At 38.4% G+C, this 72,089-nt stretch overlaps 2 protein-coding genes across 2 annotated transcripts; one reads left to right on the top strand and one right to left on the bottom strand.

Moving 5' to 3' along the window:
- Window positions 1-4,097: 4,097 nt before the first annotated feature.
- Window positions 4,098-19,366, bottom strand: LOC102056433 (aromatase). Its single transcript, XM_014279568.3, has 9 exons — window positions 19,008-19,366; window positions 17,106-17,256; window positions 14,528-14,682; window positions 12,570-12,746; window positions 11,765-11,879; window positions 9,789-9,903; window positions 8,963-9,125; window positions 7,289-7,530; window positions 4,098-4,388 (listed from the first exon to the last, which is right to left on the bottom strand). Exons 1-9 carry the CDS (start codon window positions 19,150-19,152, stop codon window positions 4,137-4,139), a joined length of 1,515 nt encoding a protein of 504 aa, XP_014135043.1. The 5' UTR covers window positions 19,153-19,366; the 3' UTR covers window positions 4,098-4,136.
- A 30,190-nt stretch (window positions 19,367-49,556) lies between these two features.
- Window positions 49,557-71,790, top strand: GLDN (gliomedin). The gene is made up of 10 exons (XM_055715399.1): window positions 49,557-49,978; window positions 54,252-54,303; window positions 56,567-56,584; window positions 57,763-57,870; window positions 60,052-60,198; window positions 60,896-61,012; window positions 66,114-66,194; window positions 66,284-66,409; window positions 67,132-67,282; window positions 70,588-71,790. The coding sequence occupies exons 1-10, from the start codon at window positions 49,682-49,684 to the stop codon at window positions 71,045-71,047; spliced, it is 1,557 nt and encodes a 518-aa protein (XP_055571374.1). The 5' UTR covers window positions 49,557-49,681; the 3' UTR covers window positions 71,048-71,790.
- Window positions 71,791-72,089: the final 299 nt, after the last annotated feature.

The raw sequence follows: 72,089 nt of genomic DNA, 5'->3' as shown, positions 1-72,089 counted from the left end.
ACTGGATTGTTTTGGAGAATGCAGAAAGCGAATAATCTAATAAAGTGAGAATTGTTTATTAATGTTTAAAAATTACTACTAAAGCTTGTAAAATTCTAGGAAAAATGTTTTCACTGTCTTATGTAATGAAACTCAGGTGTCTCGTGATCAGGTTGCTGTCTGAAAAATCTATCCATTTGCAGCTGTGTTAGAGAGCTCTTGTGATTTGTTGTTTTTTTGTGTGCGTGCCATTTACTACCATCCAATTTTCTGTCAGCCAAATTCAAGGATTATCACTCTGAAGGCTTTCATTTGAAAGTGAAGTTAAATTAGTTATACATTACACATTAGTTATATATGTATATATAAATATACAAACTGAATTTGTCATGCCATCATGATATGAGTAGGAAGAGAGATGAAATTTACTTTGAACTATGTAGATTATTTCTTTGCTTTGTTTCATGTGTTACTTAGGCACTTTTCTCACAGATAGCTGAGCCCTTTGTGCCATCAAGCCAAGCTTTTTTGTTACGTTCACAAATCCCTGGTGTCCTAAGAATCACCAAAACCTACTTCTTCTCCCTTCTTAAGCAGCTTCGATAAAATGCATTCCTAGGCAAGCAGTCTTGTATGAACTTATATTACTTAATCTATTTCTGCTTCTTCTATTATTAAAAATATATTTGCAATCGTATATCCTCCAAAATCAGTGGGAAATTTGATTTTAGAACTTTCCAAATTTCCTCTAATACTTTAATCAGTTCATGCATGCATACACATTCATATGTTTAAATGCTTTTCTGTGATTCTTATACTGGGGAGACATGATGAAACATGATTTAAAACTTGGTTTTGTGCATACAACTTTTATTTGATGATTATTTTCTAACAACATCCCATAATCACAGTGACTTATAGAACATAGTCAAGCTTGGTCTATGTTGATGTATTGAGCATTAATGGAATAGTCACTTGATGACAGTAGACTTGATGTGGTTTTAAAAGTCACTTAAATTTTTACAGTACCTGGTAATAAAACCATTTAAAACTAGAGCTCTGTTTTGTACAGTGGCATGTATACACTGGAAAGATCTGAACTGTATATATCAGCATGCCAAGCTTTGAAACAATGCTTCACCAACTGCATTTCTCAAACATATGAAATGGACCTTATCGTGCAGATATTCATGCAAATAGACCACTGCATAACAGCTATAATAAAGATACAAAAAATGGGGCTCAGATTAGATAATAGCTCAGATTAATTTACAGGTCTGTTGTCCAAAAGTGGAAAAAACTAAGTACTGTAGAAATTTGAGGACTGGAAACACTGTGCAAAGTATGTCAGAAAGAATAGTATTAAAATACAATGGGAAATAATTCTGCAGGTTTGCTTACAAAAAGTAAAAAATTTAAACTGCTTCATTTCTTCCATAGAATAATTATAGTAATCAAGTTTCTGAAATCCCAGCCTACAAACTCAATAATATGTAATACATTACAGAAATCAGAGCAGCATGCATTTTTATATATGTACATGATTTCATACAATTATTTCAAAATTTGAATGATAAAAATAATTTATTAATTCCATCCTTGTGAAAAATTTTACTTGGGGAGAGACCTATAATTACGAGATGGAAAGTCGTGGAGTAAAATATCCCTATAAAAATGTTTTTGTGTGTGAAATAAGTGAAGATGCATACCCTGTATAAAATAGTAGCTTATTCCCAAGAAAAAAAGACCCTTCAGGGGATTTCTTAAAGTTCTTATACAAATGTGAAATGCTTGTCCACTGAAACACCCTTTTTGGTGGTTTATGATACAGAATGAGTAAGAATGGAATTTAGTCAAGTTTTTTTTGGGGTGGTGGTGTTTTTTTCTTCGTTGTCCCAAGAGCTCTAACAATTTTCTAGCTTAAAGGCTATGGATGATGTAGGAACAGAGGTTACATTAGGTATTCCAAAGATTCATAGCACTGTTTCACTTCATGACTTAAAAAATAGAAGTCCTAGAATCATAGAATCACTTAGGTTGGAAAAGAATGTTAAGATCACTGAGTCTAACCGTTAAATCCTATTTCTACATATCTTAAAATGCCCAGTTTTGTCTGTGTTTAGACGTATTACAGGATTGTACTTCACTATTGTCATTTTTGGGTACCATGCAAATGTTATGGAGAAAGCATTAAAAGTAACTTAGCTACAACAAATCATTCTGCTTTCAAATTTGATTTTTCTTTTTTTTTTTAAAAAAAATTAGTTTAGAAAATTTACATGCTATTTTGTGAAATGATCTAAATGTGCATCTCTTCATTACCAGTCCCACCCCGACCTAATTGATTACCTTTGGCTGGAACATGTATTTATTTGTTGAGTTTATGCAGGGTTTTTTTTCTATCTTCCTTTGCTGGACCTTGAGAGCAGTGTCTTAGGGAACAGATTAATTAAATAATTTTAATTAGATTTTCTAAGGACATAGACAATTTTTTCTTATAGTTTAACTGACTTGCAAGAAAAAGGTTAATAGAAAGCCTGTTGTACATTGGTTTTTTGGCTGTATCAAGGCTCTTATATCCAGAAAACTTTGGGTTACACAGTATGAAAACTCAAGCATACTGAAAATGGGAAGTCTCTGTCAAGGAACGTTGTCATTAGGCCAGGAAGATCTTTTTGTTCTTGATCGAACTAACAACTCACTAGGCTAGTAGTGTTATTCATGAATGTCGAGATTCTACAGATTGCAAGACAGGTCCATTTTCAACAAGAAACGTTGGGTAGTTACGTTGCTTTCCTGTAAAGGACTAAATATAAAATTAAGCCTAATTTATAATTAAAATAAAAATCCATGTATGCAAAAACCCTTTAAAAAATGTTTTATAGAAATCTGCTTGTTAGTTCAGAACTCTTCTTCTTTACCACTACAAAAATGAGCATTTACCCAATGAAACTTATATCTTACCTTGAGTAGATGAGAAAAGCCCATTTTACTTTTGAATAATAATTAAAAAAAGGTTTACCTCTTGCATCAATGTTTTTCTTCTTATGCTACTATCTTTAAATCAGGGTGTGCAGCAAGATGCTTGGAGAGCAGGATACAGCCCAGTGCTCTTTCAAGACAAGCAGTAAGTCCTATGTGCAAAATCAGGGAGGGACTTTCTCCTGTGGTGTGGGAACATGGGCAACAACTCTGTATCTTAGTCTCTGAAGCAGAATTGAGCAATTAAAATGGGATTGAAACAGGACTTGGTTAGGCAGCCTAGAGAGAATTTGAATTCTTCACCAAACAGGTGAGGTGGGAAAGTTCTACAGTTAACCAGTTGAGGTGGAGCTGAGTGTTGCTCCACACCCCCTGTATATTACTAGCGGTAACATTTCATGTTCATTACTTTATTCTCAGGTGGTCTTTACTAAGATGTTTACATATCCTCTGTAACATACTCTGGGTTTTAAAAACATAGAACAGTTATCTCAACTTTTATTACTACCTGTTATTAGTACTCTAAAAATTACTACCATCAGTAAAATCTGACACTGTAAGTCTTTGGTATCTGTTTCATATGACAACAAAACAAAGTAAAGAAAAACGTTTGAATGACTTCTTCTACAAACATTTTGTATAACTTATGTATGTCCTAAACTTTTTCATTTCCATAGTCTTAAAATCACCTTTAATATTATTCATTGAGGTGTTTTCAAAACCAGATAATTTTGCAGTATTTAAATACTTTTGCAGTAGTTAAATACTGCTAGGTTCAGCTTCGGGGAGGTGGGGGGAAGGGGGACACGTGTAGTCCTGGAATTAAACTTGTTAGGCATGTCCTTTTGCAACCCTCAAACCTCTGAACTTGCACTCTTTGAAAAACAAGGTTTAACTTCATCTAAACTTAATGGTTTTTAAAAGTAGCTGGGAACCCCGAGTGTAATGTGGCATCACCTAGCAACAGGGCTATTTTGTAATTTTAGTCTTTTTTTTATTACATTGAAGCTGTGGCCAGAACCTGGTTGAACAAGTTGGCATCTGAAGCTGTAATCATGTAGAGGCAACAAAATGTTTTTACATAAATGTCTTTATGGAGGAGTGATGGGTATTTCTTGGTGGCGGTGGCTGTGGCTGAGAAAGCCCTGTAACTTTAACGCTGACGCTGATCCATTTTAGTTACCCTGACTATTGTTTGTGTTTCTTCTTGGTGTGAAAACCATCTCCAGCTGAGGCTGCCTTTCTATTGGGTGCATGGATAAGTCATTGTTTTTCTGGATGTTGTTAAGGCCTTTTCCTTTCATTGTCTGTACTCTGCACCGTCTCAGAAGAGTCACCAGAATTGCTTTCATCATTACCATGGCAATAAACTTTCCTACACAGCCCCGAGGGCCGAATCCAAATGGTTGGAAATAGCGTGAAGGAACCTGCACAGAATAACATAAGGAATAAACTTTAAGACAAATTCTTCTTCATAAAAGTAGCCAAAATGATGATGGAAATTGGTAGCAGTTATACTCTGAAAAAACTTGCAGAAATAATCTCTTAGGATCGATGTTCATTTACTCTGAACAGAACCTCCCACCCAAGTCAGCTGCAATACAGAGACGCCTACAGAAGGTATGCCATTTGGAAGGCAGGGATTATAAAGTTAGCCAGCTGAATTCTGCCCATGTATTTCAGCCTGTTCATCCTGTCAGCTACAGGGATTTTACCACAAGCTGTGAAATGGAATGAAGCTTTTGCTCTTCAATATGCATTAAAGTTTATTAAAAACTTCTTCAGAAAATGTTCGTTGCAGAGGTTATAAATGTCTGAGATAAAGGCTGATGCCTTGTCTAAAGATAATCATAAAGCCATACACCTACAATTATAATTAAAAAGCTAGCGTTCCTGAGAATTAATTTGGCATAAAACGTAATGTTGAAAATTTGATTTGATATCTGATAGAGAGATAACACATAAAAATTATTATCCCTGTCCTATCAACTAAAATGTGAAATGCAGGATTCCCAGAACTGTTGAAGAATGCATCGCTAGTTTCTGCTGCTTTTATTGACAGTCCCAACAGCATGAGTAGTTCTGCTAACGAGCTACAAAGGTACTTGTTATGAGTAAGAAGCAGCAAGTCTAGCTACCAGTAAATTATTTTTCTTCATCTGTGTAGCTTCCTTTTAAAAAAGTAAGGTATTTGCTGTGTTCTGACTTCTTATTTAACCCAAGAAAAGTAGAAAAGGTAACTTTATATCAAATTACCTAGAAAAAGTTGTCCTTTTGTCTCATTTTCATATTGAGAAAAATGTTTTCTGTTTAAATTCTTTTGAGAAATGATAGGTAAATGCAAGTGTTTATAATACAGAGCAAGTACAGCAGCTGGCAGTACAGCACAATGGCAAACGCGCAGCCTGGGAAAATGGAAAAATGTTTAGATTCTAACAATACCATCATATCTTAAATAATGGCGTGGATTGCCCTTCACTTAGAGAACTGTGTGAAAATTGTGCCTGCTAGAATAATTATGTGGGAAACAGAATGCATCAAGTCAGATAGAAAATGTGTGGTTAAATATTTGGTCAAGGGGAAATGTTTTTAGTAGCAAAGTGTACTTACAAAATAAGCAAGAAATTCATTTTGATAGAAATACTTAGAATGAAAATAATGAGTGGCAAAACGGAAACTATTCTCAGTGAATAGTTATTTCAATAAACTTAATCACTTACACTCTTCTTGAAGTTTCTACAGTTACTTTTTTCTTGATCTGTTGTTTATAATACCATGTGCAGAATTTGCTATGGGTGATCGAACAGCAGTTTAGAGATGTTAACCAGGTTGTTTAGCACTTATTTGTGTGGCATACATGGTACTCCTAGATTTTTTTTTTTAATAGGAAAAATGTAAAACTTAGAGGTGTGTTTCTGGCTTGAACATTCATATCTTTTTCTTCTTTATTTTCATAGTTATTTCTTCAGGTGTTTTTACTAGTAAGTCCACTTTTAGTGGTTCAAAGTGGATCATCTATTTAAATCTGAAATGACTGGACACTTATGTGCACAGCTTCTAATATCTCTAATATCTCAAAAGAAAAAATCTTGGCAGGTAATAAAATTATTTTGTTACTTTTTTAATTAGATAAAATGAGAAGTATGACAGCTGTAGAAAGCACTAAGCCTTTAGCTTCAACCCCATTCAAGCTTAATATTTCACAAGCCACCAGAAAATGTAGGCAAAGGTTCGCATACCAGGAAAATGGGTGCATCTGTGATAGCAAGGCTAATGTTCTGCAGTTGAGATTCCATTCATAGAACTAAGTTGATTATACCCTCCGCTCTTGCATGACTGTTTATTCTGGAGATTTAATTCCCTCACAGGAGTGCTAACCTGACCTTAGCATTTCATATTTTGTGTTATCACATGGGTAGCAGTATCTTCTGCTTCCATCTGCACTGGTTAACAGTCAAAAACAATGAGTCAAACGTGCCATAGCATCAGTCTGTTTTCTTTCAGTACAGTCTTAATCTCTCCAGATGATTATTCCTGAACAACAGTTTTGCAAAATAATTTGTTTAATCAGTAATCAGAAGAGTGGGAGTCTAAATGAAACTAAATGATCTGAAGGATGATTTACAATAGTAGGGAATTACAAGTAGGAAAAAAAAATCACATGTTGCTTTTGATATAGGAATCTATAATTTAGACTAAAGAAAATTCTAGTTCTTTTAGGAGTTAGTATATAATTTGAAATGCTGAGCTGAGACTGAATTGCTCAACATCTGCAGTACTGAGTTGGTTGAAACTTAGGATTTCCGTTTTGGTCTATAAAATGTTTATTTTTTTTAAATTTAAATTTAATTAAAAATTAAACCAAACCAACAAAAAAAGAAAGACTAAAATGTCTCCTAATTTTCAGTCTCTTAGGGGTTACTGTACGGCTTCACCTCTCCAGAAAATCCTCAGGTGGCCTCAGCTCTGTGTGGTACTGCTTGTGTGGCTTTAGCTCCCTAAAGGCTCTTTATTTTGTCCTCTGTCAGGGTTTATAATGGGAACTATGTGTGTCTGACAAATTTAATCAGAAATTTTTAATCAAAATTAAGATGTCTGGGAAAACTTTGTTTCAATATTGTAATAAATTTTTAATTAAAAAGCACTTTGACAGGGAAATATCTGCCTGGCTTTAATAATAATAATAGTAATAAGCAGGATGTATAGCTAACTAGGTACTTAGGCAAAGGTAAAACAGCCTTATGGTCACAATGTTCTTGATCAAAGGAAGAGATACTGCCAATAAATAATACCCGATTTCCTGTAAGAAAGAAGATAGAAAACTTACATTTTTCTCAAAATTTTCAAGAGAAAACTCATTCGGCTTTGGGAAGAATTCAAGCTTATGCATACGTCCAATATTGAGAATAATGTTTGTCCCCTTTTTCACAGGGTAGCCATCAATTACATCATCTTGTAAAGCTTTTCGCATGATCAAGTCCACAACCGGCTGGTATCTCATGCTCTCATAAATAAAATTCTCCACAATCTTTAAGTTTGGCATGTCATCACTCTGTATGTCTCTGTCACCTTGTGGAATAAAACAGATGGTGAAGAAGTTGGTTATGACTTCCATAGCTTCATTGTACAAATACCAAAACATTTTGGAAAGTTCTCAGGTCCTGAAATAGCAGGAAGGGTCCAACAGCTTCTAAGGAGTTTTATGTAGCCTTACATATTTGGGGAATCCGGTACGTTATTCATCAGCATAAACCCTGGTTTATCAATTTATGATCTCACCTTGTTCTTAATACATTTTGAGTCTTTGTTCTGCTTTCTTGTCAATGAAAAAACTCTGGAAATCCTTTCCTGACTTCTCTATGACTGAAAGCAACAAGACCCAATGAATAAATCCTCTGAGAGGTGACACCAAATGCAATCTGGGAATAGGCTGCGGATGGGAGATAACTTTGTAGGGACCTTAACTTTTCGCGATGTGATTGGGTTTGGCTGGGTCTACCGCTAGGTCTTGCTGTGGCCTGACTATTTCCATTACCATGAGTAACTTCCTCCCAGCTTGATTCCATCAGCAGCGGTATCAGCACCATGATGTACTGCCAGTGGGAGCCTTACTTTAATTTTCAAGCCACAAGCAGTTCAAGAAACTACAGGCTGACAGCTGCAGTGGCAGGATTTTAAGATAAAAGGCAGCTTTGCTACCCCAGTTGGTCATTTGCTTAAGGAAAAGGCAACAACATTCTACTGCCTTAGAAATCAAGGCTATCCAAAAGAAACAGGGCAGATGAGAGTACTCAATTCTCATGAGGACAATAAGATAAAGTTTATTATTAGAAAAAGACTAAAGCACCTGCTATACATTTTCCAGTGTTAAACTGACCAGAAGGAACTCTTGAATAAGAGTGGATGAAATTACTTTCTACAGTAGTTCAGTATCAAGTTTTGAATGAAGTCCTGATGAAGGGAAGAATACAAATTTGAAATATCTTGATTGTATTTTGAATACTTAAAGGGGAGACCAGTTTGATATCAAAATGGATGACAGCAGAATATAATTATGATTTTCTCTAATCTTTCCCTTCTGCAGTCATAGTGAAACTTAATTTCTGCATATACACAGAGAAATATTGGTGATTAGAAGTATTTGAAATTAGTGTCCCTTTTTGCTATTTCAAAGTAAAAGGAAAATAATTTCAATGGAACTTATGAGGCGAGTGCTGATCCCTACTGCTGTTGCTGAGGAGTGAATATAGCACATTCTTTCTAATAGATAGTAAATTCTGATGATTCCTATTTGAATTTATCTTACAAATCCCTCATCTTCTTTCTTCTGACCTTGAATAAAATCTTTTACATATAATGGTGTTTCATATATTTTACAGCAAATGCCTCTGTTAGAAGAAAGCACTTACAATTTTCAGCCTTTCAGTTTTAAGAGTGAAATTAGATCAGTGCTGAAGCAAAATTATATTCCCGCATCACTGGCTTTGCAGCTCCTGCTTACCCATAACAGTTTCAATTTCTCTCATCATCTCCTCTTCCACTGTGGGGTGCTCTGCAATCAGTATTAGCATAAAGAAGAGAGTCACAGACAGAGTATCAGGAGCAGCAATCATCATCTCCAGCACACACTGGTTTACATTCTCAGCAGTCAGATCCCCTCTGTTCTGAAAAAAAATTGGAAATTTGGGGAAAAATGTTGATCGCTGACCTCCGGTGGCAGCAAAGGTCCTATAGCAGTAGGATGGGACAGACCTAGAATATCTGCTTTAAAGAAAAGTCAAAATCTTGTCAGTCTATCTTATATGCTAAATAGCATTTATTTTTTTGTCTTTCGGACAAAACCAGAAAACTTGTTTTGATGGGTGTGTATTATCTTACAGAAAAGCAAGAGGTTGTTCTTAGCTCAGATTCTTACTGATTTAGTGCCTTTCCAAACAGAGTTTGTGAGCTGTCAGAAGGTATACAAGATAGGATTTATATAGCATTTGAAGCCTTTGCAAACAAAAGGCAATACATCAAGATAAAATACAGGGGTTAGGGAAAAACTGAAGGACATTAAGGGTTAGATGGAAGAGTTTTAAGGAAGTTTAAGCCATGAAAAACATCAGATATGCAACTATTCCAGAAAATGCAACTACTGAATGTTTGAAATACCATTAGGGACTCCACAGAACCCACTAATTTGTACCACGTTACTATGACATGACTTTTAGATAGACATGTGAAGTTTAAGTTGCAAAGCCTGTGGTGTTAGTGACAGGAGAATGTCAGAAAAATTAAAGTTATTTAATTTAAAAAAAGCCATATTTTGAGTACATTGCCAATACCTGTGCAAAAATCAACTGGGATGCAAAATCCATATGTTCATCCAACTTTTCAACAGTGGAAAGCTTTTGTCGTTTCTGTTCTATTAAGATTTCCATTGCTTCTTTCAAATCCTTGCTGAAAACAGATTAAACCCAACGTATTGAGAAATATCTGCAGACTTGTAGGATACGCTAGAATATGACTAAAAGCATAGAGGTTATACCAATAAAAACATAAAAGAATGGCAGAAATTAAGTATTCCTAAGAGTAGTTACATGGTTCTCCGCAAAAGTAGTAATACCATGGAAGGTGTGTTTTATTAAATAATTCCTTGTTAGTTTGGACTGCAATCTTACTCTCTTCTTATAAGGGAGACTGAAAAAGATGAAAATAAGTTTGTATATCCTGTTGATGAATAGAGTTTTAAAGATTTGTTAATGTTTTGAAAGAATTTGTGTACTTCCTTCTATTTTATACTGTATTTTATCAGTGAATGAAACGAACTTAGAGAACGTGAGGGTTAATTGTTAGAAAAATATAGATAAATGTTAGAAAAATTGTACTGTCTTGAAGGTAGAATTGATCTAAAGTTTTCATATTTAAATAGTAATATGTGTCAACAGTTTGTATTTCAGTGGTGAAAAAAAGCAACATAAACCAGTTTTTATAATTTTTTTTTGAATTTTGAATAAGCTATAGATTTCAGGGCAATTAGTTTAAAAAATATTTTGAAAAGTTTTTGAATAAAATCCTCAGGCTATCCATTTGTGTTTGTTATTGTTGGGAAAGAAAATCTGACTGGCTTTGTAGGGGTAAATGCATTTAAAACTTCAAACCTGGTAAAGCTTTCATTATTTATAACATCTTTTATGTATTAGAAATAGCAAAAGGTTCTTTTTGCCAACTTTTATCAGGAGAATATCGGAAGTCGTCATATCCTGTAGTCGTTCTTTGCATTGCTTTAAGTCCATCAATCTTTTTTTATTTTTTTTTCTTTTCCAGTAGAAATTTATGAATAAGTCCATTTTAATGGGATTGCTTTTGAAACATCTGTATTTGCCTGCAGGGGCTTTCTAGTAATTGTGCCACTGTATTTAGCTATTATTAGAATCGCAGAATAAAGCACTAATCAGTGGCATAATAATAACCAGGAAGCACATATTAAGGAAGGTAAGTCTTGTGTCTAGTTCATAAGAGTTCTCAATTACTTTAGATGAACCTTCATCTTTTCTTTAAAGCCTATACGTTATATAGCACTATCAAAACAATTTATTACATATGCTTCATGAGTAGGAGTTACTCTCACTAGATGGATTCCAAATCCAAAATTAACAAACTCATTACTGATTCTTTTTATAGCCAGACCTCTTTTGGCAAAAGATGGCAAACCAGATTATAAAAATAGAAAAGGCGTTTTGTACTTTTGCAAAGAGGAAGATGGCAAAACATATTTGTTCCTTAGGATAAAAAACCCTTGAAATGGATTATCGTGCTAAGCACCAAGTTTTAATTAAAAAATTACTGTTGACTCAAAAATGCGCATTGAAGGAACCAAAAAATAGGATTATGCTTGGGGGTTAACTCTTCTGGGACAGTGCCATGAATGCAGATGAGTTTTCTTGTTTTGATGAAGTGTAGCCTAATGTTTGACTCTCCTCAACTAGATAGCACATATAACTTCACCACGTTATGGCTTTTCTTTGTCTGTTTGAACTGAACCAGTGATTTCAATTTAGTGTCGCATTTGAGCTGGCATTAACTAATATTTTGGTGAGTAAACTAGGACTGAATAGACAAGCGCCTTAAATCGCCCCTGAGATCAGCCACATGTAACATCAGTGGCAAATCTTGTTCTGTTGCTATCTTGGGTCTGCAGATGGGGACTTCAGCCACGCAGCTTTGCAAGTTTCACAATTTATTTTCTAAAAGGCAAGGAAGATACCCTTCCCAGAAAAAGAATCTTATGCAAATGATGTATAAAACTGTTGATACTTACACTGCCTCTTCATATTTCTTGCACAGCCAAGAAATCTTAAAAAAGATGTCAGGCTTTAATAAAAGTGCTTGCCAAGCATCAAAGTAGTTTTGAATCTTAAGTACAATGGCATGTTCTGAAAATAAACATTAACAAAAAGTAAGAAATATAAACCTTAATAGTCAAGTAACACAAATTAATAATACTCCAACAAGGTTCACAGGAATTTGATAAACGACTGGTCTTAGTGATGGTAAGATAACATTATGAAAAATTTGTAGCACACTGTAGAAAAGGTATAGATCTTTGTGAAAACTCTCAGCTAGCTAAAAGGGGAGATAGTGGTGTTTCGACCAGAGCCAAATAGTCTCCCACAGGAGAGCAGAAGCAGAACTCTTACAGCATATTGAAATGGTGTAATTTAGACATCACGGTATGTTATTTCTGTCATAGTTTTGAGGATGAAGAAATCACAGAAGACTTAAATTGTCAGGTGAACTTTTCAAGGCAATCACTTAATTTTGAGGAAAAAATTCTGATTAAGTGCATATAATATTGGGATTGTACCAACTCAGTGCATAAAAACCTCTTTAAATGGTACTATTTATTAAGGTGGGTGTGACAAGCTAGTGTATATTTGTGGTCATATAATATTCTGCATTCAAACTAAAATCACTTATAAATCAATTTCAATTAATTATCTGGTGATATAGGAGTCTGTTCTTGCACTGTTTTCTGAAACAAAACTGCTGAGCGATGTCAGTGAGTTTTCCTTGGATATGCACTTTAGGTCCATCATAAGGGGTAAAAATAAAGCTGTTCGTACCATCCAAAGGGATCCCAAGAAAAAGCTTATTAGATGTGTCAAGCATGATCCGTCTCATAAGATTCAACACATTGATGTTTCCTGCGTCAGTGGTTACCTCCTCTAGTTTGTCCAGGTGATCAATTGTTGATTCAACACAAATCGCTATCATACGCACCAGACCAGGACCAGACAGAGCTGAGATACATGTGCAAAATGATCAGAAGGTTGGTTAGCTTTTGTAACTTAGGTATTGATTGGAGATAATGGTGTCAACAAAATGTAAAACATTGTCCTGTGAGCGACTAGAATAAAACAATTCTGAAACTTAGGGACTTAACATCTTTTGAAAGAAAAAACGTAAACATTGGAGTTAAAATGGCAATGAACTCAAAGCCCAAGCTTTCTTTGCATCCAGCCGCTTTGTATGTTAGATACAGATTTTGTCCCGGGTTCGTACAGTGTTAAGGAAAGATAATTGACATTGTTTGTGCTGCCTTTCTGTGTGGGAGGGTGTCCATGCCCCCTGCTGCACTGCATGCCCTGTGGGTGTCCTGTCACATTTGCTTGTAGTGACACTGAGCAGGGAAGGTAGCTTGGGGATTTGGTGGGGGAGGATGATGGGCATTTCTGAAAACATAATTCCTGGGCGCTCTTAAAGAGCATGGTAGCTTTGCAGTAAGGTACTGGCGACCTGTAGTGTCTGTGTGGACCTACAGAAGCCTAGCCTGGCAGTAGTCTATCCACCTATGAAGAGTGGAGATAGTGTCATGACAGATTTATTGCATTTTAAGAATGCCAAAGCCACCAAAAGCAGTGGTCAGATCCGTTGTGATGTAATTCAGCAGGATTTTGACTGGCTCCAGCTGAAATGGATTCAGATAACTTTTGAATTACTTTGGAGACCTTGCCCTAAGTACTTTATTTATTGCTGTAATTGCCTCAAGGACATTATTTTGTCAAATATGTGTTGAGAGGGATTGTGTGTTTGTAATTCAGAGTTGGCCTGTTTTGTAAATAGAGAGAACTGGTAGTTGTAGGGATAGCTAGTAAAATAAAAATATTTTTTCCTGCCATCTTCAACCATTACAAAGTTGCTGATGTTTTTCGGTAGCAAAATCATGTAGGAAGGGTCCTAGTGTTATACAGGAGCACAGCTGCATCACCAAAATAATAACAGAAAATTTAAACTAACAGATAAACAATTTATTTTAGGTGCTCTTTTACTTTCATTACTAGAATCACTGTCGTTAACTGCTGCAGTCTCAGCTGGTAAGAATCTTTTCGGAACTGTAGAACTTGCAGAACAAGTGTGGCAGTTTTGTTAGCAAGGCTGTAAGATCATTGGAAGTAGCCAATTCTAATGATATGCAAATACTGAAGATTTTCAGTTCATGGAAAGAAGGTGAATCAAAAAATTGCAGACTCATGAAATGGTGACAGTTGGAGTTTCTGTAATTTTCTATTTGATTTCAACGTAGTGATGTAAATTACTTCAGTCTTTTTCTCTCTTACTACATTGATTCCATGTATATCAGAGGGATTAAGAAACAGTTCTGCTGTGTTTATCTTAATTTTGAAACTAAAGTACACCCCCCACCCTCCCCCTTTAGAACAAGGCAGAAAAGTCTTTGAATTTAGTGGAGGCTGGGATAGGAATATCCAACTACATTTATGGAAGTGCCAGTTGAGCTAATGTAAATGTTGGACTTGAAACATAAAAGCATTTAAAAACTTGGCTTGTGGGCATAATTTACTTTTGTTTTAATTGGATGAGATTAAGAATCTGCAGAACTACTTCAGAACCATTTCAAATAGCATACTTAAAAGATAAATGTGAAAGAACACGTGCAATAATGTATTTCTACGGGATGTATAGAGAGTACAGTTTTCTGTAAGTATGCAGAGGACATACAGCATTTCAGAAAAGACAGATGGTGTGCTACAGTGACGCAGTGTCTTAATGTACACTGATTTACCTTTGGTGAAAAAGGGACGGATTTCTTTCCAGTGTGCTGGGTTGTTATTAAATATGATCCCGTTTTCGTACATGCCAATGCACTGTAATCCAAGCTTGCTCCCAAATCGAGAAACGTAATGCCAGTGTTTCATTACGTGGAATACACTTGAGGATCTGTGAAAGAAACAGGGGGAGAGGAAAGCTCAAAACAAAAATACTATTTATAGATTGTACACAGAATTTTTATTCTGACGATCTGTAGTTGAAGTGGTGACTTGCATTCCGAATTTAGCAGGAAGCACGATGCTTGACATTAAATGTTGTTCCTTTTACATAATTAAAAAATCTCAATGATATATACCTTCAGAATGTACATTAGAGCAAGAACATATTCTGCTTAGATTTAAAATTGTTTTTCAGTACCCCCCCCACATAGATTCTAATTTGAATATTTTGTGTAGATAGAAACATGTAGATATATGATAAACTCAGGCAATGACCAGTGTCAGATATTTCAGAAGATGAGGTGAAAAATATTTTGACAGTTGATAATTACATCATGATGTGCATTAAATTGCAGCTATACTTTTGTAGCTGTTTGGTCACTCCCCGACACATATAGAAAGCAAAAATATACATGCATCATTTAAATATGCAACTTCATAATGTGATGTATGTGTGGGATAACTATCCCTAAATAGACGTGTTAGGGAAATCCATGATATGTGTAATTCTTTTTACAGTTGACAAGGTTTATTTACACATGCTGGCAAACAGGTTGTGACCAGCATTATTGCCTTGGGGTATAAATTCCTTTAGAGGGAGCTAGTATTTTAGAAATGTTGATTTAAAAATGTTAGAAAAGTGATGAAAACCTGATCAAATTAAATCCAACAAAGGCAAGGAAATTCAGAACAGAGATTGAAATGAAACAATATGCTACTTTACCATGTAGCATACTCTGTGGGCCAAATCCCAGAGTTCTTACATGGGTTTAGTTTATTTTTTCCCCTCAGGCAAAGTAAATGGGACTCTGCTATTGACTTCGGCAGCGCTGGGTTTTCACTATAGATTTGCATGACCCGAGGTAAAGTTAGCAGTGAGATGCCATATGGTACAAATAGACAAACATGGACTAAGGATCGGAGTAAAGACAGGGAGGATTGTCTGCAGGTCCAAACTTCTAAGGAACTCAGCACATTCTCTCTTCCCTACACTTCCCCACATGTGCTCTCTTTTCTAATTCCCTAGAAAGTTTTTTACATGTCGAAGGTCATCATCCGTATTTTCATAAGCATGAAAAGATGGTGTTGGAGTATGACAGCTGTCCCCAGGAATGCAAAGGTGCAGGAGGCTCATTGTGCTTCCTTTTATTCCACACATCAACATAGGAGACGCATAATACTGTTTTAAGGAAGGATTTTGACATAAAACCTTGTATAAGCAGATTTTCCTTATGAAACTATTTGAAGTCCTCCAAAAGATAACTGTTGTAACAAAGACTGCAAGTCCTCGTCTCTGTGCGTTAGCACCTCAGTATGATTAGGTTTGATGGTAAAAAGTCAGATGACATTGGAAATAGTATACTTTTACAAAATTCAGGTTATGTTTAGTTTTGCAGTGAATTTATGATCCACTGAAAACTTTATTCTGCATTTTTTTTAAGTTAAATACTAGTTCTCTGTGTACAGTCAATGCTTTTAACCAAAAAATGTCTAAGAAAAGAGACAACACCTATGTAGGATAGGAATGTAAATAGTTTTGCTGTCACATTATCTCTTTTTACAGAGGTAAAAATAAGCAGAGATGAAGCTGACTTGCTTTGAATGGCAAGTCCTGTGATAGTCCTCTATGCTACATTGTCTTTGAAAAGCTTCTACATAATGAAAACTGAGTATGAATTGATTGATATTGCTAATAAAAAGGCTGTGATTCTTTATCAATTACATATGGTAAAACTTTACTGCTGTGTTGGTTTATTTTTCTTTCATGGCATAACTCATAAGCATCCAGAAGATACAATGTAAAAAGAAAGCAACCATCCACTGGAGCTAATAAAATGATGGTCTGAGGTTTAGCATTATGTTTAATACTGTGTATATTTGAAGTCTATGAGTAATCCCATTAATTGGAGTGGAATTACTCATAATCCTATAACATTGCATTTGCTTAATTAATTTGCTGAATTGGAGCCGTAATCTTCAAGCGTTACTCCCATTTTAAGGAGATACTTAAGAACACAGGAAAATAAAATTTGGCTTAATTTTGCTTCGCAGTCTAGGTTCCTGTATAGCATGTAATCTTAATATTAAATGAAATAGTAAGAGACAGTAAACATTTTTTAAGATTGACCCACAGTGCTTGACCTTCCTTTCCATGAAGAAAATGAGAGAATTCAAATGTATTTCAATAGTAGAGTCTTTAAAGAAACAAGATATTAGAAAACGGTCTGTGAACAGCAGAAAGAAAAAGGTGTATGTTAGGATAAATTTTGAACATAATAACTTCAATTCTACTTTAGGAAAAAAGCAGCAAAGAGGTGGTAAAAATGTGGAAAAAGCTCTTCATATTATTAAGGATAGAAGATAAGAATTTACTTGCTAATTATAAATGTTTCTTCACCGCTGATCCAAACTCTCACAAATTCTCCATATGTCTTATTGTAGTAGTTGCAGGCGCTACCTACTCCCATCCAGAGAAATCTTCCGTGTGAAATGAGGGGACCGATTCCCATACAGTATCCTGGCCCTAAGAAACAGAGCAAGGAAAGTTTTGTCTGAGCAGTGCTCACTGACAAAAACATACCTCTGAGCATCACCCTTTTGAAAGGAGCTTTTTAACATGATAATCAAAGTCTGCATTGGGCACTTCACATGTAACAACCCTGTCCTGAAGCTCTGTCTTAGAGAAACTTGCATCTACATTGTTGAAGCCTCCTTAGTATCTACGGAAGCCTAAAGTTCTTTCAATGTACATACAACTAATGACACTCATTACTACTTTGCACAATTTCAGACTGCTGCTTTGAGATTGCTTACATGTTGAGGGACAATGGCTAGATACTAGAAAGAAGACATGATCTAGAAAAAATACATATGGTTTATTAATTTGTGATTTTAACAAATCCTTTGAGTGACCTTGGCTGAGTTTGTGTTGAAGTGTCATAGTAACATCTACAAAAGTCGATATCCTTTTGATGTAAGTACATGTAATTAATTACATTTATTTTAAAGTCATTAATACTAGAGTGAGTAAACAGATATTTAAGGCGAAAAGTACTTTACTGCTGTAAACTTATGAAAACATACTTCAGTAGGAGTTAAGAATGGATTAATAAGCATTTAGTCAACAAAGTTCTCAACCAAATCCTTTAATTCGCAGATTTTCCTCTTACAACAAAAAGGAGAAAGCCGAGACAGCCGGAGAGAATTTGCCAATAACTACCTCTTTTAAAAGGAAGTTTCCTTCATCAGGGAAAGCTAAATTTGCCCCTTTTGTTTGTAAAGCATAAATCTAACTCCATACAACTAAGTACTCAGAAAACTTTTGTATACTGTTTAATAACTTAGAAGTTGCATATGGCTCAACATACATTCCACTGCTAGGAACTGCAAGACCCCAGATTATTTAAATACCTGTAAATCTAAAGATTATTAATTTAGTTCTGTCTTGTTATTGATCCGATCAAGTATTCAAATAGAATACATAACCTTCTGTGAATACTTTCCCCTGTTCTCTGACTTTCAAAGAGTTTTAGCATATTGCAGGATACTTGGCAAGGATCTTTTCTCATAATTTCATTTAGGTGCCACTGCATTAGTTTAGGATTATTCTGTAGGTTTAGGATTATTCCTGTAGTCAAACACCTTTGTGAGATGTATACACCAGTCTCATTCGTGTGGTAGGTCATTGCATTGCATCTAATGAAAAATAGCCTGAATCAGGAACATCTACCATAAGCCCTCAAAACATTACAGAAGGGGCCCTCTAAAAGGGAAGTAATTTGATGTTGTTTTGTTCTGTAGGGTCTTCAGTGTCAAACACGGAGAGAAAAATTGATAATCTACTTAAAATCTGAAGAATTTTTAATAACAGTAATAAAAATAATAATGGTTTGTTTCTAGTAAAGACAATTTAGGAAGCTTTAAAATTAAAACATGTAAAAAGTAGTTTATAATGCACGTGAAAATGTGAACAACTAGAGTTTGTAAAATGGTATTACATCTTTCTAGCATATACATAATACAGTGGAAAACTAAGCGTCATATATTTATATAGTCAAGCCAGGTTTATTATGGAAGTTCTGAGGTTAGAGCAAGCCTGATTGCTTTTTTATCAGTTATTTAAAAAAAATGGTATTATTTAAACTGACTCTTAGTAAACTTTCTTTGCATACAATCATTATTCAGCATTGCTTTTGCACTTACTTTTGAAAACAAACCAAAAAAAACCCATGCTGTGACAGCTTTTACGTGATACTATAGCTAAAGTTAATTTACCTGGTATTGATGAGGTTTCTTCATGATTCCGTATTAGAAACAGAAAGCACATGAGAATGAGTATGGGCACTGTGGCCACTGGCACGGTGTCCGGTATGAGGCCGGTGATGTTGTAGTGCATTGGATTCAGAGTTTCCAGCACCATCTTTTCCAAGAGATTCTGCGTGGATTTAGAGAGAAAGGGGAAAGATGCAGAGATTTCAAAGCTCAAAGATCTATTCAGCTTTAGCTGGTACCTCTCAACCCCTTTGCAAGCCCTGTAAATGAGCAAATTAGCTCCTGAGGTAGCTTTATTTTATAATGAGTGACTGCCTGGACTGCTTGCCAGGACAAGCTACATCACAAGCTGAAACAGGCATGCAGCAGATGCACTTTTTGTTTGGAAATAACAAAGCTTTTCTGACCTTGATGTTGAAGCATAGTTTTGGATACTTTGGCTGACAGACCTCTTATCTCTGATATTGACTTGGCTGGCCAATACTGAGGTTTACTCCTTGCAAATTTCTAACCAAAACACAAGAAATTAAACTTTCAGCACATGTGGAAGCACTGACTGAGTTCACTTGCAACCTTTTGTCTCTGTTCCTTAGCCTTTTTCCTTCCTGCATGCCTGTGGTGCCAGAGTCCTTGAATTTCCAGAATAACTGCATTAATTTTTCATTATGCAGATAGAGCATACCCCAGGGTTTTGTTTGAAATAATGTATTATGAGCTTTTTATTGTCCGCCTTTGAGTATGATATAATGTATTGCATTTCTTTAAGTTCTTCTGCTAAATACTTGGAAAAATATAGTGTATGAATGAGAACTCACATACCCACAGAAAGATACTGCTTGCATCTGCACAGTAATTTCTTAGCAAAATAATTTCTTAATTTTGCTCTGACAATAATTAAGAATAGATTTGCTTTGTTCCTTCCTGCAACTATTTCATAATTGAGGGATGTATTTACTTAATAGGAAACTCTTTGTTGCAGTTTACTTTCAGCAAGTGCTTTCTTGTTTATCTTCTGCTTTGGTCTCACATTGCAGTAGTACAGCTTTCTTTGCAACTGTCAGTAACCGTCAGTGCTGTAATTATATTAAACTAAGCCAAGAATGTGATAGATGCTTTCTAAATAGTAAGAAGATTGGTATTTATGGTCGAAGTAGAAAATGTACAGAGTACAGAGAAAACTCTGGGGAAGGGAGCAAGCAGTGGCTCAGAGTATTGTAGGTGCATGCAATGCTCCGCTATTTTGGATGATTGCTATGCAAGGCTCCTGGTATGGTGGTGATCCAACATGACCATGACACAATATGCCAGGTGACCTTTTATAAACATGCATGCTATTCCAAAAGCTAGCGCTTCTGGAAGTGTCTGTGTACATATCACATCTTGTGTATGCTGTACTGACTTGCATGTTGTGAAATGTTTTTGTAATCACAGGCATTTATTTATTGTGTAATGCTATTTATTAGTTTCACTAATATACTGCTGCACACTACTTATATTTGTTCAGTACAAGTAAAAATGCTAGCTTTAGATTTCCTTGAATACTATTTGTTACCACAATAAAAGCATGCCTGTGTGTATATGTAAGTACTTTTATTATTTTCAGTCCCTTCTGCTATATGCGCTTACGGTGTTATAGAAGGAGATAACTACACTTAGGGCATATAGTTTCACTTTTCTGTTGCTTTCTCTCTGGATCTGGATGAACTTCATCTTTGTACTCCATTGCCACAGGTTGACTCTGACTTTCATTATTTTTTGTTGTTTGTCTCGTCTTCAAGACGTTCGGGTGTGTCTGTACAGTAGTTTTTCTGCCTCATATCCCCTACAAAGAGAATTATGTAGGTGGTTATGCATTTGGGTGGTATGAAATACACACACCTTTACGTACAAACGTGTATCTGTCTATGAATATTGTATCTGTAGGTTAAGCCCTGCTACGAGTTCAAGATGCTGATATGTTTCATGGTGTACTTTGCCAGCATGAGTCTGCCCCTTTTCGTTTCTAAAATTCGACCCTGAGTTTTGATCTTGCTCAGTTATTAGTTATTCACAGCTAAAGCTTATCTTTGTTTTGACAGAGAAATGGAGGCAGGTGTCTTCCTTTTCAAAATACGCAGATTGTAATGGATTGGGTTTTCAGTTCTAGATTACCCCAACTTCTTAATTTTATAATCTTTTAGTAAAAGAATAAAATCTCTTTTGCTGTGGTATGATACCCAATATATCAGTGTGAACTTTGCTGTTAGATCTGTAATTTTTATATGCTGGATTATGTTTTCATGTGGATAAGAGGCACTATATTAATTTGAATCATTTTTACACTCTTGAACTGATCTGAAACAGTCTTGGTTTTAGTTAAAGTGGCTCCTAAAGCTCTTAAAACAAACAATTGACATTTCTTGTATTGAGAAGTTTGCCTTATTTCAATGAGTATGATCCAAGCAGACCTTCAGAGTTTGCTTTTCTGATGTTTTTTTAATTGCAAAAGGCAACTAGACCATGAAAAATTCACTTTAAAAATAATTCAACTGAACTGCTCGTCCTGCTTGTACCCATTGTATTTTGGAAGAATTGTCCATGAGGTAAATCACTTCTAATAAAAACTCAGCCAAGTAAATTTTGATAGTAAGTAGTCACTGAATAGACTGCAGAAGTTTAGAAATGGAACAAAGCTAGAGTACCCATTGTGTGTGAAAGAAACTTTCACTATTCTTGCTCATTTTGTCTTGAAATCTTCTATATGTAATTTTCCTTTTCCTTGCAGCTGGTTGAGGCAGGTGCCTGATCAGAGGGGTTTGTTGGTTCTGATTGTTACTTATATGGCAGAGGGGGGACGAAGCTGAGGCAAAATATATTTCAAAATCAAAGAGTGGGAGGAAATAGATTTATAATAAGGAAATGCTTTTGCGACAAAAAAGAGGAATGTGCACAGGCTGCCTGATCCGACACTTGTGGATTTTAACAGCTGGGAAGGCATCTGCCAACAGAGGGCCCTTCAGGCTTTAGGCCTTGACTAAAGCAGTGTGAGCAATTTCTAGGTTCAGTTTAACCTTTTCTTGCAAAAGGTGGTCTGACGAATGACGACAGGATCCACAGTAAAGAAAAAAGTCCATATATCTAAAGGACTACTCTGTTGAACCCTTTTACTCCAGTTAAAGCTTTGTACTTAATGACTGTGTCAGTAAAAGAGCAAGTTATGCATCGTGTTGTAGAATTGGAGCTAAAATTTTCTGATAATGTTGACAAGGAGCTCATAAAACTGCTTGAAAACTCTTGAAGATCTATTTCTGAGTGCTGGAATTATTTCCTCAGTAGTAGTACATCTTTCAGGAGAGACATGAAGGGAAAAATATCTTCTACTTGTTATAAATCCCCAAATGTTAGTGACCAGTATTAGCAGCATCTGAAGCAACTGACCGGTTTTAACTAAATGGTTTGAGTAACTAAAATTTCAAATAGACTGATTTAATACAGAAATAAATCTATTGGCTTATGTAAGCCCAGTAAGTCTTTATTTTCTCAGACAAAGCATGTCAGATCCCTTTAATAGAGCTAGCAACGTACAAGTATTTTAACGTTATTTTATGTATTAACATTTAATGGCAGATCCGACAAAATCATTTCTTTCTTGAAAATGATTCTATATATTGCCTGTTTTCACTCAGTTCTGGTTGATGGTTTCACGCAGACTGTAAAGGTTCAGTTTTCTCTGTGACAGTATGTAGGTAGCTTTTGCTGTGTGTTTCACAACCGAGCAGGCTAATGCCCAGCTAGGTACAGCGTAAGTTTCTTGGATTTGTTCTGTGGGTGCTGCCTGAACGTGCAGAAGCCCGGAAGGATGGTGGCTCATGATGTCTGTACCAGGGTTTTAGTTTGTATCAGGGGCATGCTTTGATAGCAAACCTTCAGATTAATCCTATTCCCATGCTTCGGTACATGTTACAGAGCAATCTCAGAGCATGCAAACTAAAAATAAAATAAATCAGGTAATGTACTCCAAAGCTGTCTCATGCACACCAGTTTTTAATGGGGATGCAAATGACAAAACCAGTTTAGATCTACATTGAAGCGAACTCCCAGGAAATGTGTATAGTGTAGGGAGTAGATCATTGCCATCTGTTTTATTTTACAGATCTGCTCCCATTTGCCGATGTTGATGTAGCCTAAAAGGAACACAGTACCTTCTGACAAATAGTTGTTTTTAATTAGGTTTAGGCATGTAACAATCTTATTGTATTGGGATTACAGCACTTAACATAGGATGAGAACTGTCAGAGTCTTAACGGCATGCCAGATCCCTTTAATAGAACTAGTGCTGAAGGAGTACCATGCAAGTATTTTAATATTACCTTTAAATTGTGGATTTTATTGCAAAGTCAGAAATTCTTTTCCCAGCTGTTGAATAAGACGACATATGTGGAACTACTGTAAAAGCAGTTGTACTTGCATGGAACCTATTGTAAGAACCACTAAAAAGAATCTACATTTTTGTTACATGGCTACATTCCTTTTGAAAAATTAACTAATTTGAAGTGGATGATCATCACCAAGTGTCACATAAGCCTCGATACAGGGATTGTCTTGTTCCCTTGAAAGTCTGTGGGCTTTAAATTTGAGAACGCATCAAAATACTTCTTTAAACTTGAGAGCGATTACCATTCCTTGTAAACTGAGCTGTACAATTATTCTTGTAAACATCAGGTTGTGTGTTTATTTAGTGTCACCCTGGAAATTGCTCTCTGCTATTCTGTGGTCTCTTCTAATGCCAATTCTCTCAGGATGCAATGGGGATGTCACTGAGAGATTTCCATCACAATTTATTGGTCATCTGATACTGTGTTACTCTTGTTGTGACATTCTTTGATTTTAGTATTTTTTTTCTCTTATTCATTTCTCACTTGCTCTGAATCTGTGCTTTAGCAGTCTGATCCTGTGCTCCAGAGCCGTTATAAATGGTTCCGTTTGCAATTGCAATGTGCAGAACAGCCTTTTTAAAGTTAATGTTTTTATTAATCCACTTTTGAAAGCACTTTGGCTTGTTTAGATCTGTTTTCTATTTTAATTCAATCCTCTGCAACTTAAAAGAAAGATAATTATGGTAAAATGTGAACATTAGGGAATGAATGTACGGCATTTAGTTGCCTTTTTCAGCCATTTCTAGAGTTCGAGTCAGTGGGCTAGAATCTGTATAGTCGCAGAGGTCTATCACAACTAATTACTATGGAAATGTATTCTAGCAACGTTGAATGGTCATTGTAGCGTTGTAGAGTAATCTGGTACTACTTGCTTATTATGAAGTCTGGTCTAAAGGGCACTTATAAAAATTTCTGTTGTTTAGGTTAGAGGAAGAGGGAAGGAAGAGGGGACAGCTTTCAGCAGAAGCTTGGAAGTGGGAATTTAATAACAATCCTCCTGGCAATCTAAAGGGTCTCTTGACAAGTGAAGGAGGAGGTGGGAGCCTAATGTGCCAGAGGGCAAGTGAGACAGAAATGCGGAACATATCCATGGTTTCATGGTGTTGAAAAAATGTCTGTACTGTGAGATAAGGAAGATTGTTACATTAGATGGCTCTGCTATTATTTGGAATAGTGGTTTTCTTAATTTTAGTGAGCCTTCTTATGATAGTGCTACCTTGTTTCACAGCTGAATAGGCTTTATCCCTAGAGCATGTTTCTCTGCATTTTTAAGTTCTGTCAGCCTTCAGTATCACGTCTAAAATGCTACCGTATGTTTGTTGTATGTTAGTGGTGGCCACCAGTGGCTCATACACACTGTAAATGATACTTGGCTTTTCTCACCTGCCCCAGTGGCCACTGAAGTTGATTTCTTTTCAGCCCTCCTACTCAAAATGTACTGTAAGTTTGTAAGGCGCAGAGAAGTTGGAGTTGCAGTGCTGTTGTAAATGCTGCAGACATTCCTGTTGTTTGGAGTCTGTTTGGTCAGTTAGTTTCCTGAGCACCAGCTAGTACTAGCGTGTCTGAGACTTAACTGGTCAATGGAGATTGAGCCCATTGACAGGGAAACAAATACATTAAAGATATCTTCTATGAATCTAGGACTCTACATTGCATATTATTATTTGTTTGGGTAACTGCAGTAAAGGCAATGCCTCTTCTCTATGCCTTTACATGATGGTTGCAACCTTCATCTTGTGAACTTACCATCTTTGTGCCAGTCATTCCAGATCATCTACTGAGATAGCAACTTCTGATTTAACCCCAAAGATATCTATCAAAAAGGGAGTCATTTACACACACATTAGGGTATCATGGATAAGCCATTTGAAGCCACTGTAACGAGCTTGGAGCTGTAATTTCTGCAAGTGATAGTCAAATAGGTATCCTACAGGCTGCTCTTCTCCTTGTGATTTATGCAAATGGGTTTTCTGGTGCAATGGAGCTATAAGTCCTGCCTGTAAACATTCCAAAGAGGTTACTGGGTTCTTTTAGTGTTCCCTAATGCCAAAGATCTGATGTTGCTGACATAACCAAGTACCGACCAAGATGATAAATTATCAATGAAATGGCTAAATAAGCTTTTCATGTTGCTATTGATCATGGAACTTAGTGAGCTTCCAGAATAAAGTATTTATAGTATACTGTCAGGTTGGTTGGATTGTTGTCTTTGGGGCTAGCTAGTGAGAGTTCTGTCATTCAGAAAGTCTTGATTCACACGTATCCTTCTAGAAATTGCTAGTTACTTTAGATGTCTAAATTGATCTTCAGAGGATGAATATTCACACCCTGAAAAATCACGCTCTACTGGAATGTTAAGCCTTCAAAATAACTAGCCAGTCGTACAACCACGATTGCCTGTAGCAAGCAAGACTTGGAGTGGTAACCTGCTCTGTGTAACTCAAAATTCGGTAGTCATCTCTTTCCTTTCTGGCTAGTGTCCATACTACTTTCTTGTAGCTATTTATACAGCATGGATGTGCGAGGCAAGGTACACTATGTGCTTCCCAAATGACTGTACAATAAGGGTTTCTGCTTTCTGAACAACCTAATTATATGGTGAATTTTCTTTCAGAAGAATAATGATCTGAAATTAGAATTTGGACTATGTCCTCTTCTGAGGTTTTAATTGCAGTCTGATGTATGATTTTGAAAAATAACTTGCCAATTTTAGTACCTTTCACAAAAGGTCCCATTGTTGCTTAGGAACCAACATGATGTCCATGAAAAGTACTAGCCCCGTTAGATGGTAAAAGGGTTTAATCTGAAACATACATCTCCTGAAGCAGAATAGGTATGTCAGTGCTTGTAAGCCATCAAAAAGAGCTATGGAGATATGCAAACTTCTGCAGTATCGGTAAGAATACATTTTACTGCCTGTCTACCTCAAAGTTTCCTCAAAACAACATAAACCTCAATTAACTCAAAACTAACTGGAAAATGAGTTGTGGGATAGACAACTGAGATTCCTTTCTAACATGTTTTTTATGGTTTGCTATTGCCACCGGGTGAGTGGGTTTGTTTCTAATTTGGCAGATAGAAGGCAGCGCACTCTGCCATAATTATGACTCTGCTGTAGTACTTTTATTGCTAGCAAATACTTTGACCAACTTAAGCAAAAAGTTAGTTGACACAGAAGGGAACAGTCTGTAAGAAATGTAAATTAAATTTTTCTGACCTTTTTTTTGGCTATAAATTCCAAGTATTCTATCAGAGTATGTAAATGAATCCTGCAGAAAATTTATCTGGGTATTTGAAAAAAGAAGACTAAGGAATAATGCATGACTGTTCTTAAACTATTCTTCCTGCAAATGACTTTATCAATCAGAAATAATCATTAACTAAGATGTAGTAGCTTAAAGAAAAACAGCACTTTTCCACAACAAGGCACCAACTGAGAGAGATCAAGCTATGACAGAGTAAACAAATTCTCTGGGTCCGTTCCAGACTTGTTCTACCTGATGACCTTTTGTTAACCTCACTCATAATACATTTTTTGCTGCTGTTACCATGATGCTTGGAAATGTTGTATTGTCCAAATTCACTCACTTTCCAAGTAATTCTACATTGCTGTACATCGTCAACAATTGGCAGTGTCCAAGCTGTGCTATGTATTCTAAATTAACTTTGTCATGGTACACATCTTTGCATGAAAAGTAGTGATTAGAACAAAATCCACTTCAAAGTAGATAGAATGAAATCAGAAACCACAGAAACAGTGAACAGGTTTGATTTTTTTAATTGGTGGAGCCTGTACCTATAAAACTTAAGAAGTTTTAGTATTTCTTGATGCAATAGAAACAGTTTGAAAGGTTGAACGAAGTGAATACTTTCTAAGGATGAATATTCTGCAAGAACATTATGGCATCTTTTTAAAAAGAAACTTTGTAGAATATTTACAAAATATATAACATGTTATTGTTGTTTTAATACCAAGAATTTGGTTTAAGACCTGCAGATTTTCTACTAAAATAGAATATCTCTATTTAGATCGTGACAACATAAAATTTACACAAAATTAATTACAGTAACTCAGATCAAAGCAGCTCCAGAAGGCATACTTCCCACTTAAAAGCAAAATAAAAAACATTTCTGTAATGTCCTACTCACACTGTTTGAAGAAAAATGCTAGAATATTAATTAAAAATTTACCTGTGTCCCCTTGTTACTTCTTGATTTTTACTGAAGAGTGCTATCTTTGTTACTGATGTGCTCCTTTTAAAGATCTGAGTAGGTTTTCTGGTGATCACTGTCAGTGGCATCTTTTATGCAGGTGCTTCTTGTTGCTAAGAGATCAGTTGCTTAGAGATGGAAGTTTGTTTTTTGTAATAGATCAGGGGCCATTGCTATTGAAAAGAAAATTTTGTAATTTTACCTTTACAGCTCGACATATCTGCTGCAAAACAGCCAATGATAGAGATACACATGCCTAATGGTGATTAGAATTGTAACTGGAGAGTAAAACACAAAAGTAAACAAAGTTTTGATGGCTCTGAGTATCAAGGAAAGACATCTGTTATTTAACTGGAGGTGCAAGTAGAAGAAATGATATTAATTCTTTGCTTAGCACATCTAAATGTAATTTTAATTTCCAACAGAGAGGAAGAAAAGTCTAAAAGTTTTATGCTAAAATTAGGGTGCACAAAGTTTTCAATAAGCTTTTGTGAGATACAATCCTGCGCTGACATCGGAAAAGTCTTACTGACTATCCTATATATTTTTGTATTTACTGTTTCCTTTATATTCCCAGTTGGTTTGATAAATCTTCGGAGTTACTATACAAACTAAAGGCTGGTTTCTCTGCTTTGTGATGTTCCTCTTTTTTTTTGCTGTAGCTTTGGGTAACTTGAACAAACTTAACTTACCTAAAAATGAAAATGTTTTCAAGAACTGCATTAAGCAATTACAGGAAACATTAAAATAATGACCAAAGATCTATAGGAAAAGGTAATTATGTTATTAAAAGATGAGACTAACACAGGAGTATGAGTAAGGCACTTGTGCCTGTTACCTGCTGTTTTGAAACACCAGAAGTAGTCTGAATTTTCCCAATTTCTGCTATGGGAAATCCTTAGCTGACCCAGCTGCCTATTCCAGAAATTTACCCCTGTGAGTCCAAATAGACGGTTTTGTGAAATAGGTCAAAATCATCTTTTTTTGCTTAGTGCTCTCAAGTTTAGAAAATGCAGTCACTCAAGTCTGTTTTCAGCAAGGGCGTGTTATGTCCTCTGGCAGTAAGACTCTGTGCATCCTTGTCTTTCACTGCCATGCCACAAATGTAAAAAATTCCCATAAAATGTTTTCATTCTTCTTTTTCTGAATTCACTCAAGGCATTAGCATTTAGAGCACTTTTAATAAGAAAACCCATCTAATGGGTAAAAGGGTCTTATATCTAAAGGACTATGATCTCACTTGGAACAAAAGGTGTTTAAGAGTTATGTACAATAGCTCTAGTGATAGAATATTTTTAACTCAGGGAAGGATGGAAGAGGCCTAGAATTTTATTGAATGTGAAATCTCTTTTAAGAAGCCTTTCTTTAAGTGAGTAAGTAAGTAAATAAAGAACACAGACAGTTTGAGGAGAATAAGGGCTGAATTCACCCAGAAATGCTTCCGGCGTTACTGCAACCTCATTGAAGATACACAGCTTACACAATCAGAAGCCAACAGTTTCATTCTGAGAACTGAACTCTTGTTTTTAGTCCACGTGCACGCGCTCTTCCTTATCTGTTTATTATGCAGAGACGTGTTTACAGTACAAGCAGAAATGGGAAGAACTTCAGTGAACAATTCTTTTGTGTCCTGTATTTAGAGCTGGTCACAATAAGGGTTAAAACCTGTTGCATAGTATCCAATGTTCTGACAGTGTTAAAATTATATTATTTCAAAAAGAGATGATAGGTGGCTTTAATTTTTAAACCTACCTAAAAGTTTTTTGGGGAAGTCATGCATTAATATTTTTTGTTTTAACAAGCCAGCTGTATGTTTTTATTGCTTGTAGATTGGGGATATTTACATTCTGGAGGAGCTAGATTTTGAGACTGGTTTTGGTCTAATTCATGGCATATTTCTTATATGCTGTTAATGTGGACAAACTAATATGAATGATCAGTTCTGAAGTAGGTGGATGTTTCATGGATACCAAATTAAGAAAGCTTGATGTAGCAGTACAAGAAAGTTACCATAGAACGTTTCCAGCTCTTTTCCATGATTAGAAACAGGTTTACTGCATTTAGTGTTGCTTTGATTTCAGCTGCTGGGAAGAGTAAATTTGTGTTGAACTTTGGTTGCTAGCTGCCTTGTGTTTTATTTTGAATTCCCCATATATTTTAATCAAAAGTCAAACTCAGTATTTGTTGCCACTGCACATACATCTTTGCTTTTGTGTTCTGTCTAGGATATAAAGGGAAATTATGATACCTCAAACCCTTATGTGATTGCAGCTGTCACTCACTGACCAGAAATGGTGTATTGTTTGATAGTTGTTGGGTCAGGCTGTAGCATTAAAGAATAACATGGGTATTGGAAAAAGAGCCTTTTCATTATTACTGAATTATTTTATTTATTAAAACAAAAGTTAGCTTAATTTGAAAGGACCTATATCCTTAGATATTCTTTATTATACATGCAAATGGCAAGAATAAATTACTTGTATTATTTTTAAAATCCTCAGAATGAGGAGTTTGGTAAAATAAGAAGTTAATACAAGGAATGCAAAACCAATAAAATTTCATTCTTTGTCAGTATGTGTTGCTTGAGGTTTAGGGGAGTCCAAGAATCACCTGGCCAGTTTACAACACAAACATGTTTTGATTCCTTGTTCCATGATCATTTATTTAGTCAAAAGCACTGATTTCTAAAAATGAAAAATCTGATGAAGTTTTGTTGGAGCTCCTTCTCCTGTCAGTGCTATGTTTCTACTTACTGGTGTAAAGAATTTGTGCATGAATCGTAATTCAGAGGCAAGAAGCCAGTTGAGCTGGTCATGAAGAAGTCACAAATGGAGTTAAATAATGTGAAAATACTTGTTTATAGTTAAAATACATTTTGTCAAGACTGGCTTCTGTGGGATATATCTTTAAATAAAATATTATTTCTATATAACCAGAGAAAATGTGCCTAAGTTCTTCCATGCCAAAGAATTCCTGGAACTTTGTATAATGCAGCCAGAATGATTGGACTTGTTGTTCATTACAAAGATCTATGGTTGAATACTACAAATTCTTCGGAGCCTGAGTAGGCATTCACTGAATTAACAAAGTTCTTTTTTATACCATTAAAAAGAAGGCAGGGGTTTTTTTTTCCTAAATATTTTACAATAGACTTTTGAGGAAAAAGGATGTAAAATGCTCTTCATAGTTGAGCAGAAGGGTACACAACCCTGTGGGGACCCTGTGGCTCATATGGTAAAATTTATTAGAGTTCTCTTTTAGTAATAAGGGCTTGAATCTGATCAAGAAACTGTGTAGAAATGAAATAATTCCAATTAAATCAGTGGAAATTAAATAATTTCCATATCATACTATAAGAATCCGTGTTGTGAAACTAGAAGGATGGGATCAGGCTCAGATCTTAATTCTTTTTATGTCCTGATGGTTTCACCGCAGTCATTAGCCTATGAGATAAATGCTCACCTTACCCCAAGGATGGATAGCCACTGATAAATCTGTCCCCAGGATACTCCATGCTGTTCTAGGATAAAAGGAAATGAAGGCATCTGTATGAACAACAGACTGTCAGCACAAGGTCATGCTAAAAATCCATCTAGCCCAGTGCTCCATCTCAGATATCGGCCAAAACCAGCTGCCCAGTGGGAGAGTATAAGCATTGGGCAAATATATATACTTTCCTCTTCCTAGCTTCCCTCTACTGTTTAAGGAGAATGGAATTTAAAGTGACAGTCTTAGCCACCCCTATGTTTGCAATAATGGCTACCTGTGTTTTCTAGGAACTTCAAGAAAGACATTGTAGTAATTTAACCAGGCATTTTACTCCTACCTTTTCTCTTACCTTCCCACATGTACTCTTTTCCTGTTATCCTAAACAAGTCAGTTGTCAAGTACTAAGAAAGCTGAGACTGCTGCAAGTATCTGTATTCAAATACTTCCTGTGCTACTTTATAATTTAGAAGTGTGTATCAGCCATGGGAATAGCTAATATTAAAACTGTCAGGTTCTCTCACTGGCGAGGAAAATAGTTCAATGAAACGTACACTGGGTGTGTCAAAGCGTATAATGCCCTTAAAATTGTACTGGGTGAACTGCTTGAAATTTTTGTTTTGATTCTCTTTCAGTCCACTGTTAAAGTAATAAATGTTAGTAAAGCGCAAAGTACAGGTGAATGTTTGCAGGCAATCTGCTTTTATCCATGGTTTTCATTTCCAGTCAAGAGTTGCAGCGCTGCCTTGCTAGGTGCCTGAGTGCTTCTGAGCAGCTCCTTCATTTGGCTGGCATCTACTGCACTCTGAAACGTGTTTATCTCTCTTCCCTCGGTGTTTCTGTGAGTTACTCTTCCATCTTTTTACAATAACGTATCTATTCACTGTCATAAATTCACCCTTTCGAAGAACAGTGTGTACCTATGCAGATGTATTTTGAGGGAGTTAGTAGCACACAATAGTGGAAATCATTACTTTGACACTTTGTGCATGAATTTTTCTTACTGAGTGTCTTGGAATGAGCTGGTCTATTTGGCTGTTCTGACACTACGCTCAGTGCAGAGGTGATCTTCTGTTTTGCCTCCCCAGCAAAGTTTTCTTAATAGAGTTGGGCTTCTCTAGCTAATGCCATCTTAAAAAGATCACCTAAGGACCCTTATAACACAGGATTGGCTGAAATCCATTTATACTGCCCACAGTTTTTCTTTAATGCCCCGCTTTAGAAGGATCTATATTGTTTGCAATTCTAAAATGAGGCTGATTTGGCAATTCTGTTTCTCAGATCTTTGTAATTCGTTTTTTACCTTATCTTCCTAAACCTTCAAATTTTAGAGGGTGTGGGAAAGTGGGGTGTGTGGATGTTCAACATCTACAGTGGCACGTTGGGCTCCCTGTTTCAGTAAAGTACATTACCTGTTGTTCTGGATATTGGATACTAGGAATTGAATATTTTTAAATTATTATTTTTTTTAGTGCTGGGTGAACAGACTAATAATGGCAGAAAATACACATACTTTAAAGCAAAATGTAGTTGTGTAAGGAATTCCATTTCTCCCAGTAAACTCTAAAATCCCTATCTGGGGGTCTGCTAAAAAGAATTAGGATCTTTGAGTCCAGGCCTGGTCGTGTGGTCGTTTACTATTGATCAGGAAATTATATCACTTCACTTTGACCCACAAGATCAATTCCTGAGAAGGAGAGCAGGTGATATGTTGGGAAGCCAGAATAGTTCCTCTTGTTTTGTCAGACTTTATGCAAATCAAACCATCTGCTGTAATGTTGACAGAGAAATTCTACTGGAAAACACTCTTGGTGGAATTTCTCTGCCTGGCTTACTAAACTAGCTGTGAGTCACTCGTACTCGCCTCCTATCTGGCCCTCTGGGCAAATAAGCTTTCTGGTGGGAATGCAGAAAGTGAGCTTTTTATAGAATTTAATTAAGAAAAAAATCACAGGTGGGTAACTTAGACTTGTCATTTGGTCTGTCTACACTATACACAATGGATTTGTTGCGTGTGGTGACTGCTAGCCAGGTTTATACACTCTGTCAATTGTAATAAAAGTAGTCTATCCTGTAAATTAGATCAACAAAGAACGGGCTAGATGCACGCCATAAAGGCACTTGTTTCTGCTCTTTCCGTGGAGGTCTAGTATTTTCCATAACATGTAAGCCCAAACTGCTTTCTGCCTTTTAAGTTTCTATTTCGCATTTAAACAGGTTAGAAAAAAGTCCAATCAGCCAAAAAAGTCATATAATATGTATCTTCATCTCCCCTTGAAGAATAATAAATAACAGAAGAAACAATCCTAGTTTTCCCTGCGGCTCCCCAGGTAATTTGCATCCACTATGGCATGGAAAGACCACCATAGTGGAACAAGAAGGCAATCCAGAATCTGTTGCTTTTCGCTTCCCGACCTGATGAAGTCACTCTATGCAGTGGTGGGTTCTGCGAAGCAAACACTTCTCCGTGTCAAATCATCCTAGATTGACCAACCTTTTCCTCTGATAATAGCTGCCCCTGAGTTAAGCAGGAGGCTGGGCTAGAGGAAGGACCTCCTGAGGTCCATTTCAACCTTAATTTTTTTGTGGCCCTATTCATCTGAGTTTTTCCCAGCAGCTTCTCTTGTCTCAGTCCAACAACCTGTTTAAACCTTATACCAGTGGATTAGAGATGGAGAGGTTTTTATATCCCATTTTTCTGTCATCCATAATTCAGCACTTGACTCTGCCAAGACTTTTGACTACCGTCTCCTACTCTGTAACTGACAAAGAGAAAAATTCTGCATAAGCTTGATGTAACACTGCTGTACGTGGCAGCTAAATATTTGTGCTGGCTGCTACTCTGTTAATATATTGCATGTAAAAATCAAAATATCTGTGTGTTCAGTGCAGTGTTCTTAAGCAGGCCTTCCACATCGTTCCACTAGCTACAGGATGCTTCCCCAGAATCTCTCCTGCTGAAAAATCTTTAGAGATGTTTAAAGAGTACCAAAAGAAAGAAAAGCTTTGGGAGAAGTCATTATACTGTCAGGTATAAAACAGTAAGTGCCTCTTGAAATCCTTTCTGCCTGTACTGCCTGGAGGATAGGTACAAATCATCAGAGATTATCATCTTTGGGGACTTGGAGTTTTGTTGTTAATATTTTTGTTGGGCTTTTTGGTTGCTTCTGTTGTTGATGAAAAGGGCTTTATAAAAGAAGTTCTACGTGGGCGTGAACACTCGAAAAGATTTCTTCAGTAATTTCTTTTATCTGGAACAGATGCAGGAAAAACTGTAGGTGGTATGGCTGAACGCAGCTTCTTTAGGAGCCATTTGTGTACATGTTATTTTCTTAAGAATGGCTCTCACTTGGTGTTCGGGCTCTGTGCTTCGTTACAACCATTGTTTCCCCAAGTAATATGCCTGTGTGTAGCTGCACAGGAGCCAGCGGGCTAATTTGCCTATTCGTTTGAGGGACATTTTCACCCCAAACCTACATCACATAGCTTGAAGGAGGAGTTGCACACACCACATGGCGGTTTTGGTGAATAGGTATTTTAGTTACTGATAAAAAAAATAAATACATAATTCACTGTGGCATGGTATTAATATCAGAATGTTAGCTGTTACTTGAGAATTGTCTCTCTCAACCACTACTACATGAACAGATTACTGTTTTGGACTGTACTTTGGAATATTTTGACTAGATTTAAAAAAATATTTAAACATTTAACAGCCCTTCTGTGAAGGGGCTAGTAATGGCATTCATTGTGAAGTGAAAATACTTCACTGAAATACTTACGAAGAAATCCATCTCTTTGCTTGGTAATAATCATACTAATTCATGGTTATCTAGTTGTTTGTAGGAGGTGGTGATCGTCAGGTCTCCCAAAACATGAAAACCTTTCTGAAGCTACAGTATAACGGTATGGAAGTGGTGGGCTGTTTCCTCAGTGTTTGATCAGGACAAGTTGCTAGTCGATACAAAACCACCAGATTCTGACCTATGAAGGTTGTATTGGTGTGTACTGTTTGACTATCAGACTAATGGATCCTTTTCTCTTTTGTTTAATGAATGAGATAATTTTGACTTTTCTTCACACTTTCGAGAGCTTGACTAATGGGTAACTGTCAATAGTGTTTTGTTATATTTCTCATGCTTCTGGCGGTTAACAGCAGAATAGCTTTTTATTAACACTAAAAATACATTGTTTTAGAATAGGCTGATAAATTAATGGAAAGCTTTTGAGGAGAAATGGTATGGTAGGAAAGAAGGAGAGGATGGGTAAAGGAAAGATTATGAATTTGTGTGTGCTGTGGTCCCTGTCTGCCATTTTTAAAGCATTTTGCTGCAGCACTCACACAAAACGTATGACTAAAGTATGTGGTAAAAACTCTCTGCTGGGGAGATGCTGTTCGCCCTGTAGTTACAGTTTTCCCTATACTGAATATAAAAGGCTGTATACTCAATGGAGCACTAAAAAGACAGTAAAGTTCAATGGAGTTTCCACTCGAAATGATGGGATTTTCGTCCTAACTTCAGTGGGAATAGGATAAGGTGTCTTTTAAAGTATATGAAGGGATGATAAGGTTCCAGGAAATGGATTTTGAAGTTTGATTGTTAAGGCTTGACTTATCTCTGCCTATTTTTACCTCAAAATCTTCTCTCAGAAATAAAGCATGCGCTAGTGGCATGTGTTAATTTATAATTCATACTAATTCATGGTTATATAGAAAACAATATCTCTTATCTGCCATGTTTTCCAAATACATCTAATAAGGTTAGTATTTTTTTTCTAATGATCAAAAGGGGTCCTAGGGCTGAATGGATGTACTGGGCTTTGAGTTCCTTGAAGAAGGAAAAAAAAAAAAAAAAGAAAAGAAAAAAAAAAAAGGGTTGTTGCAGGCTTGTGTTGCTACTGTCTTCTGCAGCAGGCATTAGATATCTGTTATTCAGCACTCTGCTTGCTGGATTTAAACCTTGTAATAAAATTAAGCTGTATTTTCTTGGTGACTCCCAGTCACTCTTCTCATTCTGTCCACATCAGGTTGGTAGAACAGCATTAAAAAAGTCAAAGTAGAAAGAGTTAACAATATGGATGTTTTTCTGCTATTAGTCTGCCTGCATATAAGTTCAGATCTTCAGACTATGGTAGACTACACTTGTTAATTCAAGAAGTACTGCTTATTTTGAAGATGGGGACAGTGTGTTCTTGTCACAGACAGAAGCAGCTGTAATGAAGTATTACAGGAACAGGTCAGGCATATGCTATCTAAAACTAACTCTGTATTAAGTGTCTGGGCATCTACGGTTTCAGCTTGTTAGCTGTTCAACTTGTTTATGTTTTTTTTCCTTCTCCTGAATTGGTATTGCAGCTGGCAAGAAAAAGGAAGAGGTGTGTGAAGACTACTCTGTCCTTGATGTGCAGGAACTAGTGAGGACTATCTCAGATTTTCTCTTTGTCCATGGATATAAGACTAATTTGAGAGCAGCTCTTTGGGTGTCGGGAAAGGTGCTTTGACAGACAATTTATTCCCTTGTTATGGAAAAATGCGCAGGCTATTCAAAGTAATTTAGGATGAATCTTCAGATTGCTACAGGCTGCTTTGACCGCTAAATACTCTTGGGTTTTGGGGTTTTTGATATTTTTTTTTTGAGTAAGCTCTGCTGCCACAGTTGAGTTACTACCTCTGCAAGTCTTGTGCAGCATTCTCTTATGTGATGACTGCAATAAAAGTGATTACAGAACTTGTACTTGAATGTGCAGCCACAGAGGCAGAGTACATTCTATTGAACTTCTAAACCACTTCTGCCTTTTTATTCCATTTTATTTTCTTTAAAGTAATATGTGTGCTGTACAAGTATTTCTTATTATAGTGTGTAAGAACCTGATTTACTCAGGGTTTTATCACACTCATGCAATGTTAATATTATCTACTTTACATTGCAACTGCTTGAATGCCTGAGCAGTTCATGCCAGTAAATTTGTTTCCTCTTTTGCACATGATGTTTAAAATGATTCTTCATCAGAAAGCTGGAAAATGTAAGAGTTGAAAAATCTTTTCTTAGAACTTTCATTCCTTTATAGTCAACTTTTTCATTTATAGAAAGGTATGTGTATATGTGAGAACGTATATGTTTAAAAGCTTGTTTGTGATACATTAATATAACTAAGCGTATATGTGTGGGCCCACTGCAATGGCTGGAGCTTCTTTTTCTATAATATGTAGTTTGAGCATATTTTTCTCAGCCTGTTGGCAGGATTCAGGTTCTTCTGTCTTTCTTTTGGGGGAAGTTCCTGAAGAGATAGTATGCAGTGCTGGTAGGCACGTCTGTCTTCCATTTTTAAGATTTTTCCTGATTTCTGGATCTTGTCTGTTGCTGCTTGTCTCTTCAAAAGTTTAAATTGCTAGGCACGCTTCATGTTGCCCTAATTATACCTACCTGGTGGACTTGTGAACAAACCTCCCTCCCCTAACTCCTATCAGTTTTATCCTGTAGAAAACTAGGGAAGGTTGGGAGTGTCTGCCACTGAGCATTCTTTACATTGTAATTCCAATTTTTTGACCTGTTTTTAAAAGGGAAGGATAGGATTGCAGACTCGAAGGAAGACTGAAGTGTAGTTTCTTGCTGTTTGGCCAGATAATTGCTGTGTATTGGCCAGGTGCTGGCCCTACCCTCCTACTCCTTGTGATCATTCCAGGTATGGTAGGAGGCAATGGATCCACTAGAGGCCACTGGCCTTTAATGTTCTTGTGGGGATGACTTCAGCAGCTTGAATACACTTGCTGTCTATTGCTGCCACTTTTAGAGAAATGCTCCAGTACCCCCTTAATGTTCCCAAGCAAATTTCTGTTATTTGGCCACTATAGGGGGAACAGAAGTTTTTTTGTTCTATCACGTAGAATTCTTTCTACGGGTCACTTGGATATATTGTGGGATGTTTCAGGCATTTTTTTTAACAAATAGGGATGCTTTCCACCAATGGTCAAACCGAAAATGTTAATTTTTTGCTAAAAGGAAAGTATAGCCAAACCTTTAGTGCATATAATCTCAACCAGTCAAAGCAGTCATTGTAAGAGTGCTTACAGAGCAGAACTTTTTCAGTGCTAAAGGTGCTGGAGGCATTGCCTCAGTAGAATTAAAACAATCAGTACAATACTCATGTTTTGCTTGGAAAGAAGGTATGCAATAATCAAAGGAATGTGCTGCCAACCACTCTTAGTTGTTCTGAATCCTCTAAATTGCTTCTTCAAGTGCCGTGGGTTGTTTCGCTAATGGTACTGATTTCTCTGTCAAGGCAGCCTTGGCTGCACAAGCTGAAGTGGAGAGGGTTCAGAGAAGCCCCTACACCCGCTTTCTAACCATTGCGCTGCTTGAAGTCATAGCAGGTTTGCAAAAACATTTTCTGCAGACAGGAATTACTGCTTATGTAAGAGGGGTTTCAGTAAGTAGTTTTTACTGTTATATAAATGCCTGTACATCAGTCCAAGTTATAAAGTATTTTGTGACTGATCAGCTTCTCATAAAGTGCTAGGTTTTTTCCATTTGTGCTGTTTTAGTGACTACAAGAAGCAGATGTTTTGAAATGGTCTATGGAGAGATAAAAAACCCCATAAACATTAATGAATTTCAGGTTGCAAATGCTCCTTTAAATTAATTCCCTCTGTGTTGAAATATATTGTTCAGAGGTTCAGTATTACCTTTACCTCGTAAAGGCTGAAAGTCAGCTTTGCCAAAACACATGTTGTGTATTTAGGCCCTCTCATATAAGTGTTTAATGGACTATTACAACTTCATGCTATACAACACAGTGCAATAATTGCAATTTTTGGCAGAAGCAGCTGATGGCAAAACCAAAATAGTTAGATGTGATTATCAAAACAACCAAAATTGCCCTTTGGCACAGAATTCACAAGCTCTGAGGGAATACTTTTGTTTGTGACCCAGAATATATCCCAAACGCTGTGATCTGTAGAATTGTTTACTAAGGCAAGTATGCTTCATCTGGTCCTTTCTGACAGGGTATGAAATGCAAACAAAGCAGGATTTATTGCAGCCTGCACAGGTATGACTTCTGAATCTCCTGGAACTGTGTTGGTCAGCTAGTCCTACAACGAACGTTAACCTGTCCATTACAAAAGTGCTCACAATTAGTGGTGTGTGTACAGAAGTAAAATGCAACGTATTTTCTAAAAACCTAGTTATAACAAGCTGAACCCAAATTGAAGAAGCAATACTAAAACTTATTCACCTGAAGAGACATGTTTGCTGAGAATTATTTCTAAGCAGCATAACGGAAACAGTGCGAAATCCTCTCTGCAGAGTGTTTGCTGGAATCTAGTCAATTTGAATACCTGAAACACTCAGGATTTTTAGCAGTTCTAAATGAAGCTTTTGTAAATGGTCTCACGACATCACTGCACAGTGCAGTACTGCACAGTAAGAATCAGGCAATACTTTGGCAGCTGCTAGGAGAGTCACCGTGTTAGTTGGGTGCTCTCTGCCTGTGATGGGTCTTCTCCTTGGTAAACATTCTTAGGTGGAAGTTTCTCTGCTGCGGTTCGATGGCTGAAACTACTGGCTTTGCTGTTCCAGATGTAATGGCTGGTATATGTAATCAAGAGGAAGTCTGGTCTGTATATTTCTTAATGATTTAGGTTATATATTTAGGTGGAGGAGATGCCAGGTCCAGTAGATCTTCTATAAAAACCAAGTAAATAAGTGGTCAAAGACTTGCGTGATAAGCAGGAAAATCAGGTTAGAGTGTCCAGATTATGAATGTTCTTTCTTAGTGAGTAACCAAACCTGTCATTGTGGCTTTGCTTCATATAAAAATTTATACATTCAGTAATCCCCATCTTTGCTTGTCAGCAGACTCCCTACATACCTGTAATAGACGCTGAGCTAATTTGATAAGATATAAATGATAATCACTTATGCATAAGAGCATGAATTTTAAAATTGGTATCTAATAGACCCAGGCAGCTTTTCGTAGTCACTTAGGTATGCAAAAACAATCATCAGCCTCCAAATTGTATCAAAAAATCAATATTTAAATAATAATAATAAATCCCAGGATTAGCCCACAATCGGGCTGCATCTGATCTCTGCTGGAAGAGTAATGTATTGTAGTGAATCACTCTAGAACTGTCAATTTTTTAATTTTTTTTTAATGTAGGTGATTTGGCTGGGGAGGTGCTACATTTCTTCCTTACTGCTATATTTCCTTTACCTAGTAACTTAAGTACTAATATCCAGCTTTCCCACCTGAAGGAACTGTATAATAATGTTTAATTGCATTGATATTAAACCTGCCCTAACATTAGTTGTAAAATCTGTATTTACATACAGATAAGAAATACACTAAATACACTAAATTTTGTGATCATTTCTGTTATGGAGGAGAAGCGAAAACTTTTTTAAAGGAAATGCAGTGATTTTCTTCTTTTTTTCTACTTTGATCTGTGTGTGTAAGAAGTGACAAGTAGAACATAATCCAAAACCGAGTGAAAAATAGTAATAGAAAACAGAGTGCAATCTTTCTGATTTGTTTTACTTGTTTAGAAATATTTTTTTTTTGAGTCACAGTTTGTGGCATTTTGTATCCTTTTGTGGTATCTTCAGATCTTTTAATGTGGAGACAAGGAAGATAAATTCAGACAGTGCAATCTGAGGGGGTTCTTCCCAGACACGGAATGTGCCAAATTGCTTGCTTGTTTACGTGGGCTGTAGCTACAATGCCTGTAAAGGAACTAAGTATTCTGCCAGAGTGCCCCCTCCATCGTGTATTCCCAGAACAATTTGAATGTTGTGTCATAGCCATGTGCCATTTTGACATCTGCACAGACTTGCACTTTTTCTGCTCTGCAAATTAAGACACACAGCTCTGAAACAAAGGTGTTTGGGAGAAGAGGAGGGAGTATGTCCCTTCTTCCACCTGGAAAAACCTCAGTGCCTTCCACACTTTTCCCCTCAATAGGGCGAAATACTCAAAATACAGTTTTATGTGTTTACATTCTATTATTGACTTATATGTGCAGCTTTCCTGAAAATTGTGCATCTAGATAACTTACATAAAAACACCTACTTAAGTTTAAAGTCTAATCTAATAATACAAATCTAGTATATAAGGACTCCATCTCCCTTCCTTGCTTGGTACCCATTTGGGTTGTGTCATGCCTTAAGATTATAAAATCTTTGAAGATAGAGACAATCTTCTAGGAAATGTGTCTGAATAAGGTCTTAGTACCCCATTTTCCCAGAGTGGCAATACTGCTGTGGAAACAATTAATTTTCCTTAACTTAAGACATGTTTATCTAAATTTGCCTTCTGGACTTGCTTTGTTAGCAGTAGAGGAACAGCAATCATTTTTAGGATGTGATTAATCTTGTTCTCAGGTAGAAGTCTGTGAAGTCTGCGTGGTCACTTGGTTTCATGCCTGTAAGAGGCACTGAGGTGCAATGGGTAAGTTTCTTTAAGGTTCCTCTTTAGTTAATCCAGTGTATGTGATTTTTATTCTGATTACGGGTGAACAGGTGATTATTTGGTTACTGGTGGAAACTATAACTCTTCTGACTGAAGAAGATTCAGTTCTAGATTATCAGTAGACTTTAAGATGAAAATGGCAGATGCGTTTAAATTGTTTTAATATATTTGTTTTTAATGACATTCTAATGCATGATTTTACTGCTGTCTTTAATAGTCTTTCAGCTACCTTTCAGTTATCCCGCTGTGTATTTAAAATTGCAATGTATTTTACTATCAGGACCTCAAAGAATATGTTCTGTGGTTTTGACTTGAGTTGATAGATAGTGCCTCTAATAATCTACTTAATATGGCTAACAGTTCTGTTTTTCATGTGAATGTTCTGAGATCATGTTGCCATCTTCTCCATTTATAAATTTTCCCTGTGCAGTTGGTGCATCTTTTGCAGCTGTCTTTGTGGCTATTGTGTTCGGTTTTCTCAAAGTCATAGATACCTGCAGTAAATTCATTATTTGAAATTTCTTCTGTATGATCTGTTAAAAAGATTATATAGTGTGGTTTCTTTCTCTTGGCTTTCTAAATAGTCTTACCATGTATATTTATGATGTATATAGTGATATGTCAAATTAGTATGTTAATAGTGCTCAAACGGGCAAAAATAGTTTTAATTCCCTGTGAATCACAATGGTAAATAAAATGAATGACGGAAAGCTGAGGGGAAGCAGGCTTGGAATACTGATTGTATTCCGTACTTTCTGATTGAAAATTACTAAGGGATACAGATAGCATCAATAAGCTCTTTGTTAGATTGCACTACATGCAGCACTAGCTGTAAGAGGGATGGATGCAACGTACACCTGATATAATGCAGAGAGTAGAAGAATTTCTGAAGTAGAGGCAACCTTAATGCTCCTCTACTTTATATCCAGCTATTTTACTTTTTCTGGCCTGGTATCCTTGGGCCACACAGGTATCCACACTTCCTCCTTGGAAAGAATGCTGGACAGTGAATGATGCAAGAGAGTTCCCATAGTATACAAACTCCAAATTTTCCTTCTGTTGTTGGAATACCTTTATAAAAAAAAAATAATTCTGTTTGTGTGCCACTCTCAATATAGAGACAATTAGGTTTGATAATTTTTTTTAATAATGAAAATTCAGTATTTAATCCCTGGGTGGGTTCATAGATGGCTGAGGAGTGTCCTCTTCTTCCTTTGGCTCCTTACTGAATGGCAGGATCCTTTGCAAAAAGCAAGGACTGTTCTTCAAGGGTAGCTATCTGTGGATTTCTCTAGTCCTGTTCACTGTTTTCAGATTCCAGTAGTGTTATAAAGTTGTGATAGATGTGGATAGATGTGATAGAGCCACTTACCGTTTGTCATGTGTTTTGATCAGTTGCTTTTATTCCCAGAGTTTAAATTACGAATGGGTGGTTGTAGCCATGGTGTTTGAATCGTTCTGTTTGACTTTGTTCCTTGAGTCATCTTTCTCTGTGATTCAGCTCTGATTTTTTTTTTCTGACGTGTGTTGGAGGAATTCTGAGCAGTTTTCTGGGAAAATAGTCTTTAGCTGCCAGTGCCCTAATGATGCATCTCTAAGGCATCTTCCTCCAAGACTACTGAATGTTCATTCAAAGACAATGAAACATTCTGCTGGCGCCATTGAATAGTACTCTTTGTGCTGCACTACTTGCAGATATTTATGGGGTTTCTTTTGAATTTTAAATGCCAGCTTGGCTTACCTAGTAAGAAATTGTTTTGCATTGGTTTTTAATTTATGATTTATCATCAAGACTGGATATTCCAAAATAACAGCTGGGACATCATTTGCTCTGCATAAATTTATTAATTCTTGCAACTCTATATTAAGTAGGAATTTCCTGAAATCATACGTGGTACTTAAAGTATATGTTGCTTATTCTGTAAGGAGCTTTGTATCTTTGTGCCGCTGAAATACACAATGGAAGCTTAAAAGGGTTGGGGTATAGCTCCAGCTTTTTCAGGTAGGAATTTGTTAAGCATTATCTAGCAATTCCAATTCTTTCTATGCAGACTTTTTATTTGTCTGCAAAATATTGCTTGAAAGGATCTAATTAAATATTCCTATAATTAATTTCACTTATTCCAGTGCTGTTCAATCTGTAACTTTTTTTTTTTTTTAGTTGGCTGCTCTTTTGGTAATACTACACATTTGTTTAGGGCCCATCCATTTGCTGGAACTGAATAAACGATTAAGCCTTCCTGCCAAAGTATCGCAATGAAGAAGTAATTCCACATATCTTTCTTCCTATTAATACCTTTCACCCCAGGTTGATATACAAAACTAATTCTATTAACATTTCTGCAGTATTCTAGAGGAGCATCCAAGGCTGCTTCTGTGAAAAAAACCACCTCCTCTGGTATAAAATGATCAGAACTATACTGTTTTCTGTATGTTTTATTTTCCTCTAATTCTTAGAAATGTGTTTGGGTTTTTTTTCCTTGAAAAGCAAGCCTTTATATACCATATCCAACACGGTATAATCTGTGTGGAATGTATGTGCAGAAATGGAGTGGGTTGCATTCTGGTGTCTGTCACTGATACAAGCCTGAAGTAATGCTGTGGGGTGAGGTTAATCATGGAGCTTAGTGTCGTAAGTCTGCTATTGTGGCTGGCCCTACAGTTACTGTAAAGACATTTCAAACCTACGTATTCCATTTTTTTCTGAACTTGAATAGCCTAGGACCTAATATGAATTTCAAAATCAAGCCTTTCTTTTTGCATGCGGTCAGAAGCCTTTTAACATTTTAAAGCTAAGCTTTTGCTATAGAAACAATGTTGGTTTCGGTGCCAATATTGCATTGGAACTGTGATTTGGATGGAGGAACTCTGCAGCTGCTGGGCTGCCAGCATGTCACATGGTTTGAGCAGTGATAACAGAGAAGAAGAGAAGGGGCATTTATAACTCTCGTTGTGGCTTGCCTTCCTGGGTACATCCGTGCTGAAGATATAGTTGCAACAGGTACCAGTATCAACTGTTTCAAAGGAAAACACCAGAAGCTGACTGAAAAACATGAACCGTTAATCAGTTTGAGAGTCCAAAGAATGATCTTCCCCTTCCACTTTCTAGGTTTGGAGAGTAGAGTAGATTTGGAATCCTAAACCAATTATCTTAAACCTCTATCATATTTCCCGAGAAGAAAGGGATTCAATAAAATCTGTCAGTTTTATAAGCTTTATAAGACCTTTTTTTCACTTTAACTAGTTCAGGAAAAATTACATTATTTCTAACAGCAGTCATAAAGATTACAATCTGTACAATCTTGTAATGGCATCATCAGAGGAAGTTTGGTTATCTATCTTAGAAGAGCGTTGCCCTCAGCAGCCCAGTCCATCTTTCAGCATTAGCTCTCCAAGTGAAAATAACGTACCAGTCTCCAATGTGCTTTATTACTGGGACAGCTGTCTAAGTAGATGAGAATTCAGTAATAAGGATTTTCATAAAGTAAAACATCAGTGGGAGCATTAGCTAAGTGTGACACCATCTGAATACATTCTCGGCCTCAGGATAATCAAGTGATATTCTTTATTATACACAGTGTGTAATTTGGATACAAAAATAACTCTTGTGGTAAAGCTATGTTTTATCTCCTAACAATTTATTTCAACTGTACGACTAAGCTGGAATTGTGAAAAGATAAACGTGATGTCATATCTGCAGTTTGCATATTTATATTGATAGTTTCTTTCTAGTTCCCATATAATGGGCAGTTTTACATCCTTTTTGTATGCCATGCTTCACTGCATGTCAGTTGTGCATGCTTGTGTTAGGACATGCTTTAAAGAAACAATTTCTGAAATGCCAGGAAATAATTGTGCTGCTTGCTGGCATTCTGCCTACCTGAAAAAAAGACTGATGGGTATAAGGGATAACTGTTTTCTCACATTGGTTTAGATTGCTACTGAGCTTATTTTTTCTGTCATTTTACTAAGGAAATAGGAGTAAGGTTTCCAGCACTAGCATTCAGCAGCATTCCCAAGCCTCCGTTCTGCTTTGCTGATCACCAGTGTACCACTGGGACCTTTGATTTTCATCATGGAAAGAGAATGAAGCCATCAGGCTTGAAGCTGCATTGCAGCTGACAGCAAGTGCTGTATGGATGGACCAAAATTTCAGATGTGTTATACAGGGACAAGAGATCTATGAGGACACGTAGGATTAGTAGGGCTGTAGCAGAGCATGAGAGGATATGGAGATATTTGGATGAAGTGCTGGTTATATGGTATGGGGAGAGACTCAGTAGAAAGCTGGGAAAAGCATGTCCACAGCCCAGTAAGACAGCTGCTTCTGCCACTGGAGCAGATAATAGGACTTTCTAAGCAGCCTAAGCTTGGGACCCCCTTTGGCACAAAATGGTGCTGTCAACTGATTCCTGACTTTCAAAAATAGGGCACCTTCTCAACAGAGGTGAGGCTCTGTGTGTCCTAACGAACTAGGCATGGTACTGCACAGACTGCCATATAATCAGTGGTGTAGGCAGCAGCTTTGGAGCAGTTAGCAGCCTGGGGAAGAATCCAGCAGCTCTGCCAACTAAGCAGGTTCTGTACCACAGCTTTGGATAGGGTGTTCACAGTGATCCGATGGTCCTTTATAAAAATAAACAACATTAAATTTCTTTTTGATTCTAATGCAGGGGAAACCCTGCAAGATCAGACGGATGGGGAAACCAGAGTGCTCTGTTGCTTCTGTTATTCTCCAAATGGTAGCTCATGCCTATTACAGTCTTTTTACTCAATCATTGTGCTCTGAAATGGACAATAAAGGTGAAGAATTCCTGTTTGTTATGCTATATGGCCTCTGGAGTGCAGTTCTATTTATGTTCTCAGAAAGAAAGCTTTAGTTTGCTGTTATAATAGATACTTAATAGTTTTATTATATCTATGAAACTGTAAACTAAGCTTGCTTAAGACGTAATGTCTTCTGAGAATTTCTGTGCAAGGTCATATTTCTTTTTTTTTTCCTTCACAAGATTAATAGTGTAAGCAAAACCAAAATATGCACTTCTATGATAAGCTAGGATATCAACTGCAGAGCTAACAATTATTCTTATAATCTCCATTGTCATCAGAAAGACTATTCACATATAAGTCGAACTTTGTGATAGCTTCAGAATAGTCTGCCAAGGCCCAAGGCCTCAGAAGTGATTTTTCAGGAGGTTCTTACATATTTGGATTTGTTATTATTCCTTAGAACATCAAGATTTTACTGGTGGAGCACATTCTAAGACTTCATCCTGCAAAAAGGTATGCACATCTGTATGATCTTAGTAGCCTTACAGAAAATGGGTTATCTGCAACAATATAGTAAAGAGCTCGGGCAGTAATTTAAACATCAGTGAGATTCCTTTTTGGTAAATGTTTCATTGGAGGCTAGTAGTGGGAATATAAATAGAATCATATAATGAAGGTGCAGTTCTGTCAATGTTTGGGGTTCTTTTTTTTGGTTTGTTTTTTTTGGGGGGTGTGTGTTTTGTTTTTTTTTTTTTTTTTTTTAATGGCCAAATCAAGTTGGTAAATAGTGCACTGGTTTCTGACAATACCAATCAAGGCATTAGATTCCTGATCTTCTTTTATAAAATACAGAAAACTGAAAAACTTACTGTGATATGGTAGAAGCTGAGCAGGATAGATCTGAAGTAGTGTAACTGGTTCCTAGACCATAAGGTAGGAAGTATTTGCACAATACAGTGAACCTTTTTTTCCCAAATCTGTTTGCCATGCAGGGTGAAAAAGGCATTCTGGTTATCCTTGTAATATGTATGAGCTACCAAAGAAATCCCCGTGATTGTTTATTACAGCACACACAAGAGCAGACTTCTAAGATTGTGCAGTTGATGGTACAGGACACCTGCTCAGAATTTTGAGAAAGAGGTTAGCGCTGTTGGAGCAGGTCCAGAGGAGGGCCACAAAAACCATCAGAAGGGTAGAACACCTCTCCTGTGAGGAAAGGCTGAGAGAGTTTGGGGGTTTTCAGTCTGGAGAAGAGAAGGCTCCAAGGAGACCTTATTGTGGCCTTTCGGTATTTACGTGGGAGGCTTGTAAGAAAGATGGTGCAGACTTTTTAGCAGGGTCTGTTGTCATAGGACAAGGGGTAACGGTTTTAAACTAAAAAGAAGGTAGGTTTAGGTTAGATATAAGGGAGAAATCTTTTATGATGAGGGTGGTGAAACACCAGCACAGGTTGCCTGGAGATGTCCCATCCCTGGAAACGTTCAAGGTCAGGGTGGACAGACTGCCCAAGGGGATTGTGGAGTTTTCTTCTCTGGAGACATTCAAAATGCCTGGATGTGATGCTGTGAAAGCTGCTGTAGGTGAACCTGCTTCAGCAGGGCGTTGGACTTAGATGGTCTCCACAGGTCCCTTCCAAGCCTGACCATTCTGTGATGGGGCTCTGAGAAACCTGATCTAGTTGAAGGGGGATCACTGCAAGGGGGCTGGACTAGATGACCTTTAAAAGGTCATCTTCTAACCCAAATTCTATGATTCTGCGCTGGTGAGCCTTACCCGTTTAAATGTGTGATGATTTCCTTCCATCTCACCTGTCACTACAGAGATGGAATTGTTTTTGTCTCTTCTACTTTTACCCTGCTCTAAGGCCATTATGACAGTTTCAGAAGGAAAGAGTCTCCAGTGTGATGCCAATGCTTTTTGCAGTAATTTTTTATTTTTGAGAAATGAGAACTTTAATATGATGGCATCGTTTTCCTCTCCTGTGTTTAACTGACTGCAGCAGAACTGCATGCATTAAATTCAAATTTGATTTGACCTAAATAGTTCACCCTTCAGTGCACTGTGGGATCAGTGTGAATGGCAGGACAATAGTGTAGTTAGAATGGAGACAAAAGGTTGTACCTGAGCAGTTGCAGAGATCTGCAGAGAATGGTCACGTTGACAGGATTGGCATTCAAAAGCTGTGAATTTCTTGAGATCGGTATGAAGTATAGAATCATTTAAGCTGGGAGAGATCTTTAAGATCATCGCGTCCAGCCGTTAACCCAGCACTGCCAAGCCCACCACTGAACCATGGCCCTGAGCACCGCATCTACACGTCTTTCAAACAGCTCCCAGGGATGATGATTCCACCTCACCCCTGGGCAGCCTGTGCCAGTGCCTGACCACCCTTCCAGCGAAGACATTTTTCCTAACCTCCAATCTAAGCCTCCCCTGGCACAACTTGAGGCCGGTTCCTCTTGTCCTGTCACTTGTGACCTGGGGGAAGAGACTGACACCCCCCCCCCCCCCCCCCCCCCCCCCCGGCCTACAGCCCCTTTTGGGCGGTTGCAGAGAGCAGCAAGATCTCCCCTCAAGCACTAACAGTGTGAGAAAGCACACTGCCTTGTCTTGGAAATTAATGTCAGCTTTTAACTTTTCTAAAAATATTGCTCCGAGTTTAGTAACTTCCCTATTCTTCATGTTTATTTTAGAAAGTTTAGTAACTTTCATATCTGCTGTTCTGTATGACAGTGAAATTCTGGATGGTTCATTTTCTTATCTTTACTAATTGGGAGCAAAATTCGCTGTATTGAAGATACCCTGCATCACGGGAGGGTTGGCAGGAACAACTTGGGGGAAAAGTCCGTGCTTGAAAATCTAAGACAACAGGTGAAGTGCGATTAGTGAACGACATAGGATGTTCTTAAAAATCGCAAAGTGCTTTCAGGGGCTGCAGCGTGTCGGTGTGTGTACAGAGGGGGGTTACTGAGCAGCATCCTTTACCGCCAGCCCTGCAGCCTTGGGGAGCGCACAGTAACGAGAGCCCCGATGCCTGGGGCAGCCCCGTGCGGGTCGGGCCCTTGAGAAGGTGCCTGGGAGTGCCCGGGCGCAGCCCGCCCGTCCCGCCGGCTGTGCTGGGGGCGGCGTGCCCGGGGTGCCGGCAGCGGGGCGGGGGCGGCCGGGCTGCCCGTGCGGCGCTCCCCCCTCGCCCCCAGCCCCTGCCGCTCTCCCCGGCTCCCGGCGGCGCCGCCACTCCCCCCCGCCCAGCCGGCGGCCCACGGCGCCGGGCGCGGGGCATAAAGCCCTCCCCGGCGGCGGGCCGGGGCGCAGCCGGCCGCAGCGATGGAGGCGGCGGGCGGGCGGGCGCTGCGGGGCGCGCTGGCGGCCGTGGGGCTGCTCTCGGCGCTCAGCGCCGCCGGGACGCTCTTCCTGCTGGCGCAGTGGCGGGAGCTGGGCGCGGCGCTGCGGGAGCTGGAGGCGGCGCGGCCGGCCGCGGGCAACGGCTCCGTGCGGGACCTGCTGGGGGCCGGCCCCGCGCCCCCCCGCAGCAAGCGGAGCCGCCGCGGGGAGCGCGCCCGCGGGCACGTGCGCGCCGAGAACGACGAGATGCTCATGATGATGACCTACTCCATGGTGCCGGTAGGGCGGAGGCGCCCGGCCCGGCGGGGCGGGGAGGGGGGACCGGGGAGGGGGGGGGCGGGCCCAGCCCACGGGGGGCCCAGCAGGGCCGGGGGCCCGGCGCCGAGGACGGCCGTGGCCCCGGGGGCTGGAGCGGGTGCGGGGCGGCGCGCCGAGCCGAGGCCTGGCCCGAGGAGCGCGCTGGGTGCGCACCGTCCCCTCGCCGGGATGTTCCCGCTGCGGCGGCAGCCGCCCGGGGCCCGGGGCCGCTCGGCTCCTGCCGCCCCCCGCGGTGCCGAGGCGCTCACGGCGGGCGGGCCATGCGGCTTAGGGCCACGCTTGCAGCGACGCTCGTACGGAGGGATGGAGCGGAGCCGCTCTTAGTGGCGTGGACTTGAGGAACTTCCCCAAGATGAGTTGCAATAAAAAGCCCGCCTGCCAGCTTCCGAGGGCGTTAAATCTCTGCGCCACCAGCGGCGCCCCACGCGTGTCTCTGGCCGTATCGTGGGGGCCTGGCCGCTCCTGGGGCGCCCGGTCCTGGCGGAGCAGCCGGGCCGGCCGCGGGGAGCCGCCTCCCTGCCGGGACGCCTGAGGGGAGCGGCCGGGGCGCCCGCCCTGCGCTGGCGGGAGCGGCCTTGCTGGCAGCGGCTGGGCCGTGCCCTTGAACTCTGAGACAGGCCATAGAGTTGAAACGTTCTGGTCCCATTGAAAAGCTTTTAAGTTCTGAGTCGGAAGAAATACAAGAAAAATGCTGCTCTTGCGGCCACCTGAGCCGAGGGCCTGTCCCGGGAAGGCCTGAGCCTGCCCAGGGAGCTCGCTCCAGCTCTGCCTGGTGTAACTAGATGTAACCCTCACTAAATAATAAAAAAATACTGACAGAAATTACCTTTTCAGCAATGTTCCGCTGGCAGTTTTGTTAATAAACCCTTGCAATGATGATTTTCCAGCGATAACATCGCCATTAACATATAGAGCTAATGAGGTTGTAGAATGTAGGGGTTTGTAGCCTAGAGTTTTAGTAATGCAGTTGTTTGCGGTTTTAGAATAAATAACAATTTTTACTTATTTGTTTAATCATATTTAGCTAAGGTCATTTAAGTCAGAATGGTCTTAAAAATAACACAAATAATACATATTTCAGCCCTGTGGTAATTCGGGGGGGGGGGGGGGGGAATAAACATTATTTTAGGGCAAAGTGGAATATAAATCGCTATTTTTTGAACCATAATTCTCAAGTTACTGTTTCTGAGCAGGTTTATTTCAAATTAAAAAACTTAAATGGCTTTCTAGAAAGATATGCCATAAAAATTGGAAGAAATACGTTTTCTTTAGATTTTTTTGCATCAGGTAACATTAAAAAAAGATTGCTGCTCCCGCAAAATATTTTTGTGTGCTGTATCTAAGCTTTTCATCAAAACACTCAGTCAAAACTTCTTCCTTTTTCTTTTAAGAAATCATCTTTGTGTTTGGGCTTATTTTGTTCCATCCGATGGGGTTGTTCTTTGAGTCTAAGGGATCCAGAAATAAATTTATGGGAGAAGAGGTTCAGATCCTGGCAGGGATAGTTATGACGCTGTTAGTGCCATTTGCTGTTAGGTGCTCAGCCTTGAACCAGCAGTGGCAGCTGCACTTCCAGATAGTTTTCACAGGGGTAGTTAAATACACCGCTCTGCTGTCATTAGGTAGCACATATGGATTAAATTAATTTTATTGCTCTCTCCAAATATCACCAAGTGTTACGGTGTATACTTCAACGGCATGCAGCAAGGCTATTCTCTTGTGCAGCTCCTCCATGTAAATCACCACTGTGATGCTGCTGTGTGCAGTGTGCTTCATTTAAATGGATGTATCCTTGCAGGAGGTTGCTTGGGGTCTTTTTGTGCCTTTTTTTTCTTACAAAATTTCCATCAAGTATTTTTCATCCTGGTTGCTGCTCAGAAGACTGTGTAACTATGTGCAGACCCACTTGCTCAAGGGGAAAAAAATCCTTAGAAAAATTTTCAAGAACCTCCCCTCCCACTCCTGCATTTTTGTATTGTGGATCTAACTCCCACTAATGTAAAACGAAGACTTGAATACTTTTTGTAGCATGAGACAAAGTTCCTTATAGTTGGTGAGATGTTCTCTGCTACACTGGTGGGCCTTAGAACGATATTCCAGCCTCTGCTGAATGTGGGCCCTGAATGGAGGTTTTGTCTGAGCAGGATCTCTGCTGTGGGGCAGGCACGGATTTCTGCAGGCGTGTGCTGCAGGTATCGGTGTCCTACTGCTCTGCACAACAAGGTCAGGGTAGAGCTCTCGTGGCCACTGTTTAAGAACTTTTGAAATAACTTTAGGCATCAAACCCCGTATTTTAGGTTAAATAAAGTGAGTATATTTTTTGTTTTGGGCCTTTTGTTTATTTATACATATAATAAATTATACCTATTTATTTTGTAAGAGGACAAAAATAGGAAATTGGCAAATGTGATGGTGTAGATAGGCTCATGAGAGGGTAACAGTCCAGTAAGTTTGAAAGTGAGATTTAAGACAGTGCAAGAGGTGGTAGCTTATGGATATCTAATTATCTGAGTAGCTCCTTCGTAGTTTAGGTTGTCTTTTTTTTTTTTTTCCTTCTTTTTTTCACCTTTCCCTCATGAGAAAACTAAGCTTTTAGTATTTATATAATACTTTTCTCTGTAGCTTTTCTTCATGGCAAAGGTGATGCTGGCTGATTGGATGACTGGTGTACTCATCTTTCATAATTAAGCTGGAGGCTCTGTTGTAGGCTACTTGCTATAATGCACTCGCTTCTTGAATGCCATGTTTTTTAATTGTCACCTGAATTGCACTGATTGGTAAAAATAATGCTGCTGAGGTAATTGGAGGGCCCCAAAGCAAGCTGTAATCACTTCAGCAACCTCAACAAAACCATCCAGATTAAAATGCAGTTTGAATTAGAGAACACGTGGAGAATGTGTATTTTTCACAAATCACAGGGTAAAGTCAAGTGTGTTTGAGGGGCATGAGGGGAAAGAGAAAAAGCAAATTCTGATATTTAAAACCAGCTAGCTCTTCTCAGCTAATTGAGTCCAAAACCTCTAACTATAAGAGCTGTTCCAATACAGTCTGGAATCCAGTAAATTCTCCATATGTATCTGATAGAATTAAAATCCAGAGTCAAATATAGTTTGATTTTGCCATCAAAAAATAATACGTGCCATCAAAATAATTGTCCTTTATTTGAGTTAGTTACATTTGTCACTTGAAGCTAATGATGCATTGATTTTAAAAATAAAGATTGACCATGGCAAATAAGCTTGCTACGATTAAACATAAGTCTGCCTTTCGGATTGACTTGAACTTGTTTGTTCTGTCTTGGGACTAGTGCATTGCATTATTTGTAAATAGAGCTATTATACAACGGTGAATAAATGTGCAACTCTGGGTAAATAGTTCTTTAATGATCATGTATTGCACAGCCCTGAAATGATGATCTTTTTCTGACTATAAGCGTTAGACTTTCCCATAAAGGGCTGAGGCACTTCCAATGCTTGTGTTTGTAATATTCTCATTTCTGCTGGATGTTTTGGTGAGTTGCAAAACATTTTTAGAGTGTTGACTCTCAGCATGCGGACATGTAATGTGAATGTTTGCCCAGCCGAACCCCGTGTATTTTGTAAAGCTGACTCTTTAATTGATAAATTGTAGTCTATTCTAGATTAAAAGCATCTGTATGAATGTCTCTTCCATCTTGGTTTTTATAAAGTCTGTCAGTGTTGGGATGAAGTATTTCGAATGGACAAAGGTCCATTCCAAATCCACAGATCTTGCTTATTCCAAGATAAGAAAATGCTTTCTTGGAACAGAGGTCATCTTTCTCACTGGATATGCTATGTTGGAAAAGTATCCATCCTTTGATATGAATATAAAATAAACTTGAACATAATTTTTATTGGATGATGTTGGCTTTTAATACCTTCCACTAACAGAGTCAGTGCATGGACAACCACACATGTTTTACAGTAATGTGTGAACTTTAGTGCCTACTTGGTGTATAGTGTTGTCTGCCCAATATTTTCTTCGTATTTTCAGTAAGGTTTAAAATGAGGCATATTGACCGATTCACATGAGAGAATCGGTGCCTGAAGAGATGGGTGCTGTCACAGTGTTAAGGTAGTTCTAAATGGTTTATTCTTACAAGCACAGAGTGGCTGGTTGCATCTTTGGTTTTGGAATTATTTCTATAGGCAAAGTAAAGTAGATACTTTTGTGGCGTGGATTGTTTTCAACTTTACTCTCTTTGCAATATTAGGTCCGAGTGATGGTGGATTTATGTAACAGCACAAAAGGGATATGCTTAACAGGTATGTTTACTGCCTTAAGCATTACACCTATGTTACCTTCAGGAGCACAGAATTCCAGTGTTTTCAAAGAACTTGAGGTCAATGACTACATCAAAGAACTATACTATTTACTCTATCAGAATTTACATATCAATTGGATTATTTATTTAAAAAAGATAATAGGTGCTACTTAGGGACTTATCTATACCTTTTTAATGGAAATGCTGGAATTTAAGGAGCTCAGTTGATGTTCCTTCGAGCTGTTTCTTTCCCATGTATTTTCAGTAGCAAATCTTAGAGAATTGGATGTTTAAAATGCTAGTTGAGGTTTAGTTTTGGTATTTTTGTGTATGTCCCCACACTTCAAGGCTGTTATGGGATGAATGTATAGGATATAGAAACTTGCTTCCATTGTAACTGCTGTGGAGTAGTGGGACTTAGATGAGCAACGTATTTGTTCCCATCTGCATTGGACCACGGTAGCATGACGTTGGGTTTCACATGCCACCAGTGAGAAGCTGGAACGGCTGATGGCTAGGACAAGAGGAGCTGTGAGAATTTTCTATGTGATTTGGTGAAGAGAATGTTAGGTCGTAGCCAATATAAGGGCTGTGATCCAGCTTTGAAGTCTGTAGTAGAGTCATGTGTTCTTTTTGGAAATGAGAAGATTAGAAATAAGCTGCTTTTTATGAGTTTAAGAAGACGCTTCACTTGCTGTCTGGTTTGTATTTTCACACTGCTAAAAGGTCTGTTTGGCTCAACTGATTTCAACATAAATGAGAATTACCGTAGTATACACAGATGCTAAATACTACTTCTGAAACTGTAGATCAGTTCTGATTTCAACTGAGGCTGAACTACAGATGACTTAGAAGTTTGTTTCTTTGGGCTCCAGAGTTCTGAATTCACACTACTTGGTGCCTCCTGCACCTTTTTACTCTCTTGACACTATTACACTTTGTCTCTGTTAGTGGCTTTCTCTGCTATAGGCCTCTACATTTGCTCCTTTTCAAGCACATTTCTTATTTGTCTTATGCTCATACAAAGGTAATCAAGATCCTCAGTTTTTGAGGTGAGGAAGTAATTGAGCGCACTAATGGGCGTAACATTGTAGCGTGGAAAAGATGGTGGTTTACTGGAAGATTGGCAGAAAGATGTTAACTGATGGTACTGCCTATACTGATGAAAAGGGATAATTGCTGTAATGGTATTATAAAATGGTTTTTGCTTTACTCATAATGCTAATTAATGCTGAAAACTGTCATCTTTAGGGAAATCTGGTAATTACTGTTATTTTCTGTTGTAGAGAGTTTTGTCGAAAGAAGATAGTACTTTGTTGGCTGGATAAAAATGTTCACAGAACTAATTTTGTTCTTTAATTGCAAGGTTTTGTTGGTGTTTTTTTTTTGTGTGTGGTTTTTTTTTTTTAACGTGTATTGGAGTTCACATAAGATAGATCTTGTTACAGAAACATTTTCTGGTTTACTGTTGCTTCATTCTTGCCTGCTATGCTTTCTTCTAGTTAAGGCCCCATACCTGAACTCAGTCAGAGTGAGATAGGTTTTATTGTATTACATATTGCTGAATAACAGGAGCAAGTCTGATTTCTAATACACCAGCCAGGTTCTGTGGGGAGCTTGGTCCAGTCTGGAGAACAATTACATGTGAAAAGCCTGATTGTGATTTAGAGACAGTTAACAGGAGTGATAGAGTTTTGGTGGTTTGTGTTTTTTTTCCTATTTAAATAGTTTGAATCCTGAACTGCTAAGAAATCTCTGTAAAGCAGAGAAGTGTAGCATGTATTTTTAATGTGTCTTTTCAACAGGGTTTTTAATTGTGACATTCACCAGTATTGCAAAGCTATTCTTCTTCTGCTATAATGGGATATGGAGAACACATGTACGGAATTGTACCGAGTGCTAGCTGCCTTGCATCCGTGGCATTGTAAAGGCACCTTAGCCTCTGACAGGGAGATTACATTGTCGAGGTGGTTGTTTGTCAAACCATTATCAGATGAAATTTGCAAAAAGTTATGTTTATATGTAATCACTTTTAAGGACACTCTTCCAGTGAGTCTGACTTTATGCTAATGCTCAAATAGTTATTTATAATACAAAGCAGTTAAATCCATAGGTGTTCATTTTGAAATTTGAGGGGCTTTCCTCCCCATTTACTGTTCTGATCTGATGGTAATCAATTAAATTTGGAATGGCTTTTTGTTTTCTTGCTAGGCTAAACTCACCATTTCTTCTTTCTTGTGTTCTTTTCCTTGTTCTTGTTGTAGGCCCCCCAGGTCCCCCAGGTAAGACAATTGTGGTAACATTTTTGGGTAATTGAAACAGATGCTGGTACAACATGTTGAAATGGAGAAATGTATCTTTAATAGAATACACTTCCATTGCTAATTAGAATGAGGGAGGGTTGAATGCCTGTCTGCCTTTATAATTTTTGTATTTGGGTCAACTCATGCCCCTTCTGAGAAGGGGGAGGTTGTAGACATTATACTTTTCCCGTGGAGGGAATAGAAGAGTTTCACATTTACTGAAACATATTTGATCAAAGCCAGAGGAAATTAGGAGCGTAAGTAGCATTTAGCTGAAAAGATGAGTGTATATACATAAAAAATAAACCCGAGTAAACTGATACTATAATTCAACACTAAAAACACCTCCTTGGAAAATGGTGGTTACTAATTCCATCCTCCCAACTCCCCCATAACTCTTCCTCCTTTCTTACTTAATTGTCTCTTTCTGTTCTCACTCATGTGGTTGCTAGGCTATGTGAACAGTTACTTGCTTGCTTTCTGTGCTTCGTTAGCTGTGGGTCTGCTTAGAATAATTCTCTGTATGAGAAAAGTATCAGGCACGTTTTGTTTGTGGGGGTTCAAATAGTGACGAAGAGGGAGCAGTTGTCTTCTCTATCGACAGATCATGGTTTGGCACTACGGTGTTCTGGACAAGTAGGTAATGCTTTTTTTGTGCTACATGAGTCCTGCCAACATCACAAGCAATATTAAAGCTTATGTGGCTTGTGGAAGATGTTATAGTCACTGCCAAATTCTGAAATAGGATGAGTTCCACTGTGTTTGACCTTGAAGTGGGATCCAAAAGGCTGATCTGTGCTGGCCTTTAGCGCAAAATGTGTGCAGTATTCATTTCGGTCAGTTTTCTTACGCTAAGGCCAGGGCAAACAAGCACCTTACCTTTAAGTTTGATTTATAGTTTGTTTTTTTGTTGTGGCAGGGTGTTTTTAGTTTGGTTTGATGGTGGGTTTTGTTGTTTGGTTTTTTTTTTCCTTGGGTCTTTTTTTTTTTTTTTTTTGTAAGGAGAATTGGCAGGGAGAACATAATGGCCAATTAGAGGATTTTGTATGCCAAAGGAATATATATACACATATAAATATACTATACGTAAGCATAGTAGACTTAGGATAAATTGCATTTAACAGTGAAAATTCAGTTATGCTGTTTGATTTGTTCAGGGCCTCCTGGACTTGATGGACTGCCTGGCCACAATGGATCAGATGGACTCCCAGGTATACCAGGACAAAAGGGAGAACCAGGAATAAATGGAAAAAGAGGAAAAATAGGTATATATTTTTTTTTGGTGATTGTTTAAAAAATAATCCTTTCTTACTATTATATTCAGACTTAGTTGCTTTCAGAGCTTTGTACAGGGGGAAGGGTATCAATGTTTAAAAAGAAGCTGCATGTTGCAAAATTCTGTAGCATTCATTATCTTACACCGAGCTTTGGAAGGTTACTCCAGACTACTTCCACAGTGAGGAAGATGGTATACATAGATCAAAGCTGTGGCGTGCACCCAGTTGAATCTCAGTATTCTGAACTTGCTAGTGAATACTGTTATTGTAGGTATATTTCCATTCCCTCAACCTGCCAACATAATGGCCCTTTGACTTCAGATGTCTTAAAAAAAGAAAGCCAGAGTTTGGGGGTGGGTAGAAGTTGTTATATGTTACCATAGTTTTGGTTCCAGATTCATAATACTATGGCAGAGCAGTATATTTCCATATTTTGCTTCTTTTCTATGTTGTCCATTTAGGCTGGAAACTCTTGGAGCAGCTTTTTTTTTTTTTTAGTCTCCAGTAAACTTGGTAATGCAGTGGGGTCTCTAGGGTACTATATAATGTAGCTGACACACATGGGGCAGTTCTGTGTTTAGCCCCCAAGAAACTATTTGGCCTTACTGCTTTCGCCATGCCACGTTTCTGCTAAGAACAGAGAGAAGCAGAAGCAGAAGTGCCATCGTCTCTTATCTGTCCAGCTCATCAGCAGGCGAGGAATGGGCCAGGGCAAAGGCTGACTGGAGAGCACAGGGGTAGCCCTGGCATGCTAGGTTCGACCGATCAGCGTGCAGTGGCTGAGATAGCAGGTAGGCAGTTACCGCACCCCGAGCCTGCCAACTACTGTGGGGCTGTAAAACAGTAACCAGTTTATCCGCTGAGTTAATGATGCACAATAGCTACGTGCAAGCATGGATGGATAACTGGTGCTTTCAAGGTAGGGTGAAAAAGCAGTGGGCTTGCATGGTAAGAGGGTAAGGAGACAAAAGGGCATCGGAATGGTAGAGCTGAGAGGGTGCAGAGAAGAGGAGGGGTATGTTGATGAGTAGACAGACCGATGTTAGCAGCTTGGTACTTGTAGTGGCCCATCTATTATTCTGGATTTTGCACCTAGCTGTGTGGGCTTGCTGGCAGGTACAAGGGGAACGATTGCGTACTGTGTCTTGAGACACTACATGTTCTGTCGCTTCAGTGTTCTCCACAAATTTTTAAAATTGGAGATGAAAGTAACAACCGGTCTTCAGAAAGTCAGGTGGCAGTTGTGCTCAAGACATGTTGCAGGTTTCACCCCAAAACTGTAATTCTGTTTCTGATTTCACTAAATCAATTTGAATATTAAAACCATATATAGGAAACCAAGCATTGTCTTCTCAAGTATTAACAAATGTAATTTATTTGAAAACCTACACCTGCAAGAACATTGACATTTCTGTTTGTACAACTGTTATGTTTCTCTCTCCTAAAGCAAGAAAATACTAACTGCCACAAAAGTAGAGGGTGCAAGGTTTTGATGTGTCAGTTGTACAAACACACTGTTGTTTCCTTTATTGCAAAACTAAATCATTGTTTTCTTTATTGCAAAATTGAATCACACAGGACAAAGGACTACCTTGTCAAATATGTTACTTTACTAAGTGATCAAGTGCAAAATGTGGACTGATCGTGCTTCTAACAAGTGTAGAGGGAGTGTTACAGCAGTCATGGGAGAATGTTACTAGGTAGCTGTGTCTATGATCTGTTGAGACAGTGGAAAATGTTAAAAGTGCAATGTCTGCTGTAATGTTAGTGTGTAATTGCTTTAAGAAAAAGTCTGGAGGGACCATAAAAGTGCCCTTTAATATCTTACAAATGTGAAATAAATATAGTACTTCACATCTTCCCTTAGTATTCCTACTTACCCAGAAATTCTCCAGCCGTTGTTAATGAGGCCCAGTGTATTTCATGATCAAAACTCAGAGATCACTAAGTAAAGAACGTATTATTTGCACCAGACGGATTGTACACAGTTTCCCTTCATATTAGGTTACAATGTTGTTTTGAAATCAGACCAAATTACAGCTACCCAGTTAAATACAGGTGAAAAAAAGAACCAACTAGAGTAAATAAGTTTTGCATTAAAAAAATACATTGATTAATGTTTAATATTGAGACAAGCGTTCTTGGTACTGACATGCTTTTTATTTCTAGGTGTACCAGGACCAAAAGGTGATCAAGGACAGAAAGGAGAACCTGGAGAAATGGGTTTACCTGGCAAGGATGGTATGCCAGGAGGAAAAGGTGCAAGAGGAGCAAAGGGTGAAAAAGGGGATGCAAACAATGATGTAATATTAGAAGGTAGGAGGAAGTGCTCTTAGGAGTTCTCTTGCAACAGTGTGCTTGACAGAAAAAGATAAACTCTGCTTCTGAAGCATGAATGTAATCTGCAGGGGCAGGACTAACCAGCATAAACATGTTACCCACAGTGAAGTTTGAGTATTGCGCTGCCCTAGGATATTATGCTCGCTTTTTAATGTAAGTCTTGACAAAGACTTTTCTGCTTGGGCTTTGTGTTGAAGTGTACATAAATTCCACCCTTTCCAGTACACTTCCAGACAGTTGACCTCCCCCTGCTCTTTCTTGCAGTGAAACTTTGTTTTTCTATTAGAAAATGAGGGGCAGATTTCCACTGAGGAATACATGAAATGGCCACAAATACAAGCTGTATAAAGGTATAGCACTGTAGCGCTTGAAGTTGAGGTCTTAGAATACAGTAAGTAAAAGGCAATGGTGCTTTGTAATGCTCCAGTATGCCTGTAATCCAGACAGATAAATTGCATTTGTCTTACAACTTGTGAAGTTCTGTGTGGTTCACCTTCTAACAGGCAGCATCCCAGTTTGTTTATTGCACCGTATTTCTGTACGCAGAAACTTCTTGAGAAGAGAGAGGTTGTTTTGGAGATCTCTCAAAGTCCATCGTGTGGACACATAGAGTTATCTGCAGGTTGCCTGTTGCCTGCAGGGCCTGTGACGTTATACTCTGTTTTGTACATAGGTGCAAAAGGTGAACCTGGACCCCCAGGCCCCCCTGGACCCCCAGGTCCTCCAGGAAAACGTAAAGGTAAATGTAAAGCACAGCTGCAGGACAACATCTACAGCAGCAAATGCACAGGTCAGTTCTTTCCAGTGTTCTTCTTAGTATTACAAACTGATTGAAGATTAAAGTCATTGCTCCAAGTCTTACCAAACAGTAAGCATGTGTTTAATTTTGCTGCTGTCAGTAAAACTGCACAAACTTACAGCTGAGCGTGTGCTTAGGTGTTTTGCTGAACTGTAATTTGGATAAGGCAGTAAGCTATCTCCAGTATAATGTTAGTCTTTTAATTGTGCTTTGCTAATGCTTGAGCAAAGTATTACACATGGCGTTTTCTGTTAGATGAGGTATATTTGGAAAGTAAGAGAAAAGCAGTTGAAACGTTTAGGTTTTAAATGCTAAATTTTGATTTTAAGTGTAGATGTAACACTTGTTAACCAGGCTCCATCTGACTATTCTACAAAATGAAACGCCTGGTCATTGGCAGAATTGAAGCCCCTTGAACTAGCTAAGACTTCTAAAAGCTGGAGGAATACAAAAGAGTTCTCTGAGACTTTGCATCCATTTGAAAATGTAAGTTTTGGAGCAGGATGAGCTTGAGTTCTTTTCTGTTGTTGCTGTTTATCATGACTGTATCCCAAATGACGAGTGGATCATGAGCCACCTTTTTTTCCTTCACTGTAGCTGTGTTGGTGAGATATATATGACTAATTGTAATATTTAGAAAAGAAAAATTAAAGACAGACTAGACTCCCTTCAGACTGTGGCTGCAAATTGCATGACAGAACCTGTTAGAACCAAAATATGAGTATCCAGACTGCCATGCCATAGACCATATGCTGAAGTGTAGCACCTGTCACACTTTTTTTTATTAAAGTCACTGATTATTAGAGTGCTGACGTAATTAAGAATTTGCCATGAGAGATCTCTGGCATGATTTTCTGTTGTGCTGGATACTAGTAAATCCTCATAGATTTAACTTGGTATTGTGGATTGTTGAAAAAAAACACATCAGTGTTCACGTCACAATTCTGTCCATGTTTTAGAACATCTTTTTCTGAAATAGATTAAAATTGTGCCTCGGATAGAATCCGTGTGTGTGTATGCATGTGCCCGTGTGTATTTTCTCATGAGTGCTGCCTCTGCTGTGTGGAGCATGTATAAAGTTAGTTGGCATTTATCCCCTCCTCTACCAGGTGACTGGCTGGATGTACTCTGCTATCCTGAACAGTGTATTTTGTAAATACATTGACAGATATAGCCTATCGAGCGTGTTTTTCCATGCCTGAAGTTTATATGGATTTAAATATATCAATAATAGCTAAATACTTTGTGGAAGAAAGTGCTGGTGTCAATGAGATACCAGAGACTAAATTAATATTCTATATTCTATAGTAAACGCATTTATTACTATATTTTTATAGGCATTTATATTTATCATAGAAAAAATTAATTTAAAATGGGATTATTTCAGATAGGCTTGAATTTCTTTTTGCCTGTTTGAGCGGGAGTAACTTCTAAGAGGTTAACAGGAACATTGAGACTATGTGAAAAAAGTATTTGCAACTTTTGTAATCAACATCATTTTCAGCAACATTGAAAAGAAAAAGTAATCTCTGTGATCCTCGATCTCTCTAATGCTCTAAACAATTCTGTTCTGAATTAGAAGTGTTAAATGACGGTGTGATTTTTCTAAAGGCTTTTCGGTGCCAGTTCAGGCACGTGGGGGCAGGGGGAATGGGTGCAGCTGGGAAAGCTGGTGCTTGGAAATGAAGGATGTTCTTACTCATTTTGTTGTGAAGATCAGCAGCCTTGTTTTAAAATTATTTCAAGATGTGTGTCTGAAGTTGCTGGACTTCTGAATATTTTGGCCAAAAATGTTATCATACGTCCCTGAAAACTGTCTCTCTAAAAAAAATACCTGGTTTTGAGACTTGCATTTCAAAGCACTTACTACATACTGGCAGAGGAGAGCCTTCATTTTGGCCAATGCAGAATTAGCAGTGGAAGGGGAGGGGAGCTGGTGATCTGGATGCTGAGGAACGTGGGTTCTACAAACACTGTGATGTTGTGATAACTGGGAAGTTTTGGTCCAAGGTATTAGTTGATTATGGAAAGAAAGCAAAGAGAAGCTGGTGCAAGAACAGCGGTGTACTTCTTGATTACTCCAGCCTGAGAAAGGAAGGAAACTTGTGGGTTTGGATCTACATAGCAGGTCTGGCTGTCCTTGTCCTGTACCCCTGAGTGGCATGGCATTGGAGATGGTGTGCTCCTTACGGTCGTGGCTCTCAGTTACCGTTGCTACCCTTACAGTTCTGGCACGAATTTTCCTCCCAGCTGAGACGCCTGTCTTCAGAGAGGTCAGAGTGATCCTATGAAAGAACAGCAAAGGATATCTCAGTTACTAATCTTTCACATTTCTGGAAAAGAAGGAAGTTATCTGCGAGAGTGTTTGCTAAAGTGGGGTTTCTTCTGTAATTGGGACTGTAGTTTCTTGATAGGCACGCTGAAAGGAAGGAGCACAAGAACTTTGTGTGGTTATTAAGTGTGAAACTAGCAGAGCAATTTGTATGTCTCACCCTTATCAGGGTGATACGTTTTTATGTCACCATCATTCTGCACAGTTTGCTGAGATGAAAAATCTTTTTTTGGTAATAATTATTATAAATGCTCTTAACCAGCGAATATTTCATAGTGGGTAGAACATATATCAATTATTTCCGCTCCTTATTTTTAATATAGCATGTAATTGTAGTAGCATTTAAGAACCTCAATCAAGAGATTCTGGGTATTGAAGTGTCAGAACAGAGCCCAAAGAGCCTCCTGACAATGGGAAGTACATAGCTGGAGTAGAAATCTCATTCCATTTAAAATTCAGAAATGCATGAACTGTTGTACAAGACATAATTGGACCATTTACTCAGGTAGCCTCTTTTCAAGTGTTGGAACAGAGTGAAGTGCTGTGGAGGATAAGCTATCTGATGGATTTCTGATGGATTATAAGTCCCAGTGAGCAAATGAGAGTTATGCTCAAATAACTCTGTGAAGATGAGATCTTCCTCAATGAGCACTTACATTTTATGAGTCAGTAGGCTGTGAGACCTTATTACCAAAATTCAAAGAATGAAATAGCTTTTGTTATAAAATACGTATATCCCTTTGAAAAAGAGAATACACATGCTGATTTACAACTGTAATTAACTTATTAAACAAGAATACAAGAATGATTTCTTTAAATTGAATTTTGAATCAGGTAAAACTATTTCTTTAAGAGAAGAGAATAATTAGTTGGAAGCTGAGGTAGGTTTGTTCTCAATGGTACGATTAGCTAATTATAAAAGAAACAACACATCCCTGCTCCACATCACCTCGCTCCATCCTTCCCACCCTCCCCAGACAGACCAAATCAATAGTTTTAATGTCTTGTAAACTCCATTAGCTCTCAGCTGGAATATTTTATTGTAGGAATCAGTAGGATATTTATCTTTTTTTTTTTGATGGAAAGAAAGCAGTGAAAGTTTCACTAGGAGTCTGTGATTGAAAACTCTCTTTTTAATCTTAGGAACTTTCTGTTTCATGCAGCTGAACGTCCTCAGAGGGTACTGCAGATATTCTCAAATGCAAATAGTGCACTCAGCTTCGCTGCAAACACTGACCTGGGCCTTGACTGTTCTATGGTCTTAGATAAACTACTGTATAGGGAACTGTTCATTCAGTAAACTATCTATTAGACTCGGCCCAAGAAAATTAAATTGTGCATTGCAACTTATAACTTGCTCTGAGGGTATTCCTTTTGTGAGATATTTTGACAGTATTTTGAGGTCAGAAGCTGCAAAAGGATCTAGAAGTATTGCTAGATTCTAGCTATAGGCATTTATCTTCCCGTGGTTGGATTGACTCAGCCTTATTTTGGAGATACGCTGCGATCACTTACAAGCTTTCAATGTCGTATCACCAAATGTCCTAGATAAATGGGTAGGAGAAATATGTGGTGTTCTTGCTGTGTCTTGTAGTAGTTTCCTTCTGCGTTAATGAGATGATACAATCTAAAGGAGAAAACAGCAATGCAGTGTAATTTTTCCTTTCTTTCCTGAATGTCACAGTACCCTTTCAGCATTACTTGATAGTTATTTCATATCTCATTTAAACTTCATCATAGCCCTGTAAGTCCCAGAAGAGGTTGGAAGGAAGCCATGAAAATGCATGTCCAAAAGAATTTGCAGCCTGCATGTCGAGCAGTGTGAAATGCGTAAGGAGATGAAAGTTAAGAATGGAATTGGGAAACAAGGCTGCAATGAAGTCAGGATATCTTCAGCAAAGAGCTGAGAACCGTTCTCTCTGGTTACTCATTCTAAGCAAACTGAAACGTGTCACATTGTTTTAGAGGCAGAAGAGGTATCCAGGTTTAGAGGAAAAGGTCCATAAATAATTTCATTCAGGCATTGTTTCAACAGTAAAAGCTAAGAGGAAATCCAACTAGTTACTCTTTAAATTGTTGAGTGACAGGGAAAAATGTTTCCAGGTGTTTGTTTCTAAACGTGAACCATTGCTCGGTGTGTAAACAATACAGTGCATTATTTCCCTCAAGTCTTTCATATTGCTTCTTTAATGGCATGGATGACTGGCCTGCATTCCTAAGCATTACGTACACAGTGTCTGCGTTCGTACTTTATTGCTGTCTGGGGCATTAACAGCACAAACAAAAGTTCCAGTGTCGCCTGCAGAATACACCCTCTCTGCTGGTGGATGTCGATTTGGGCATGGAGCTTCTGAGATCAGTCACTGCTCCTTCCCAGGAAAGAATTTTTGGTATTACTGCTGGATCAGGCAGCTGCCAGCTGTCTCAGTTATCTAAGGAAAGGGACAACTCTGCCTAAGCAGCTACTCAGAAATTCACAGCTAAGGAATTAAATCTGTTGAGCAAAATTATTTACTTGGTTGACTGTCAGCCTGACAACTTTAAGGAAACAAACCAGCCTGGATACTTCATTTCCTTAGCAGAAGTGAGAGCAAGTCTTTTTTTATCTCGTTTTTTGACCAGACCAACCTAAGCCTTTTTTCCCAGATGAAACGGAATCCCAGTTGTTAATCCTTCATTTTACTAGAGTCATTGATGGGCACTTCTGTCACGTCAAATAAAGAAAAACGATGTGTTTTATCCTTTCCCTCTCAACTTTAGGGGAGACAGGTGCTGTACCGAATGATGATACCCTGGCTGGAAAAACTGAAGACAGAACCCCTGGTCCTTCAAAAAAAGCTGGTAACCTGCTACAGAGCACAACTAACTGTTACTTGACTGGTTTAATGTCACAGATAATGGACATGTGTGGTTTTTTTTTTTTCTACTAGAATGTGTTATAACATCTGTAGGAAGTCCTGTTCACTTTGTCAGTGTACAGCAAACGTTTGGAACGTGGATGCGGGAACCCGCAAACGTAAGCGATGAAAGGATTTGGCTTACCATGCATTTTTCAGGTACGCTAGTAGTGCTCACTGATCAAAAAATCAGTTGTTACACTAACTTTGCTTTCTGAATTGCTTCAACCTAGACTAATACTTCTAATCAAGTACGATAGGGTTTTTTACCCACATCTTTTTGTCAGCGTGTTTTCCTATTACCTGTATAATACTTGACGATACATGTGCTTATAGACATTTGCAGTATATTTAGGTATTCTCAGAGTCAACATCAGATTTTGAAAATTTTAGGGTTTTTTTAACCAATGCAAGTTTAAGTGCCTGTTGTTCATGCCTTTTTACTCTTTTATTTCAACAGTTTCCTATGACTTTACTTCCCTAAATTGTAGCTAGGAGTTTTTTGCCTTTTCCTTTAGCTAGCCGTGAAAATGAATCGGATGCTGCATAAGCTACATTTTGTGCAGGAAAATTTCCAGGACCTAAGTGGAAAAAGGGAATATTTCTGTCTATTTACCAACTGTGTTCAGGATTAGGGCCCATCAGGTCTGTTGGAAGCAGGATCTTGGACACTAACTCTATAGGTATATTTTTTGTGCGTGTCTCTGACTGCTTTATCAGGTACTAGCAAGTTGAATCAGTGAAAACACAAATACAATCGTTGTCTGTCAGATATTTGATTGAGATTGATCTTCAGTGGAGACTGAATTTTAGGGTAAAAAAGTTCAAAATTAGACGAACTAAATAATAGCCCTTTTTTTCATGTTTTCCCCTTCGTTTAGGAAACTCTATAAAGGAATATGAGAATTCCAACGCCTTGCTGAATGACAGCTACAGGACCATTAACATCACAGGATTCTTTCATGGATGTGGTCATGCAGTACAAAACAATCATCTGTACTATCAAAAGGGAGGAACCAATGTCATTTTGAAGTAAGTCAAACAGCTGGCTTAAGGCAAGGGATGCTGTGGAAGGAGGGGAGACGGGTTAGAGTGACAGAGGTGAAGCAGACCACTTTCCTTGTACCATTTTAAGTTTCTTTTTGGTCCTGTCTGGAGCAGGAAGAACGGGGGAATGGTTCAGAACTCTTTCCAGAACAAACAACTAATTCTTTCCAATCTGTAACTAAAACGTGGGCCACTGGCCTTCCATCTGTTGTGCAGGTGCTGTGGAAGGAGGGGAACGGGGAGGGTAGTCCAGGTCCATTACTCTGCTGTGTCAGTCAGTTCTTTAAGCATTGTTCAGCTCTGTCTTAAGTGAGTAGTTACTACGTGGTAGGAGAACTGGGCCCCCAGATTAACGGGTTTTTCTTTTGGCTACCTTGGGGTCCAGTGGGTTTCTATTATACGCTACATTGCTGTGGGTCTTCTTGCACTTGGATTCTTTGCTGCGTTTGTAACTGCGAGAAACGAATGGGAACTGGCTAAGGTTCTGGGGGTCAGCACAAAGTATTTGATTTAAAAAAAATAAGCTGTGCATCTACCTGCGTCAGAGTAAGAATTGGTTCAGCTGCAGTCTGGGGGACGTGGATGAGTGGTTATGTGACTGCAGCCCACTTGTGGAACTTGACTTTGCCGAGCTCCTTGCTGGATTGGTGCACAGGCTTTGCCCTTGGCTAGCGCTGTTCGGAGCTGGGAGGGGGTGAGCTGGGGCTGCTCGTGCAGAGGAATGCGCGAAGGCACCAGCTGAGAACATGGCGACCTGGTGAATTGCACATTCCCAGACGGAGGAGTGATCCCACTGTTTGATTCCCTTGCGATAAGAAGTCCCTACGGCTCTCCCAGTGTATCTCCCTGCGTCGGAACTGGGAATTATGTCTCTATTTCTTCAGTTTCTACTGAGGACAGAGACAATACAAATCAAACTCAAAATCTCATCTTGTGGGAAGGGCCGAAGACAGACAGTCCAAGGGCAAGTCAAAGATTGCATCTGCTTTCAAGTTCTCTTACACGGCTCTGATGTCTGAGCCAAGAACATCACTGTGCTTTGATGTCTGTTCACCAGCAGGTGTGAGTGCTGCCTTCCTATATTCTTTTGGATGCCAAGGAATGTGAGCAAGCTGCTTGGGTTCTACAGTATTTGTTCTGCCAAAGACAAGCTCACTTTTTGGCAACCTCCTTTAAATACCTTTAGGGCTTTTCGTTTACACATCGGTAAAAGACCATTTCTGTGATCACACACAGTGGTAGGACAGAGGTTCCTCACCTTTGCTTGGGTACTGTTAATTGGGAAATGCCTTCGTGTACAGATGAACACAAGTGGAATTTTCAAAACCTACGAAGTTGCTGAGACATGGCCGTTCTTTTCAGTGATTCCCTCAAAGATTCCTTCAGCACAGGTGGAACGAGACACTGTGAATTCTGTGATAGTGAAGTCCTTACTTTTGGACCAGAGAAAAGTTTCTGGGAGTCTTTGTATTGATGTAATGGGAAAAACAGGTGAGGACCTGGCTGGTTCATTTTGCAAATGTTGAAAAAATATTGAAAAGGAGTTTCCTCTCATACTTAAAAGCTGGTAAAACTAGGTTTGTCTGACCTTTGGCAGGTTTTCTCGTGATGGTCAGATCCCTGTTATTATGACTGCTTCCTGCATTCTTCCCTTGTTTCATAACATGCTTTCCCACCTCTGATACTTACGGTTGACTGCACTAACCTTAGTGATCAGAAAAGTGTTTGTAGTTTGAGTTCCCTGTAGCTGATGAAAATATTACACTATATTGTGTCATTTACCCCAAGGAGCCAGAGGATTAAGGAATTCCTGAACAATTTGGAGTTCCAGGCCAGACTGTCCTTGAGTGGGGGACTGGACAGAACCTCAGGAATGAGACCACACTTTTCTGCTCCTTTCAGGGTTTCCACACAAAAGAGGAAGACAGGGTGTTCTGTCTTGTAGATCTTGCACGTTTCTAATGAATCTTGAGATGCTTTTTATCTTGGCTTTTTTTAATAGAAAAAACCCTGAAAATCTGCACTTCGATGTGACTACTCCTGCTAAGGGCTGTCCTTCTAGCCCTTGCCCTTGCGCAAGGTTATTTACAGATGTGAATCGACTATCAGATGAACTGGGTTGGCACATGTTTCTCGGAGATCTCCAGCTTTGAAGCCTTTTTTTTCTTTTATTACACACATGCTGCTGGAATGTGGAGTTGCTGCAGACATGAATTTTACAAAAGCTGGGGGGGGAATCATCTAGTTACAGTTACTCTTGACTTTTCTTATGGTGATTTTTCCAGTATATGCTATCAGCGCCTCTCCCACAGAAAAATTATTCCTCCATTATCTTCCTTCTATTGTAAATTCCTAGATCTGAAATGTGCCTGTCATTAAACTGGGCATTTCAGAGCACTCTTGTAACTGCAGCAGATTCCTGTATTGAGTAACGTTTTTCCTCTATTCGAGGAACAGAGCTATGCGGCTGGATGGAAGTCAGAGGATGAGATGTGCTTCGTTACAGAAGGCATTACTTAGGATAAAGCATCCTCCTGCTAAAGCGCTGCGTTACTCAGTGATTAAATGCCAAGCGAAAATGTGTCTTGATAGTAGCTGATGACCCTCTCAAACTAGTAGAGGAACTCAGTCTGGCTGCTCAATGCTGCTGTCCTCAGACTATCATGCCATTAAGGAATTTCAGGGAATAAAAACAATTTTATACATAAGAGATGAGACATTCAGAGGCCAGCATGAGGTCAGAATTTTGGCTCTGCAGACGTGGAATTTTTATTCCTTTGATGTTTACTTGAGCAAATCACTGCATTATCTGAACTGTTTTAAAAAGAGGAACTGTAAGTTTAGGTGAACCTGCCCAGAATTCATGCCGGTTTGGTCAATCCCATTTTCTCCCTTTAGTTCCCACCTAGTAGAAAGCAAACTTCTGCACAGCTCTCATTTCACAAGTTGGGCCTTCACCTGGCATCTGATTCTTTTTCATACCCGTTCCCTTCAGTTGCTTCTTTCATCCCAGTGATAATAAAGCTCGTAGACTAAATAAAGTGAAACCTACTGAAGGGAGTTCAGGTTCTCGTGCACCTTTCAGGTCGGTTATTAATTTGGAATTATCTCCCAGCGTTTTGGAAGGTGCGTTGAGTGGAATACTTAAAAGACATCAGAATGGTCCTTGAACCCAAGTATTTTCAACAATGCTTCTATCTGTAATAATGCACTCTGAATTGCTTCAACCACCCAGCGCATGTAAACACGACGTTTTAATACAACATACCGAATACTTTATCTCATTTCAGACTTGGGCTTGACAAAGCGTCGCTGGGCGCACTGCTAATTGAAAATGCCTTATACCATGGTCGTAACTACCTCTTTTCTAACTCGAAGACGTATTTCAACGTAGCAGTGGATGAGAAGGGGCTTTGGATTATATATGCCTCAAGCACTGATGAAAATATTATAGTAGCACATGTTGATGAAGAAACGTTTTCAGTCATTCGGCATATCAATACCACATACCCGAAGTCCAAGGCTGGGAACGCATTCATAGCGTGCGGCGTTCTGTACGTCACCGACACCAAGGACACGACGGTCAGCTTTGCTTTTGATTTACTGAAGGAGCAGCCGATTGATGCGAGGTTTGAGTTACGGTCTTCGCAGTCTGTTCTTGCTATGCTTTCCTACAGTCTAAGAGATAAGAATTTGTACACGTGGGAGAACGGGAGCTTAATGATATACCCTGTACATTTTGGCAGATGAATATATTTTAAAACGTCAGGTATGGGAGCCGTGTTTGACTAAATAGATTATTTAAAGCGATATGATAAACGCATGGGGGTCTCTCGTTATATTTCTGTTCACTGATGGTGGTTTGGAGTGTGCCTAAAAGGGAGATCAGGTGCCTTTGTATAAACACACTTCAATTATACAGGCCGTTCTCATCTTCTTAAAAGAATAGCTGTTCAGGATTGCAGCTGGCACGTGGTTAGCGCAGACTTGGCTTTTGTTTTCCCCCTGTTGTTCAGCCGATAATTATATCTAATGTACATTGATTATTCCGTGGTCATGTGCTCAGCAAGGACTATTTATAACTTCCAGTTGCAATCATCTTATCTGCAGTCATTTTCTACTCGGTGATTATGATCTAGGATAAACGCCTAAATAACGAAATTTTGTGTACATATACTTTTGTCACTTAATACTTTTCCACTGATGAACATTTCTTTTTGGACAAAAATAGACAGCTGTTAAAAATCATGGGGATGGAAATAGTTGTTTAAATAGAAGAAAAGCAGAAAGCTTCAAAATTTGGCAAGTCCAGTGAACTGTTTCAAAATGAAAAGCAAAATCCAGCCCGAGTACAAGGAAAACGGGAATAATGGCGTTACTAAATATTGAATATACATGAAGTTGTGTTTAGTAAATGGATTGTGGGAAGAAAAGTAACAAGGTATAGAATTGAAGATGTAAAATTTATGATTAAAATTCCCTTTTTAACAGTGCTTGCGTTGCTGCACTCTTCCTTGCCCGCTATGTAAGCTATACCACTATAACTTGTTTATGACTACGCTTAATTATATTAAGTTCTGTTTCTAAAAAAAAAGCTCCCCATGTTCCTCCATCCAAGTGAAACCATGAAATGAAGGGTTTACTTTTTTTGCTGTTATTCTTAGAATTACAAAATATCTTGAGCAGGAATGCATGCACTCATCGGGGTGCTTAGTGACAATTTGTTGTTACTGTTAATTCAGAGATTGCACATTCACATCCAAATTTTTGAGAGCCAGAGGTGAGAAATAAT

This window comes from Falco cherrug, chromosome 7, assembly GCF_023634085.1.
Source record: "Falco cherrug isolate bFalChe1 chromosome 7, bFalChe1.pri, whole genome shotgun sequence".
Classification (NCBI taxonomy): Eukaryota; Metazoa; Chordata; class Aves; order Falconiformes; family Falconidae; genus Falco; species Falco cherrug.
The sequence above is the reverse complement of the archived record's forward strand: the minus strand, read 5'-3'. Positions and strand labels throughout refer to the sequence as shown.

Excerpts from the sequence above, each read along its gene's own strand:
- LOC102056433 (XM_014279568.3), bottom strand. The coding sequence starts at position 19,152 with ATGGTGCTGGAAACTCTGAATCCAATGCACTACAACATCACCGGCCTC. Across the intron at positions 17,257-19,007 it reads AGAAACCTCATCAATACCAG|GGCCAGGATACTGTATGGGA; the intron begins GTAAATTAACTT and ends TCTGTTTCTTAG. Across the intron at positions 11,880-12,569 it reads TCTTGGGATCCCTTTGGATG|AACATGCCATTGTACTTAAG; the intron begins GTACGAACAGCT and ends GTTTATTTTCAG.
- GLDN (XM_055715399.1), top strand. The coding sequence starts at position 49,682 with ATGGAGGCGGCGGGCGGGCGGGCGCTGCGGGGCGCGCTGGCGGCCGTG. Across the intron at positions 60,199-60,895 it reads CAATGATGTAATATTAGAAG|GTGCAAAAGGTGAACCTGGA; the intron begins GTAGGAGGAAGT and ends TTTTGTACATAG. Across the intron at positions 66,195-66,283 it reads TGGTCCTTCAAAAAAAGCTG|AATGTGTTATAACATCTGTA; the intron begins GTAACCTGCTAC and ends TTTTTCTACTAG.